Genomic DNA, 71239 nt, shown 5'->3' with positions numbered 1-71239 from the left:
CCCTGCTAGGTCCACCTTCTTAGGGAAACCCTCTGCAGAGGAGCTGACAGAGCCAGGAACTTACGAGTTGTGTGTGTCCACTCAGGCATCATTCATACTTGTTCTGTAGGCAGTTCCTGTCAGAAGGAGGAGGCACAGCAGGAGCGTCGGGGGGCGGAAGACGGTGCCTCAGTGCCTCTCTCCTTCTGACATTGTTAAAGAAAACCCAACAAATTTATAAGTATTTATATATTTACATGTAGGTAATGTCCTCAAGTTCTGTATAACCACTTTTTCCTCTCTCTGTGTTTGTTTCTTGTCTGTTGTTGTGTGTGTTTGTGTGTATTTGTCTCTTTCAAACAGGTGCCGGTCCTCACCTCTGCAGTGCTGCCGTCTCCTGTAGCGCTGCATGGTTCTAAGCTAAGTTTCCTTTCCTTTTTCTGTTCTCCTAGTTTTTGTCCTCAGGTTTGAAGTGTCTGTGTTGTGCAGCTGGTCTGGTCTGTCTCTAGACAGTTCAGGCTGCACCCACCAGTAAATGGTGGAGGCTCACAGCGACATACTCAACACACAAGTTTCTGAACCCTGCACGAGGGTTTCTCCGACGAAGTGAGGGCCGTGAGGCACAGCTCCCCGTCCCCCGGTGACCCTGCTAGGTCCACCTTCTTAGGGAAACCCTCTGCAGAGGAGCTGACAGAGCCAGGAACTTGTGAGTTGTGTGTGTCCACTCAGGCATCATTCATACTTGTTCTGTAGGCAGTTCCTGTCAGAAGGAGGAGGCACAGCAGGAGCGTCGGGGGGCGGAAGACGGTGCCTCAGTGCCACTCTCCTTCTGACATTGTTAAAGAAAACCCAACAAATGTATAATTATTTATATATTTACATGTAGGTAATGTCCTCAAGTTCTGTATAACCACTCTTTCCTCTCTCTGTGTTTGTTTCTCGTCTGTTGTTGTGTGTGTTTGTGTGTATTTGTCTCTTTCAAACAGGTGCCGGTCCTCACCTCTGCAGTGCTGCCGTCTCCTGTAGCGCTGCATGGTTCTAAGCTAAGTTTCCTTTCCTTTTTCTGTTCTCCTAGTTTTTGTCCTCAGGTTTGAAGTGTCTGTGTTGTGCAGCTGGTCTGGTCTGTCTCTAGACAGTTCAGGCTGCACCCACCAGTAAATGGTGGAGGCTCACAAAGACATACTCAACACACAAGTTTCTGAACTCTGCATGAGGGTTTCTCCGACGAAGTGAGGGCCGTGAGGCACAGCTCCCCGTCCCCCGGTGACCCTGCTAGGTCCACCTTCTTAGGGAAACCCTCTGCAGAGGAGCTGACAGAGCCAGGAACTTATGAGTTGTGTGTGTCCACTCAGGCATCATTCATACTTGTTCTGTAGGCAGTTCCTGTCAGAAGGAGGAGGCACAGCAGGAGCGTCGGGGGGCGGAAGACGGTGCCTCAGTGCCTCTCTCCTTCTGACATTGTTAAAGAAAACCCAACAAATTTATAAGTATTTATATATTTACATGTAGGTAATGTCCTCAAGTTCTGTATAACCACTCTTTCCTCTCTCTGTGTTTGTTTCTCGTCTGTTGTTGTGTGTGTTTGTGTGTATTTGTCTCTTTCAAACAGGTGCCGGTCCTCACCTCTGCAGTGCTGCCGTCTCCTGTAGCGCTGCATGGTTCTAAGCTAAGTTTCCTTTCCTTTTTCTGTTCTCCTAGTTTTTGTCCTCAGGTTTGAAGTGTCTGTGTTGTGCAGCTGGTCTGGTCTGTCTCTAGACAGTTCAGGCTGCAGCCACCAGTAAATGGTGGAGGCTCACAGCGACATACTCAACACACAAGTTTCTGAACTCGCATGAGGGTTTCTCCGACGAAGTGAGGGCCGTGAGGCACAGCTCCCCGTCCCCCGGTGACCCTGCTAGGTCCACCTTCTTAGGGAAACCCTCTGCAGAGGAGCTGACAGAGCCAGGAACTTGTGAGTTGTGTGTGTCCACTCAGGCATCATTCATACTTGTTCTGTAGGTAGTTCCTGTCAGAAGGAGGAGGCACAGCAGGAGCGTCGGGGGGCGGAAGACGGTGCCTCAGTGCCTCTCTCCTTCTGACATTGTTAAAGAAAACCCAACAAATTTATAATTATTTATATATTTACATGTAGGTAATGTCCTCAAGTTCTGTATAACCACTCTTTCCTCTCTCTGTGTTTGTTTCTCGTCGGTTGTTGTGTGTGTTTGTGTGTATTTGTCTCTTTCAAACAGGTGCCGGTCCTCACCTCTGCAGTGCTGCCGTCTCCTGTAGCGCTGCATGGTTCTAAGCTAAGTTTCCTTTCCTTTTTCTGTTCTCCTAGTTTTTGTCCTCAGGTTTGAAGTGTGTGTGTTGTGCAGCTGGTCTGGTCTGTCTCTAGACAGTTCAGGCTGCACCCACCAGTAAATGGTGGAGGCTCACAGCGACATACTCAACACACAAGTTTCTGAACTCTGCATGAGGGTTTCTCCGACGAAGTGAGGGCCGTGAGGCACAGCTCCCCGTCCCCCGGTGACCCTGCTAGGTCCACCTTCTTAGGGAAACCCTCTGCAGAGGAGCTGACAGAGCCAGGAACTTGTGAATTGTGTGTGTCCACTCGGGCATCATTCATGCTTGTTCTGTAGGCAGTTCCTGTCAGAAGGAGGAGGCACAGCAGGAGCGTCGGGGGGCGGAAGACGGTGCCTCAGTGCCTCTCTCCTTCTGACATTGTTAAAGAAAACCCAACAAATGTATAATTATTTATATATTTACATGTAGGTAATGTCCTCAAGTTCTGTATAACCACTCTTTCCTCTCTCTGTGTTTGTTTCTCGTCTGTTGTTGTGTGTGTTTGTGTGTATTTGTCTCTTTCAAACAGGTGCCGGTCCTCACCTCTGCAGTGCTGCCGTCTCCTGTAGCGCTGCATGGTTCTAAGCTAAGTTTCCTTTCCTTTTTCTGTTCTCCTAGTTTTTGTCCTCAGGTTTGAAGTGTCTGTGTTGTGCAGCTGGTCTGGTCTGTCTCTAGACAGTTCAGGCTGCACCCACCAGTAAATGGTGGAGGCTCACAAAGACATACTCAACACACAAGTTTCTGAACTCGCATGAGGGTTTCTCCGACGAAGTGAGGGCCATGAGGCACAGCTCCCCGTCCCCCGGTGACCCTGCTAGGTCCACCTTCTTAGGGAAACCCTCTGCAGAGGAGCTGACAGAGCCAGGAACTTGTGAGTTGTGTGTGTCCACTCAGGCATCATTCATACTTGTTCTGTAGGCAGTTCCTGTCAGAAGGAGGAGGCACAGCAGGAGCGTCGGGGGGCGGAAGACGGTGCCTCAGTGCCACTCTCCTTCTGACATTGTTAAAGAAAACCCAACAAATTTATAAGTATTTATATATTTACATGTAGGTAATGTCCTCAAGTTCTGTATAACCACTTTTTCCTCTCTCTGTGTTTGTTTCTTGTCTGTTGTTGTGTGTGTTTGTGTGTATTTGTCTCTTTCAAACAGGTGCCGGTCCTCACCTCTGCAGTGCTGCCGTCTCCTGTAGCGCTGCATGGTTCTAAGCTAAGTTTCCTTTCCTTTTTCTGTTCTCCTAGTTTTTGTCCTCAGGTTTGAAGTGTCTGTGTTGTGCAGCTGGTCTGGTCTGTCTCTAGACAGTTCAGGCTGCACCCACCAGTAAATGGTGGAGGCTCACAAAGACATACTCAACACACAAGTTTCTGAACTCTGCATGAGGGTTTCTCCGACGAAGTGAGGGCCGTGAGGCACAGCTCCCCGTCCCCCGGTGACCCTGCTAGGTCCACCTTCTTAGGGAAACCCTCTGCAGAGGAGCTGACAGAGCCAGGAACTTGTGAGTTGTGTGTGTCCACTCAGGCATCATTCATACTTGTTCTGTAGGCAGTTCCTGTCAGAAGGAGGAGGCACAGCAGGAGCGTCGGGGGGCGGAAGACGGTGCCTCAGTGCCTCTCTCCTTCTGACATTGTTAAAGAAAACCCAACAAATGTATAATTATTTATATATTTACATGTAGGTAATGTCCTCAAGTTCTGTATAACCACTCTTTCCTCTCTCTGTGTGTTTGTTTCTTGTCTGTTGTTGTGTGTGTTTGTGTGTATTTGTCTCTTTCAAACAGGTGCCGGTCCTCACCTCTGCAGTGCTGCCGTCTCCTGTAGCGCTGCGTGGTTCTAAGCTAAGTTTCCTTTCCTTTTTCTGTTCTCCTAGTTTTTGTCCTCAGGTTTGAAGTGTCTGTGTTGTGCAGCTGGTCTGGTCTGTCTCTAGACAGTTCAGGCTGCACCCACCAGTAAATGGTGGAGGCTCACAGCGACATACTCAACACACAAGTTTCTGAACTCTGCATGAGGGTTTCTCCGACGAAGTGAGGGCCGTGAGGCACAGCTCCCCGTCCCCCGGTGACCCTGCTAGGTCCACCTTCTTAGGGAAACCCTCTGCAGAGGAGCTGACTCAGCCAGGAACTTGTGAGTTGTGTGTGTCCACTCAGGCATCATTCATACTTGTTCTGTAGGCAGTTCCTGTCAGAAGGAGGAGGCACAGCAGGAGCGTCGGGGGGCGGAAGACGGTGCCTCAGTGCCTCTCTCCTTCTGACATTGTTAAAGAAAACCCAACAAATTTATAATTACAGTATTTATATATTTACATGTAGGTAATGTCCTCAAGTTCTGTATAACCACTTTTTCCTCTCTGTGTGTTTGTTTCTCGTCTGTTGTTGTTGTGTGTTTGTGTGTATTTGTCTCTTTAAAACAGGTGCCGGTCCTCACCTCTGCAGTGCTGCCGTCTCCTGTAGCGCTGCATGGTTCTAAGCTAAGTTTCCTTTCCTTTTTCTGTTCTCCTAGTTTTTGTCCTCAGGTTTGAAGTGTCTGTGTTGTGCAGCTGGTCTGGTCTGTCTCTAGACAGTTCAGGCTGCACCCACCAGTAAATGGTGGAGGCTCACAGCGACATACTCAACACACAAGTTTCTGAACTTGCATGAGGGTTTCTCCGACGAAGTGAGGGCCGTGAGGCACAGCTCCCCGTCCCCCGGTGACCCTGCTAGGTCCACCTTCTTAGGGAAACCCTCTGCAGAGGAGCTGACAGAGCCAGGAACTTACGAGTTGTGTGTGTCCACTCAGGCATCATTCATACTTGTTCTGTAGGCAGTTCCTGTCAGAAGGAGGAGGCACAGCAGGAGCGTCGGGGGGCGGAAGACGGTGCCTCAGTGCCTCTCTCCTTCTGACATTGTTAAAGAAAACCCAACAAATTTATAAGTATTTATATATTTACATGTAGGTAATGTCCTCAAGTTCTGTATAACCACTTTTTCCTCTCTCTGTGTTTGTTTCTTGTCTGTTGTTGTGTGTGTTTGTGTGTATTTGTCTCTTTCAAACAGGTGCCGGTCCTCACCTCTGCAGTGCTGCCGTCTCCTGTAGCGCTGCATGGTTCTAAGCTAAGTTTCCTTTCCTTTTTCTGTTCTCCTAGTTTTTGTCCTCAGGTTTGAAGTGTCTGTGTTGTGCAGCTGGTCTGGTCTGTCTCTAGACAGTTCAGGCTGCACCCACCAGTAAATGGTGGAGGCTCACAGCGACATACTCAACACACAAGTTTCTGAACTCGCATGAGGGTTTCTCCGACGAAGTGAGGGCCATGAGGCACAGCTCCCCGTCCCCCGGTGACCCTGCTAGGTCCACCTTCTTAGGGAAACCCTCTGCAGAGGAGCTGACAGAGCCAGGAACTTGTGAGTTGTGTGTGTCCACTCAGGCATCATTCATACTTGTTCTGTAGGCAGTTCCTGTCAGAAGGAGGAGGCACAGCAGGAGCGTCGGGGGGCGGAAGACGGTGCCTCAGTGCCACTCTCCTTCTGACATTGTTAAAGAAAACCCAACAAATTTATAAGTATTTATATATTTACATGTAGGTAATGTCCTCAAGTTCTGTATAACCACTTTTTCCTCTCTCTGTGTTTGTTTCTTGTCTGTTGTTGTGTGTGTTTGTGTGTATTTGTCTCTTTCAAACAGGTGCCGGTCCTCACCTCTGCAGTGCTGCCGTCTCCTGTAGCGCTGCATGGTTCTAAGCTAAGTTTCCTTTCCTTTTTCTGTTCTCCTAGTTTTTGTCCTCAGGTTTGAAGTGTCTGTGTTGTGCAGCTGGTCTGGTCTGTCTCTAGACAGTTCAGGCTGCACCCACCAGTAAATGGTGGAGGCTCACAGCGACATACTCAACACACAAGTTTCTGAACTCTGCATGAGGGTTTCTCCGACGAAGTGAGGGCCATGAGGCACAGCTCCCCGTCCCCCGGTGACCCTGCTAGGTCCACCTTCTTAGGGAAACCCTCTGCAGAGGAGCTGACAGAGCCAGGAACTTGTGAGTTGTGTGTGTCCACTCAGGCATCATTCATACTTGTTCTGTAGGCAGTTCCTGTCAGAAGGAGGAGGCACAGCAGGAGCGTCGGGGGGCGGAAGACGGTGCCTCAGTGCCTCTCTCCTTCTGACATTGTTAAAGAAAGCCCAACAAATTTATGATTATTTATATATTTACATGTAGGTAATGTACTCAAGTTCTGTATAACCACTCTTTCCTCTCTCTGTGTTTGTTTCTCGTCTGTTGTTGTGTGTGTTTGTGTGTATTTGTCTCTTTCAAACAGGTGCCGGTCCTCACCTCTGCAGTGCTGCCGTCTCCTGTAGCGCTGCGTGGTTCTAAGCTAAGTTTCCTTTCCTTTTTCTGTTCTCCTAGTTTTTGTCCTCAGGTTTGAAGTGTCTGTGTTGTGCAGCTGGTCTGGTCTGTCTCTAGACAGTTCAGGCTGCACCCACCAGTAAATGGTGGAGGCTCACAAAGACATACTCAACACACAAGTTTCTGAACTCTGCATGAGGGTTTCTCCGACGAAGTGAGGGCCGTGAGGCACAGCTCCCCGTCCCCCGGTGACCCTGCTAGGTCCACCTTCTTAGGGAAACCCTCTGCAGAGGAGCTGACAGAGCCAGGAACTTGTGAGTTGTGTGTGTCCACTCAGGCATCATTCATGCTTGTTCTGTAGGCAGTTCCTGTCAGAAGGAGGAGGCACAGCAGGAGCGTCGGGGGGCGGAAGACGGTGCCTCAGTGCCTCTCTCCTTCTGACATTGTTAAAGAAAACCCAACAAATTTATAATTATTTATATATTTACATGTAGGTAATGTCCTCAAGTTCTGTATAACCACTTTTTCCTCTCTCTGTGTTTGTTTCTCGTCAGTTGTTGTGTGTGTTTGTGTGTATTTGTCTCTTTCAAACAGGTGCCGGTCCTCACCTCTGCAGTGCTGCCGTCTCCTGTAGCGCTGCATGGTTCTAAGCTAAGTTTCCTTTCCTTTTTCTGTTCTCCTAGTTTTTGTCCTCAGGTTTGAAGTGTCTGTGTTGTGCAGCTGGTCTGGTCTGTCTCTAGACAGTTCAGGCTGCACCCACCAGTAAATGGTGGAGGCTCACAAAGACATACTCAACACACAAGTTTCTGAACTCTGCATGAGGGTTTCTCCGACGAAGTGAGGGCCGTGAGGCACAGCTCCCCGTCCCCCGGTGACCCTGCTAGGTCCACCTTCTTAGGGAAACCCTCTGCAGAGGAGCTGACAGAGCCAGGAACTTGTGAGTTGTGTGTGTCCACTCAGGCATCATTCATACTTGTTCTGTAGGCAGTTCCTGTCAGAAGGAGGAGGCACAGCAGGAGCGTCGGGGGGCGGAAGACGGTGCCTCAGTGCCTCTCTCCTTCTGACATTGTTAAAGAAAACCCAACAAATTTATAATTATTTATATATTTACATGTAGGTAATGTCCTCAAGTTCTGTATAACCACTTTTTCCTCTCTCTGTGTTTGTTTCTCGTCAGTTGTTGTGTGTGTTTGTGTGTATTTGTCTCTTTCAAACAGGTGCCGGTCCTCACCTCTGCAGTGCTGCCGTCTCCTGTAGCGCTGCATGGTTCTAAGCTAAGTTTCCTTTCCTTTTTCTGTTCTCCTAGTTTTTGTCCTCAGGTTTGAAGTGTCTGTGTTGTGCAGCTGGTCTGGTCTGTCTCTAGACAGTTCAGGCTGCACCCACCAGTAAATGGTGGAGGCTCACAAAGACATACTCAACACACAAGTTTCTGAACTCTGCATGAGGGTTTCTCCGACGAAGTGAGGGCCGTGAGGCACAGCTCCCCGTCCCCCGGTGACCCTGCTAGGTCCACCTTCTTAGGGAAACCCTCTGCAGAGGAGCTGACAGAGCCAGGAACTTGTGAGTTGTGTGTGTCCACTCAGGCATCATTCATACTTGTTCTGTAGGCAGTTCCTGTCAGAAGGAGGAGGCACAGCAGGAGCGTCGGGGGGCGGAAGACGGTGCCTCAGTGCCTCTCTCCTTCTGACATTGTTAAAGAAAACCCAACAAATTTATAAGTATTTATATATTTACATGTAGGTAATGTCCTCAAGTTCTGTATAACCACTTTTTCCTCTCTCTGTGTTTGTTTCTTGTCTGTTGTTGTGTGTGTTTGTGTGTATTTGTCTCTTTCAAACAGGTGCCGGTCCTCACCTCTGCAGTGCTGCCGTCTCCTGTAGCGCTGCATGGTTCTAAGCTAAGTTTCCTTTCCTTTTTCTGTTCTCCTAGTTTTTGTCCTCAGGTTTGAAGTGTCTGTGTTGTGCAGCTGGTCTGGTCTGTCTCTAGACAGTTCAGGCTGCACCCACCAGTAAATGGTGGAGGCTCACAGCGACATACTCAACACACAAGTTTCTGAACTCTGCATGAGGGTTTCTCCGACGAAGTGAGGGCCATGAGGCACAGCTCCCCGTCCCCCGGTGACCCTGCTAGGTCCACCTTCTTAGGGAAACCCTCTGCAGAGGAGCTGACAGAGCCAGGAACTTGTGAGTTGTGTGTGTCCACTCAGGCATCATTCATACTTGTTCTGTAGGCAGTTCCTGTCAGAAGGAGGAGGCACAGCAGGAGCGTCGGGGGGCGGAAGACGGTGCCTCAGTGCCTCTCTCCTTCTGACATTGTTAAAGAAAGCCCAACAAATTTATGATTATTTATATATTTACATGTAGGTAATGTCCTCAAGTTCTGTATAACCACTCTTTCCTCTCTCTGTGTTTGTTTCTCGTCTGTTGTTGTGTGTGTTTGTGTGTATTTGTCTCTTTCAAACAGGTGCCGGTCCTCACCTCTGCAGTGCTGCCGTCTCCTGTAGCGCTGCATGGTTCTAAGCTAAGTTTCCTTTCCTTTTTCTGTTCTCTTAGATTTGTCCTCAGGTTTGAAGTGTCTGTGTTGTGCAGCTGGTCTGGTCTGTCTCTAGACAGTTCAGGCTGCACCCACCAGTAAATGGTGGAGGCTCACAAAGACATACTCAACACACAAGTTTCTGAACTCTGCATGAGGGTTTCTCCGACGAAGTGAGGGCCGTGAGGCACAGCTCCCCGTCCCCCGGTGACCCTGCTAGGTCCACCTTCTTAGGGAAACCCTCTGCAGAGGAGCTGACAGAGCCAGGAACTTGTGAGTTGTGTGTGTCCACTCAGGCATCATTCATACTTGTTCTGTAGGCAGTTCCTGTCAGAAGGAGGAGGCACAGCAGGAGCGTCGGGGGGCGGAAGACGGTGCCTCAGTGCCACTCTCCTTCTGACATTGTTAAAGAAAACCCAACAAATGTATAATTATTTATATATTTACATGTAGGTAATGTCCTCAAGTTCTGTATAACCACTCTTTCCTCTCTCTGTGTTTGTTTCTCGTCTGTTGTTGTGTGTGTTTGTGTGTATTTGTCTCTTTCAAACAGGTGCCGGTCCTCACCTCTGCAGTGCTGCCGTCTCCTGTAGCGCTGCATGGTTCTAAGCTAAGTTTCCTTTCCTTTTTCTGTTCTCCTAGTTTTTGTCCTCAGGTTTGAAGTGTCTGTGTTGTGCAGCTGGTCTGGTCTGTCTCTAGACAGTTCAGGCTGCACCCACCAGTAAATGGTGGAGGCTCACAAAGACATACTCAACACACAAGTTTCTGAACTCTGCATGAGGGTTTCTCCGACGAAGTGAGGGCCGTGAGGCACAGCTCCCCGTCCCCCGGTGACCCTGCTAGGTCCACCTTCTTAGGGAAACCCTCTGCAGAGGAGCTGACAGAGCCAGGAACTTATGAGTTGTGTGTGTCCACTCAGGCATCATTCATACTTGTTCTGTAGGCAGTTCCTGTCAGAAGGAGGAGGCACAGCAGGAGCGTCGGGGGGCGGAAGACGGTGCCTCAGTGCCTCTCTCCTTCTGACATTGTTAAAGAAAACCCAACAAATTTATGATTATTTATATATTTACATGTAGGTAATGTCCTCAAGTTCTGTATAACCACTCTTTCCTCTCTCTGTGTTTGTTTCTTGTCTGTTGTTGTGTGTGTTTGTGTGTATTTGTCTCTTTCAAACAGGTGCCGGTCCTCACCTCTGCAGTGCTGCCGTCTCCTGTAGCGCTGCATGGTTCTAAGCTAAGTTTCCTTTCCTTTTTCTGTTCTCCTAGTTTTTGTCCTCAGGTTTGAAGTGTCTGTGTTGTGCAGCTGGTCTGGTCTGTCTCTAGACAGTTCAGGCTGCACCCACCAGTAAATGGTGGAGGCTCACAGCGACATACTCAACACACAAGTTTCTGAACTCTGCATGAGGGTTTCTCCGACGAAGTGAGGGCCGTGAGGCACAGCTCCCCGTCCCCCGGTGACCCTGCTAGGTCCACCTTCTTAGGGAAACCCTCTGCAGAGGAGCTGACAGAGCCAGGAACTTGTGAGTTGTGTGTGTCCACTCAGGCATCATTCATACTTGTTCTGTAGGCAGTTCCTGTCAGAAGGAGGAGGCACAGCAGGAGCGTCGGGGGGCGGAAGACGGTGCCTCAGTGCCACTCTCCTTCTGACATTGTTAAAGAAAACCCAACAAATTTATAAGTATTTATATATTTACATGTAGGTAATGTCCTCAAGTTCTGTATAACCACTTTTTCCTCTCTCTGTGTTTGTTTCTTGTCTGTTGTTGTGTGTGTTTGTGTGTATTTGTCTCTTTCAAACAGGTGCCGGTCCTCACCTCTGCAGTGCTGCCGTCTCCTGTAGCGCTGCATGGTTCTAAGCTAAGTTTCCTTTCCTTTTTCTGTTCTCTTAGATTTGTCCTCAGGTTTGAAGTGTCTGTGTTGTGCAGCTGGTCTGGTCTGTCTCTAGACAGTTCAGGCTGCACCCACCAGTAAATGGTGGAGGCTCACAAAGACATACTCAACACACAAGTTTCTGAACTCTGCATGAGGGTTTCTCCGACGAAGTGAGGGCCGTGAGGCACAGCTCCCCGTCCCCCGGTGACCCTGCTAGGTCCACCTTCTTAGGGAAACCCTCTGCAGAGGAGCTGACAGAGCCAGGAACTTGTGAGTTGTGTGTGTCCACTCAGGCATCATTCATGCTTGTTCTGTAGGCAGTTCCTGTCAGAAGGAGGAGGCACAGCAGGAGCGTCGGGGGGCGGAAGACGGTGCCTCAGTGCCTCTCTCCTTCTGACATTGTTAAAGAAAACCCAACAAATGTATAATTATTTATATATTTACATGTAGGTAATGTCCTCAAGTTCTGTATAACCACTCTTTCCTCTCTCTGTGTTTGTTTCTCGTCTGTTGTTGTTGTGTGTTTGTGTGTATTTGTCTCTTTCAAACAGGTGCCGGTCCTCACCTCTGCAGTGCTGCCGTCTCCTGTAGCGCTGCATGGTTCTAAGCTAAGTTTCCTTTCCTTTTTCTGTTCTCCTAGTTTTTGTCCTCAGGTTTGAAGTGTCTGTGTTGTGCAGCTGGTCTGGTCTGTCTCTAGACAGTTCAGGCTGCACCCACCAGTAAATGGTGGAGGCTCACAGCGACATACTCAACACACAAGTTTCTGAACTTGCATGAGGGTTTCTCCGACGAAGTGAGGGCCGTGAGGCACAGCTCCCCGTCCCCCGGTGACCCTGCTAGGTCCACCTTCTTAGGGAAACCCTCTGCAGAGGAGCTGACAGAGCCAGGAACTTGTGAGTTGTGTGTGTCCACTCGGGCATCATTCATGCTTGTTCTGTAGGCAGTTCCTGTCAGAAGGAGGAGGCACAGCAGGAGCGTCGGGGGGCGGAAGACGGTGCCTCAGTGCCACTCTCCTTCTGACATTGTTAAAGAAAACCCAACAAATGTATAATTATTTATATATTTACATGTAGGTAATGTCCTCAAGTTCTGTATAACCACTCTTTCCTCTCTCTGTGTTTGTTTCTTGTCTGTTGTTGTGTGTGTTTGTGTGTATTTGTCTCTTTCAAACAGGTGCCGGTCCTCACCTCTGCAGTGCTGCCGTCTCCTGTAGCGCTGCATGGTTCTAAGCTAAGTTTCCTTTCCTTTTTCTGTTCTCCTAGTTTTTGTCCTCAGGTTTGAAGTGTCTGTGTTGTGCAGCTGGTCTGGTCTGTCTCTAGACAGTTCAGGCTGCACCCACCAGTAAATGGTGGAGGCTCACAAAGACATACTCAACACACAAGTTTCTGAACTCTGCATGAGGGTTTCTCCGACGAAGTGAGGGCCGTGAGGCACAGCTCCCCGTCCCCCGGTGACCCTGCTAGGTCCACCTTCTTAGGGAAACCCTCTGCAGAGGAGTTGACAGAGCCAGGAACTTGTGAGTTGTGTGTGTCCACTCAGGCATCATTCATACTTGTTCTGTAGGCAGTTCCTGTCAGAAGGAGGAGGCACAGCAGGAGCGTCGGGGGGCGGAAGACGGTGCCTCAGTGCCTCTCTCCTTCTGACATTGTTAAAGAAAACCCAACAAATTTATAATTATTTATATATTTACATGTAGGTAATGTCCTCAAGTTCTGTATAACCACTCTTTCCTCTCTCTGTGTTTGTTTCTCGTCGGTTGTTGTGTGTGTTTGTGTGTATTTGTCTCTTTCAAACAGGTGCCGGTCCTCACCTCTGCAGTGCTGCCGTCTCCTGTAGCGCTGCGTGGTTCTAAGCTAAGTTTCCTTTCCTTTTTCTGTTCTCCTAGTTTTTGTCCTCAGGTTTGAAGTGTCTGTGTTGTGCAGCTGGTCTGGTCTGTCTCTAGACAGTTCAGGCTGCACCCACCAGTAAATGGTGGAGGCTCACAAAGACATACTCAACACACAAGTTTCTGAACTCTGCATGAGGGTTTCTCCGACGAAGTGAGGGCCGTGAGGCACAGCTCCCCGTCCCCCGGTGACCCTGCTAGGTCCACCTTCTTAGGGAAACCCTCTGCAGAGGAGCTGACAGAGCCAGGAACTTGTGAGTTGTGTGTGTCCACTCAGGCATCATTCATACTTGTTCTGTAGGCAGTTCCTGTCAGAAGGAGGAGGCACAGCAGGAGCGTCGGGGGGCGGAAGACGGTGCCTCAGTGCCTCTCTCCTTCTGACATTGTTAAAGAAAACCCAACAAATTTATGATTATTTATATATTTACATGTAGGTAATGTCCTCAAGTTCTGTATAACCACTCTTTCCTCTCTCTGTGTTTGTTTCTCGTCTGTTGTTGTGTGTTTGTGTGTATTTGTCTCTTTCAAACAGGTGCCGGTCCTCACCTCTGCAGTGCTGCCGTCTCCTGTAGCGCTGCATGGTTCTAAGCTAAGTTTCCTTTCCTTTTTCTGTTCTCCTAGTTTTTGTCCTCAGGTTTGAAGTGTCTGTGTTGTGCAGCTGGTCTGGTCTGTCTCTAGACAGTTCAGGCTGCACCCACCAGTAAATGGTGGAGGCTCACAGCGACATACTCAACACACAAGTTTCTGAACTCTGCATGAGGGTTTCTCCGACGAAGTGAGGGCCGTGAGGCACAGCTCCCCGTCCCCCGGTGACCCTGCTAGGTCCACCTTCTTAGGGAAACCCTCTGCAGAGGAGCTGACAGAGCCAGGAACTTGTGAGTTGTGTGTGTCCACTCAGGCATCATTCATACTTGTTCTGTAGGCAGTTCCTGTCAGAAGGAGGAGGCACAGCAGGAGCGTCGGGGGGCGGAAGACGGTGCCTCAGTGCCTCTCTCCTTCTGACATTGTTAAAGAAAACCCAACAAATTTATGATTATTTATATATTTACATGTAGGTAATGTCCTCAAGTTCTGTATAACCACTCTTTCCTCTCTCTGTGTTTGTTTCTCGTCTGTTGTTGTGTGTTTGTGTGTATTTGTCTCTTTCAAACAGGTGCCGGTCCTCACCTCTGCAGTGCTGCCGTCTCCTGTAGCGCTGCGTGGTTCTAAGCTAAGTTTCCTTTCCTTTTTCTGTTCTCCTAGTTTTTGTCCTCAGGTTTGAAGTGTCTGTGTTGTGCAGCTGGTCTGGTCTGTCTCTAGACAGTTCAGGCTGCACCCACCAGTAAATGGTGGAGGCTCACAAAGACATACTCAACACACAAGTTTCTGAACTCTGCATGAGGGTTTCTCCGACGAAGTGAGGGCCGTGAGGCACAGCTCCCCGTCCCCCGGTGACCCTGCTAGGTCCACCTTCTTAGGGAAACCCTCTGCAGAGGAGTTGACAGAGCCAGGAACTTGTGAGTTGTGTGTGTCCACTCAGGCATCATTCATACTTGTTCTGTAGGCAGTTCCTGTCAGAAGGAGGAGGCACAGCAGGAGCGTCGGGGGGCGGAAGACGGTGCCTCAGTGCCTCTCTCCTTCTGACATTGTTAAAGAAAACCCAACAAATTTATAATTATTTATATATTTACATGTAGGTAATGTCCTCAAGTTCTGTATAACCACTCTTTCCTCTCTCTGTGTTTGTTTCTCGTCGGTTGTTGTGTGTGTTTGTGTGTATTTGTCTCTTTCAAACAGGTGCCGGTCCTCACCTCTGCAGTGCTGCCGTCTCCTGTAGCGCTGCGTGGTTCTAAGCTAAGTTTCCTTTCCTTTTTCTGTTCTCCTAGTTTTTGTCCTCAGGTTTGAAGTGTCTGTGTTGTGCAGCTGGTCTGGTCTGTCTCTAGACAGTTCAGGCTGCACCCACCAGTAAATGGTGGAGGCTCACAAAGACATACTCAACACACAAGTTTCTGAACTCTGCATGAGGGTTTCTCCGACGAAGTGAGGGCCGTGAGGCACAGCTCCCCGTCCCCCGGTGACCCTGCTAGGTCCACCTTCTTAGGGAAACCCTCTGCAGAGGAGCTGACAGAGCCAGGAACTTGTGAGTTGTGTGTGTCCACTCAGGCATCATTCATACTTGTTCTGTAGGCAGTTCCTGTCAGAAGGAGGAGGCACAGCAGGAGCGTCGGGGGGCGGAAGACGGTGCCTCAGTGCCTCTCTCCTTCTGACATTGTTAAAGAAAACCCAACAAATTTATGATTATTTATATATTTACATGTAGGTAATGTCCTCAAGTTCTGTATAACCACTCTTTCCTCTCTCTGTGTTTGTTTCTCGTCTGTTGTTGTGTGTTTGTGTGTATTTGTCTCTTTCAAACAGGTGCCGGTCCTCACCTCTGCAGTGCTGCCGTCTCCTGTAGCGCTGCATGGTTCTAAGCTAAGTTTCCTTTCCTTTTTCTGTTCTCCTAGTTTTTGTCCTCAGGTTTGAAGTGTCTGTGTTGTGCAGCTGGTCTGGTCTGTCTCTAGACAGTTCAGGCTGCACCCACCAGTAAATGGTGGAGGCTCACAGCGACATACTCAACACACAAGTTTCTGAACTCTGCATGAGGGTTTCTCCGACGAAGTGAGGGCCGTGAGGCACAGCTCCCCGTCCCCCGGTGACCCTGCTAGGTCCACCTTCTTAGGGAAACCCTCTGCAGAGGAGCTGACAGAGCCAGGAACTTGTGAGTTGTGTGTGTCCACTCAGGCATCATTCATACTTGTTCTGTAGGCAGTTCCTGTCAGAAGGAGGAGGCACAGCAGGAGCGTCGGGGGGCGGAAGACGGTGCCTCAGTGCCTCTCTCCTTCTGACATTGTTAAAGAAAACCCAACAAATTTATGATTATTTATATATTTACATGTAGGTAATGTCCTCAAGTTCTGTATAACCACTCTTTCCTCTCTCTGTGTTTGTTTCTCGTCTGTTGTTGTGTGTTTGTGTGTATTTGTCTCTTTCAAACAGGTGCCGGTCCTCACCTCTGCAGTGCTGCCGTCTCCTGTAGCGCTGCGTGGTTCTAAGCTAAGTTTCCTTTCCTTTTTCTGTTCTCCTAGTTTTTGTCCTCAGGTTTGAAGTGTCTGTGTTGTGCAGCTGGTCTGGTCTGTCTCTAGACAGTTCAGGCTGCACCCACCAGTAAATGGTGGAGGCTCACAGCGACATACTCAACACACAAGTTTCTGAACTCTGCATGAGGGTTTCTCCGACGAAGTGAGGGCCGTGAGGCACAGCTCCCCGTCCCCCGGTGACCCTGCTAGGTCCACCTTCTTAGGGAAACCCTCTGCAGAGGAGCTGACAGAGCCAGGAACTTGTGAGTTGTGTGTGTCCACTCAGGCATCATTCATACTTGTTCTGTAGGCAGTTCCTGTCAGAAGGAGGAGGCACAGCAGGAGCGTCGGGGGGCGGAAGACGGTGCCTCAGTGCCTCTCTCCTTCTGACATTGTTAAAGAAAACCCAACAAATTTATGATTATTTATATATTTACATGTAGGTAATGTCCTCAAGTTCTGTATAACCACTCTTTCCTCTCTCTGTGTTTGTTTCTCGTCTGTTGTTGTGTGTTTGTGTGTATTTGTCTCTTTCAAACAGGTGCCGGTCCTCACCTCTGCAGTGCTGCCGTCTCCTGTAGCGCTGCATGGTTCTAAGCTAAGTTTCCTTTCCTTTTTCTGTTCTCCTAGTTTTTGTCCTCAGGTTTGAAGTGTCTGTGTTGTGCAGCTGGTCTGGTCTGTCTCTAGACAGTTCAGGCTGCACCCACCAGTAAATGGTGGAGGCTCACAAAGACATACTCAACACACAAGTTTCTGAACTCTGCATGAGGGTTTCTCCGACGAAGTGAGGGCCGTGAGGCACAGCTCCCCGTCCCCCGGTGACCCTGCTAGGTCCACCTTCTTAGGGAAACCCTCTGCAGAGGAGCTGACAGAGCCAGGAACTTGTGAGTTGTGTGTGTCCACTCAGGCATCATTCATACTTGTTCTGTAGGCAGTTCCTGTCAGAAGGAGGAGGCACAGCAGGAGCGTCGGGGGGCGGAAGACGGTGCCTCAGTGCCTCTCTCCTTCTGACATTGTTAAAGAAAACCCAACAAATTTATAATTACAGTATTTATATATTTACATGTAGGTAATGTCCTCAAGTTCTGTATAACCACTCTTTCCTCTCTCTGTGTGTGTTTCTCGTCTGTTGTTGTTGTGTGTTTGTGTGTATTTGTCTCTTTCAAACAGGTGCCGGTCCTCACCTCTGCAGTGCTGCCGTCTCCTGTAGCGCTGCATGGTTCTAAGCTAAGTTTCCTTTCCTTTTTCTGTTCTCCTAGTTTTTGTCCTCAGGTTTGAAGTGTCTGTGTTGTGCAGCTGGTCTGGTCTGTCTCTAGACAGTTCAGGCTGCACCCACCAGTAAATGGTGGAGGCTCACAGCGACATACTCAACACACAAGTTTCTGAACTTGCATGAGGGTTTCTCCGACGAAGTGAGGGCCGTGAGGCACAGCTCCCCGTCCCCCGGTGACCCTGCTAGGTCCACCTTCTTAGGGAAACCCTCTGCAGAGGAGCTGACAGAGCCAGGAACTTGTGAGTTGTGTGTGTCCACTCAGGCATCATTCATACTTGTTCTGTAGGCAGTTCCTGTCAGAAGGAGGAGGCACAGCAGGAGCGTCGGGGGGCGGAAGACGGTGCCTCAGTGCCTCTCTCCTTCTGACATTGTTAAAGAAAACCCAACAAATTTATAATTATTTATATATTTACATGTAGGTAATGTCCTCAAGTTCTGTATAACCACTTTTTCCTCTCTCTGTGTTTGTTTCTCGTCGGTTGTTGTGTGTGTTTGTGTGTATTTGTCTCTTTCAAACAGGTGCCGGTCCTCACCTCTGCAGTGCTGCCGTCTCCTGTAGCGCTGCGTGGTTCTAAGCTAAGTTTCCTTTCCTTTTTCTGTTCTCCTAGTTTTTGTCCTCAGGTTTGAAGTGTCTGTGTTGTGCAGCTGGTCTGGTCTGTCTCTAGACAGTTCAGGCTGCACCCACCAGTAAATGGTGGAGGCTCACAAAGACATACTCAACACACAAGTTTCTGAACTCTGCATGAGGGTTTCTCCGACGAAGTGAGGGCCGTGAGGCACAGCTCCCCGTCCCCCGGTGACCCTGCTAGGTCCACCTTCTTAGGGAAACCCTCTGCAGAGGAGCTGACAGAGCCAGGAACTTGTGAGTTGTGTGTGTCCACTCAGGCATCATTCATACTTGTTCTGTAGGCAGTTCCTGTCAGAAGGAGGAGGCACAGCAGGAGCGTCGGGGGGCGGAAGACGGTGCCTCAGTGCCTCTCTCCTTCTGACATTGTTAAAGAAAACCCAACAAATTTATGATTATTTATATATTTACATGTAGGTAATGTCCTCAAGTTCTGTATAACCACTCTTTCCTCTCTCTGTGTTTGTTTCTCGTCTGTTGTTGTGTGTTTGTGTGTATTTGTCTCTTTCAAACAGGTGCCGGTCCTCACCTCTGCAGTGCTGCCGTCTCCTGTAGCGCTGCATGGTTCTAAGCTAAGTTTCCTTTCCTTTTTCTGTTCTCCTAGTTTTTGTCCTCAGGTTTGAAGTGTCTGTGTTGTGCAGCTGGTCTGGTCTGTCTCTAGACAGTTCAGGCTGCACCCACCAGTAAATGGTGGAGGCTCACAGCGACATACTCAACACACAAGTTTCTGAACTCTGCATGAGGGTTTCTCCGACGAAGTGAGGGCCGTGAGGCACAGCTCCCCGTCCCCCGGTGACCCTGCTAGGTCCACCTTCTTAGGGAAACCCTCTGCAGAGGAGCTGACTCAGCCAGGAACTTGTGAGTTGTGTGTGTCCACTCAGGCATCATTCATACTTGTTCTGTAGGCAGTTCCTGTCAGAAGGAGGAGGCACAGCAGGAGCGTCGGGGGGCGGAAGACGGTGCCTCAGTGCCTCTCTCCTTCTGACATTGTTAAAGAAAACCCAACAAATTTATAATTATTTATATATTTACATGTAGGTAATGTCCTCAAGTTCTGTATAACCACTTTTTCCTCTCTCTGTGTTTGTTTCTCGTCAGTTGTTGTGTGTGTTTGTGTGTATTTGTCTCTTTCAAACAGGTGCCGGTCCTCACCTCTGCAGTGCTGCCGTCTCCTGTAGCGCTGCGTGGTTCTAAGCTAAGTTTCCTTTCCTTTTTCTGTTCTCCTAGTTTTTGTCCTCAGGTTTGAAGTGTCTGTGTTGTGCAGCTGGTCTGGTCTGTCTCTAGACAGTTCAGGCTGCACCCACCAGTAAATGGTGGAGGCTCACAGCGACATACTCAACACACAAGTTTCTGAACTCTGCATGAGGGTTTCTCCGACGAAGTGAGGGCCGTGAGGCACAGCTCCCCGTCCCCCGGTGACCCTGCTAGGTCCACCTTCTTAGGGAAACCCTCTGCAGAGGAGCTGACAGAGCCAGGAACTTGTGAGTTGTGTGTGTCCACTCAGGCATCATTCATACTTGTTCTGTAGGCAGTTCCTGTCAGAAGGAGGAGGCACAGCAGGAGCGTCGGGGGGCGGAAGACGGTGCCTCAGTGCCTCTCTCCTTCTGACATTGTTAAAGAAAACCCAACAAATTTATAATTATTTATATATTTACATGTAGGTAATGTCCTCAAGTTCTGTATAACCACTTTTTCCTCTCTCTGTGTTTGTTTCTCGTCAGTTGTTGTGTGTGTTTGTGTGTATTTGTCTCTTTCAAACAGGTGCCGGTCCTCACCTCTGCAGTGCTGCCGTCTCCTGTAGCGCTGCGTGGTTCTAAGCTAAGTTTCCTTTCCTTTTTCTGTTCTCCTAGTTTTTGTCCTCAGGTTTGAAGTGTCTGTGTTGTGCAGCTGGTCTGGTCTGTCTCTAGACAGTTCAGGCTGCACCCACCAGTAAATGGTGGAGGCTCACAGCGACATACTCAACACACAAGTTTCTGAACTCTGCATGAGGGTTTCTCCGACGAAGTGAGGGCCGTGAGGCACAGCTCCCCGTCCCCCGGTGACCCTGCTAGGTCCACCTTCTTAGGGAAACCCTCTGCAGAGGAGCTGACAGAGCCAGGAACTTGTGAGTTGTGTGTGTCCACTCAGGCATCATTCATACTTGTTCTGTAGGCAGTTCCTGTCAGAAGGAGGAGGCACAGCAGGAGCGTCGGGGGGCGGAAGACGGTGCCTCAGTGCCTCTCTCCTTCTGACATTGTTAAAGAAAACCCAACAAATGTATAATTATTTATATATTTACATGTAGGTAATGTCCTCAAGTTCTGTATAACCACTTTTTCCTCTCTCTGTGTTTGTTTCTCGTCAGTTGTTGTGTGTATTTGTCTCTTTCAAACAGGTGCCGGTCCTCACCTCTGCAGTGCTGCCGTCTCCTGTAGCGCTGCATGGTTCTAAGCTAAGTTTCCTTTCCTTTTTCTGTTCTCCTAGTTTTTGTCCTCAGGTTTGAAGTGTCTGTGTTGTGCAGCTGGTCTGGTCTGTCTCTAGACAGTTCAGGCTGCACCCACCAGTAAATGGTGGAGGCTCACAAAGACATACTCAACACACAAGTTTCTGAACTCTGCATGAGGGTTTCTCCGACGAAGTGAGGGCCATGAGGCACAGCTCCCCGTCCCCCGGTGACCCTGCTAGGTCCACCTTCTTAGGGAAACCCTCTGCAGAGGAGCTGACAGAGCCAGGAACTTGTGAGTTGTGTGTGTCCACTCAGGCATCATTCATGCTTGTTCTGTAGGCAGTTCCTGTCAGAAGGAGGAGGCACAGCAGGAGCGTCGGGGGGCGGAAGACGGTGCCTCAGTGCCTCTCTCCTTCTGACATTGTTAAAGAAAACCCAACAAATGTATAATTATTTATATATTTACATGTAGGTAATGTCCTCAAGTTCTGTATAACCACTCTTTCCTCTCTCTGTGTTTGTTTCTCGTCTGTTGTTGTGTGTGTTTGTGTGTATTTGTCTCTTTCAAACAGGTGCCGGTCCTCACCTCTGCAGTGCTGCCGTCTCCTGTAGCGCTGCATGGTTCTAAGCTAAGTTTCCTTTCCTTTTTCTGTTCTCCTAGTTTTTGTCCTCAGGTTTGAAGTGTCTGTGTTGTGCAGCTGGTCTGGTCTGTCTCTAGACAGTTCAGGCTGCACCCACCAGTAAATGGTGGAGGCTCACAGCGACATACTCAACACACAAGTTTCTGAACTCTGCATGAGGGTTTCTCCGACGAAGTGAGGGCCATGAGGCACAGCTCCCCGTCCCCCGGTGACCCTGCTAGGTCCACCTTCTTAGGGAAACCCTCTGCAGAGGAGCTGACAGAGCCAGGAACTTGTGAGTTGTGTGTGTCCACTCAGGCATCATTCATACTTGTTCTGTAGGCAGTTCCTGTCAGAAGGAGGAGGCACAGCAGGAGCGTCGGGGGGCGGAAGACGGTGCCTCAGTGCCACTCTCCTTCTGACATTGTTAAAGAAAACCCAACAAATGTATAATTATTTATATATTTACATGTAGGTAATGTCCTCAAGTTCTGTATAACCACTCTTTCCTCTCTCTGTGTTTGTTTCTCGTCTGTTGTTGTGTGTGTTTGTGTGTATTTGTCTCTTTAAAACAGGTGCCGGTCCTCACCTCTGCAGTGCTGCCGTCTCCTGTAGCGCTGCATGGTTCTAAGCTAAGTTTCCTTTCCTTTTTCTGTTCTCCTAGTTTTTGTCCTCAGGTTTGAAGTGTCTGTGTTGTGCAGCTGGTCTGGTCTGTCTCTAGACAGTTCAGGCTGCACCCACCAGTAAATGGTGGAGGCTCACAGCGACATACTCAACACACAAGTTTCTGAACTCTGCATGAGGGTTTCTCCGACGAAGTGAGGGCCGTGAGGCACAGCTCCCCGTCCCCCGGTGACCCTGCTAGGTCCACCTTCTTAGGGAAACCCTCTGCAGAGGAGCTGACAGAGCCAGGAACTTGTGAGTTGTGTGTGTCCACTCGGGCATCATTCATGCTTGTTCTGTAGGCAGTTCCTGTCAGAAGGAGGAGGCACAGCAGGAGCGTCGGGGGGCGGAAGACGGTGCCTCAGTGCCTCTCTCCTTCTGACATTGTTAAAGAAAACCCAACAAATGTATAATTATTTATATATTTACATGTAGGTAATGTCCTCAAGTTCTGTATAACCACTCTTTCCTCTCTCTGTGTTTGTTTCTCGTCTGTTGTTGTGTGTGTTTGTGTGTATTTGTCTCTTTCAAACAGGTGCCGGTCCTCACCTCTGCAGTGCTGCCATCTCCTGTAGCGCTGCATGGTTCTAAGCTAAGTTTCCTTTCCTTTTTCTGTTCTCTTAGATTTGTCCTCAGGTTTGAAGTGTCTGTGTTGTGCAGCTGGTCTGGTCTGTCTCTAGACAGTTCAGGCTGCACCCACCAGTAAATGGTGGAGGCTCACAGCGACATACTCAACACACAAGTTTCTGAACTCTGCATGAGGGTTTCTCCGACGAAGTGAGGGCCGTGAGGCACAGCTCCCCGTCCCCCGGTGACCCTGCTAGGTCCACCTTCTTAGGGAAACCCTCTGCAGAGGAGCTGACAGAGCCAGGAACTTGTGAGTTGTGTGTGTCCACTCAGGCATCATTCATACTTGTTCTGTAGGCAGTTCCTGTCAGAAGGAGGAGGCACAGCAGGAGCGTCGGGGGGCGGAAGACGGTGCCTCAGTGCCTCTCTCCTTCTGACATTGTTAAAGAAAACCCAACAAATGTATAATTATTTATATATTTACATGTAGGTAATGTCCTCAAGTTCTGTATAACCACTCTTTCCTCTCTCTGTGTTTGTTTCTCGTCTGTTGTTGTGTGTGTTTGTGTGTATTTGTCTCTTTCAAACAGGTGCCGGTCCTCACCTCTGCAGTGCTGCCGTCTCCTGTAGCGCTGCATGGTTCTAAGCTAAGTTTCCTTTCCTTTTTCTGTTCTCCTAGTTTTTGTCCTCAGGTTTGAAGTGTCTGTGTTGTGCAGCTGGTCTGGTCTGTCTCTAGACAGTTCAGGCTGCACCCACCAGTAAATGGTGGAGGCTCACAGCGACATACTCAACACACAAGTTTCTGAACTCTGCATGAGGGTTTCTCCGACGAAGTGAGGGCCGTGAGGCACAGCTCCCCGTCCCCCGGTGACCCTGCTAGGTCCACCTTCTTAGGGAAACCCTCTGCAGAGGAGCTGACAGAGCCAGGAACTTGTGAGTTGTGTGTGTCCACTCGGGCATCATTCATACTTGTTCTGTAGGCAGTTCCTGTCAGAAGGAGGAGGCACAGCAGGAGCGTCGGGGGGCGGAAGACGGTGCCTCAGTGCCTCTCTCCTTCTGACATTGTTAAAGAAAACCCAACAAATGTATAATTATTTATATATTTACATGTAGGTAATGTCCTCAAGTTCTGTATAACCACTTTTTCCTCTCTGTGTGTTTGTTTCTCGTCTGTTGTTGTGTGTGTTTGTGTGTATTTGTCTCTTTCAAACAGGTGCCGGTCCTCACCTCTGCAGTGCTGCCGTCTCCTGTAGCGCTGCATGGTTCTAAGCTAAGTTTCCTTTCCTTTTTCTGTTCTCCTAGTTTTTGTCCTCAGGTTTGAAGTGTCTGTGTTGTGCAGCTGGTCTGGTCTGTCTCTAGACAGTTCAGGCTGCACCCACCAGTAAATGGTGGAGGCTCACAAAGACATACTCAACACACAAGTTTCTGAACTCTGCATGAGGGTTTCTCCGACGAAGTGAGGGCCGTGAGGCACAGCTCCCCGTCCCCCGGTGACCCTGCTAGGTCCACCTTCTTAGGGAAACCCTCTGCAGAGGAGCTGACAGAGCCAGGAACTTGTGAGTTGTGTGTGTCCACTCAGGCATCATTCATACTTGTTCTGTAGGCAGTTCCTGTCAGAAGGAGGAGGCACAGCAGGAGCGTCGGGGGGCGGAAGACGGTGCCTCAGTGCCTCTCTCCTTCTGACATTGTTAAAGAAAACCCAACAAATTTATAAGTATTTATATATTTACATGTAGGTAATGTCCTCAAGTTCTGTATAACCACTCTTTCCTCTCTCTGTGTTTGTTTCTCGTCTGTTGTTGTGTGTGTTTGTGTGTATTTGTCTCTTTCAAACAGGTGCCGGTCCTCACCTCTGCAGTGCTGCCGTCTCCTGTAGCGCTGCATGGTTCTAAGCTAAGTTTCCTTTCCTTTTTCTGTTCTCCTAGTTTTTGTCCTCAGGTTTGAAGTGTCTGTGTTGTGCAGCTGGTCTGGTCTGTCTCTAGACAGTTCAGGCTGCACCCACCAGTAAATGGTGGAGGCTCACAGCGACATACTCAACACACAAGTTTCTGAACTCTGCATGAGGGTTTCTCCGACGAAGTGAGGGCCGTGAGGCACAGCTCCCCGTCCCCCGGTGACCCTGCTAGGTCCACCTTCTTAGGGAAACCCTCTGCAGAGGAGCTGACAGAGCCAGGAACTTGTGAGTTGTGTGTGTCCACTCAGGCATCATTCATACTTGTTCTGTAGGCAGTTCCTGTCAGAAGGAGGAGGCACAGCAGGAGCGTCGGGGGGCGGAAGACGGTGCCTCAGTGCCTCTCTCCTTCTGACATTGTTAAAGAAAACCCAACAAATGTATAATTATTTATATATTTACATGTAGGTAATGTCCTCAAGTTCTGTATAACCACTTTTTCCTCTCTCTGTGTTTGTTTCTCGTCTGTTGTTGTGTGTGTTTGTGTGTATTTGTCTCTTTCAAACAGGTGCCAGTCCTCACCTCTCTAGTGCTGCCGTCTCCTGTAGCGCTGCATGGTTCTAAGCTAAGTTTCCTTTCCTTTTTCTGTTCTCCTAGTTTTTGTCCTCAGGTTTGAAGTGTCTGTGTTGTGCAGCTGGTCTGGTCTGTCTCTAGACAGTTCAGGCTGCACCCACCAGTAAATGGTGGAGGCTCACAGCGACATACTCAACACACAAGTTTCTGAACTCTGCATGAGGGTTTCTCCGACGAAGTGAGGGCCGTGAGGCACAGCTCCCCGTCCCCCGGTGACCCTGCTAGGTCCACCTTCTTAGGGAAACCCTCTGCAGAGGAGCTGACAGAGCCAGGAACTTGTGAGTTGTGTGTGTCCACTCAGGCATCATTCATACTTGTTCTGTAGGCAGTTCCTGTCAGAAGGAGGAGGCACAGCAGGAGCGTCGGGGGGCGGAAGACGGTGCCTCAGTGCCTCTCTCCTTCTGACATTGTTAAAGAAAACCCAACAAATGTATAATTATTTATATATTTACATGTAGGTAATGTCCTCAAGTTCTGTATAACCACTTTTTCCTCTCTCTGTGTTTGTTTCTCGTCTGTTGTTGTTGTGTGTTTGTGTGTATTTGTCTCTTTCAAACAGGTGCCGGTCCTCACCTCTGCAGTGCTGCCGTCTCCTGTAGCGCTGCATGGTTCTAAGCTAAGTTTCCTTTCCTTTTTCTGTTCTCCTAGTTTTTGTCCTCAGGTTTGAAGTGTCTGTGTTGTGCAGCTGGTCTGGTCTGTCTCTAGACAGTTCAGGCTGCACCCACCAGTAAATGGTGGAGGCTCACAAAGACATACTCAACACACAAGTTTCTGAACTCTGCATGAGGGTTTCTCCGACGAAGTGAGGGCTGTGAGGCACAGCTCCCCGTCCCCCGGTGACCCTGCTAGGTCCACCTTCTTAGGGAAACCCTCTGCAGAGGAGCTGACAGAGCCAGGAACTTGTGAGTTGTGTGTGTCCACTCGGGCATCATTCATACTTGTTCTGTAGGCAGTTCCTGTCAGAAGGAGGAGGCACAGCAGGAGCGTCGGGGGGCGGAAGACGGTGCCTCAGTGCCTCTCTCCTTCTGACATTGTTAAAGAAAACCCAACAAATGTATAATTATTTATATATTTACATGTAGGTAATGTCCTCAAGTTCTGTATAACCACTCTTTCCTCTCTCTGTGTTTGTTTCTCGTCTGTTTTTGTGTGTGTTTGTGTGTATTTGTCTCTTTCAAACAGGTGCCGGTCCTCACCTCTGCAGTGCTGCCGTCTCCTGTAGCGCTGCATGGTTCTAAGCTAAGTTTCCTTTCCTTTTTCTGTTCTCCTAGTTTTTGTCCTCAGGTTTGAAGTGTCTGTGTTGTGCAGCTGGTCTGGTCTGTCTCTAGACAGTTCAGGCTGCACCCACCAGTAAATGGTGGAGGCTCACAGCGACATACTCAACACACAAGTTTCTGAACTCTGCATGAGGGTTTCTCCGACGAAGTGAGGGCCGTGAGGCACAGCTCCCCGTCCCCCGGTGACCCTGCTAGGTCCACCTTCTTAGGGAAACCCTCTGCAGAGGAGCTGACAGAGCCAGGAACTTGTGAGTTGTGTGTGTCCACTCAGGCATCATTCATACTTGTTCTGTAGGCAGTTCCTGTCAGAAGGAGGAGGCACAGCAGGAGCGTCGGGGGGCGGAAGACGGTGCCTCAGTGCCTCTCTCCTTCTGACATTGTTAAAGAAAACCCAACAAATGTATAATTATTTATATATTTACATGTAGGTAATGTCCTCAAGTTCTGTATAACCACTCTTTCCTCTCTCTGTGTTTGTTTCTCGTCTGTTGTTGTGTGTGTTTGTGTGTATTTGTCTCTTTCAAACAGGTGCCGGTCCTCACCTCTGCAGTGCTGCCGTCTCCTGTAGCGCTGCATGGTTCTAAGCTAAGTTTCCTTTCCTTTTTCTGTTCTCCTAGTTTTTGTCCTCAGGTTTGAAGTGTCTGTGTTGTGCAGCTGGTCTGGTCTGTCTCTAGACAGTTCAGGCTGCACCCACCAGTAAATGGTGGAGGCTCACAGCGACATACTCAACACACAAGTTTCTGAACTCTGCATGAGGGTTTCTCCGACGAAGTGAGGGCCGTGAGGCACAGCTCCCCGTCCCCCGGTGACCCTGCTAGGTCCACCTTCTTAGGGAAACCCTCTGCAGAGGAGCTGACAGAGCCAGGAACTTGTGAGTTGTGTGTGTCCACTCGGGCATCATTCATGCTTGTTCTGTAGGCAGTTCCTGTCAGAAGGAGGAGGCACAGCAGGAGCGTCGGGGGGCGGAAGACGGTGCCTCAGTGCCTCTCTCCTTCTGACATTGTTAAAGAAAACCCAACAAATTTATAATTATTTATATATTTACATGTAGGTAATGTCCTCAAGTTCTGTATAACCACTCTTTCCTCTCTCTGTGTTTGTTTCTCGTCTGTTGTTGTGTGTGTTTGTGTGTATTTGTCTCTTTCAAACAGGTGCCAGTCCTCACCTCTGCAGTGCTGCCGTCTCCTGTAGCGCTGCATGGTTCTAAGCTAAGTTTCCTTTCCTTTTTCTGTTCTCCTAGTTTTTGTCCTCAGGTTTGAAGTGTCTGTGTTGTGCAGCTGGTCTGGTCTGTCTCTAGACAGTTCAGGCTGCACCCACCAGTAAATGGTGGAGGCTCACAGCGACATACTCAACACACAAGTTTCTGAACTCTGCATGAGGGTTTCTCCGACGAAGTGAGGGCCGTGAGGCACAGCTCCCCGTCCCCCGGTGACCCTGCTAGGTCCACCTTCTTAGGGAAACCCTCTGCAGAGGAGCTGACAGAGCCAGGAACTTGTGAGTTGTGTGTGTCCACTCAGGCATCATTCATACTTGTTCTGTAGGCAGTTCCTGTCAGAAGGAGGAGGCACAGCAGGAGCGTCGGGGGGCGGAAGACGGTGCCTCAGTGCCTCTCTCCTTCTGACATTGTTAAAGAAAACCCAACAAATGTATAATTATTTATATATTTACATGTAGGTAATGTCCTCAAGTTCTGTATAACCACTCTTTCCTCTCTCTGTGTTTGTTTCTCGTCTGTTGTTGTGTGTGTTTGTGTGTATTTGTCTCTTTCAAACAGGTGCCGGTCCTCACCTCTGCAGTGCTGCCGTCTCCTGTAGCGCTGCGTGGTTCTAAGCTAAGTTTCCTTTCCTTTTTCTGTTCTCCTAGTTTTTGTCCTCAGGTTTGAAGTGTCTGTGTTGTGCAGCTGGTCTGGTCTGTCTCTAGACAGTTCAGGCTGCACCCACCAGTAAATGGTGGAGGCTCACAGCGACATACTCAACACACAAGTTTCTGAACTCTGCATGAGGGTTTCTCTGACGAAGTGAGGGCCGTGAGCCACAGCTCCCCGTCCCCCGGTGACCCTGCTAGGTCCACCTTCTTAGGGAAACCCTCTGCAGAGGAGCTGACAGAGCCAGGAACTTGTGAGTTGTGTGTGTCCACTCAGGCATCATTCATACTTGTTCTGTAGGCAGTTCCTGTCAGAAGGAGGAGGCACAGCAGGAGCGTCGGGGGGCGGAAGACGGTGCCTCAGTGCCTCTCTCCTTCTGACATTGTTAAAGAAAACCCAACAAATGTATAATTATTTATATATTTACATGTAGGTAATGTCCTCAAGTTCTGTATAACCACTCTTTCCTCTCTCTGTGTTTGTTTCTCGTCTGTTGTTGTGTGTGTTTGTGTGTATTTGTCTCTTTCAAACAGGTGCCGGTCCTCACCTCTGCAGTTCTGCCGTCTCCTGTAGCGCTGCATGGTTCTAAGCTAAGTTTCCTTTCCTTTTTCTGTTCTCTTAGTTTTTGTCCTCAGGTTTGAAGTGTCTGTGTTGTGCAGCTGGTCTGGTCTGTCTCTAGACAGTTCAGGCTGCACCCACCAGTAAATGGTGGAGGCTCACAGCGACATACTCAACACACAAGTTTCTGAACTCGCATGAGGGTTTCTCCGACGAAGTGAGGGCCGTGAGGCACAGCTCCCCGTCCCCCGGTGACCCTGCTAGGTCCACCTTCTTAGGGAAACCCTCTGCAGAGGAGCTGACAGAGCCAGGAACTTGTGAGTTGTGTGTGTCCACTCAGGCATCATTCATACTTGTTCTGTAGGCAGTTCCTGTCAGAAGGAGGAGGCACAGCAGGAGCGTCGGGGGGCGGAAGACGGTGCCTCAGTGCCTCTCTCCTTCTGACATTGTTAAAGAAAACCCAACAAATGTATAATTATTTATATATTTACATGTAGGTAATGTCCTCAAGTTCTGTATAACCACTCTTTCCTCTCTCTGTGTTTGTTTCTCGTCTGTTGTTGTGTGTGTTTGTGTGTATTTGTCTCTTTCAAACAGGTGCCGGTCCTCACCTCTGCAGTGCTGCCGTCTCCTGTAGCGCTGCATGGTTCTAAGCTAAGTTTCCTTTCCTTTTTCTGTTCTCCTAGTTTTTGTCCTCAGGTTTGAAGTGTCTGTGTTGTGCAGCTGGTCTGGTCTGTCTCTAGACAGTTCAGGCTGCAGCCACCAGTAAATGGTGGAGGCTCACAGCGACATACTCAACACACAAGTTTCTGAACTCTGCATGAGGGTTTCTCCGACGAAGTGAGGGCCGTGAGGCACAGCTCCCCGTCCCCCGGTGACCCTGCTAGGTCCACCTTCTTAGGGAAACCCTCTGCAGAGGAGCTGACAGAGCCAGGAACTTGTGAGTTGTGTGTGTCCACTCAGGCATCATTCATACTTGTTCTGTAGGCAGTTCCTGTCAGAAGGAGGAGGCACAGCAGGAGCGTCGGGGGGCGGAAGACGGTGCCTCAGTGCCTCTCTCCTTCTGACATTGTTAAAGAAAACCCAACAAATGTATAATTATTTATATATTTACATGTAGGTAATGTCCTCAAGTTCTGTATAACCACTCTTTCCTCTCTCTGTGTTTGTTTCTCGTCTGTTGTTGTGTGTGTTTGTGTGTATTTGTCTCTTTCAAACAGGTGCCGGTCCTCACCTCTGCAGTGCTGCCGTCTCCTGTAGCGCTGCGTGGTTCTAAGCTAAGTTTCCTTTCCTTTTTCTGTTCTCCTAGTTTTTGTCCTCAGGTTTGAAGTGTCTGTGTTGTGCAGCTGGTCTGGTCTGTCTCTAGACAGTTCAGGCTGCACCCACCAGTAAATGGTGGAGGCTCACAGCGACATACTCAACACACAAGTTTCTGAACTCTGCATGAGGGTTTCTCCGACGAAGTGAGGGCCGTGAGGCACAGCTCCCCGTCCCCCGGTGACCCTGCTAGGTCCACCTTCTTAGGGAAACCCTCTGCAGAGGAGCTGACAGAGCCAGGAACTTGTGAGTTGTGTGTGTCCACTCAGGCATCATTCATACTTGTTCTGTAGGCAGTTCCTGTCAGAAGGAGGAGGCACAGCAGGAGCGTCGGGGGGCGGAAGACGGTGCCTCAGTGCCTCTCTCCTTCTGACATTGTTAAAGAAAACCCAACAAATGTATAATTATTTATATATTTACATGTAGGTAATGTCCTCAAGTTCTGTATAACCACTCTTTCCTCTCTCTGTGTGTGTTTCTCGTCTGTTGTTGTGTGTGTTTGTGTGTATTTGTCTCTTTCAAACAGGTGCCGGTCCTCACCTCTGCAGTGCTGCCGTCTCCTGTAGCGCTGCGTGGTTCTAAGCTAAGTTTCCTTTCCTTTTTCTGTTCTCCTAGTTTTTGTCCTCAGGTTTGAAGTGTCTGTGTTGTGCAGCTGGTCTGGTCTGTCTCTAGACAGTTCAGGCTGCACCCACCAGTAAATGGTGGAGGCTCACAGCGACATACTCAACACACAAGTTTCTGAACTCTGCATGAGGGTTTCTCCGACGAAGTGAGGGCCGTGAGGCACAGCTCCCCGTCCCCCGGTGACCCTGCTAGGTCCACCTTCTTAGGGAAACCCTCTGCAGAGGAGCTGACAGAGCCAGGAACTTGTGAGTTGTGTGTGTCCACTCAGGCATCATTCATACTTGTTCTGTAGGCAGTTCCTGTCAGAAGGAGGAGGCACAGCAGGAGCGTCGGGGGGCGGAAGACGGTGCCTCAGTGCCTCTCTCCTTCTGACATTGTTAAAGAAAACCCAACAAATGTATAATTATTTATATATTTACATGTAGGTAATGTCCTCAAGTTCTGTATAACCACTCTTTCCTCTCTCTGTGTGTGTTTCTCGTCTGTTGTTGTGTGTGTTTGTGTGTATTTGTCTCTTTCAAACAGGTGCCGGTCCTCACCTCTGCAGTGCTGCCGTCTCCTGTAGCGCTGCGTGGTTCTAAGCTAAGTTTCCTTTCCTTTTTCTGTTCTCCTAGTTTTTGTCCTCAGGTTTGAAGTGTCTGTGTTGTGCAGCTGGTCTGGTCTGTCTCTAGACAGTTCAGGCTGCACCCACCAGTAAATGGTGGAGGCTCACAGCGACATACTCAACACACAAGTTTCTGAACTCTGCATGAGGGTTTCTCCGACGAAGTGAGGGCCGTGAGGCACAGCTCCCCGTCCCCCGGTGACCCTGCTAGGTCCACCTTCTTAGGGAAACCCTCTGCAGAGGAGCTGACAGAGCCAGGAACTTGTGAGTTGTGTGTGTCCACTCAGGCATCATTCATACTTGTTCTGTAGGCAGTTCCTGTCAGAAGGAGGAGGCACAGCAGGAGCGTCGGGGGGCGGAAGACGGTGCCTCAGTGCCTCTCTCCTTCTGACATTGTTAAAGAAAACCCAACAAATGTATAATTATTTATATATTTACATGTAGGTAATGTCCTCAAGTTCTGTATAACCACTCTTTCCTCTCTCTGTGTTTGTTTCTCGTCTGTTGTTGTGTGTGTTTGTGTGTATTTGTCTCTTTCAAACAGGTGCCGGTCCTCACCTCTGCAGTTCTGCCGTCTCCTGTAGCGCTGCATGGTTCTAAGCTAAGTTTCCTTTCCTTTTTCTGTTCTCTTAGTTTTTGTCCTCAGGTTTGAAGTGTCTGTGTTGTGCAGCTGGTCTGGTCTGTCTCTAGACAGTTCAGGCTGCACCCACCAGTAAATGGTGGAGGCTCACAGCGACATACTCAACACACAAGTTTCTGAACTCGCATGAGGGTTTCTCCGACGAAGTGAGGGCCGTGAGGCACAGCTCCCCGTCCCCCGGTGACCCTGCTAGGTCCACCTTCTTAGGGAAACCCTCTGCAGAGGAGCTGACAGAGCCAGGAACTTGTGAGTTGTGTGTGTCCACTCAGGCATCATTCATACTTGTTCTGTAGGCAGTTCCTGTCAGAAGGAGGAGGCACAGCAGGAGCGTCGGGGGGCGGAAGACGGTGCCTCAGTGCCTCTCTCCTTCTGACATTGTTAAAGAAAACCCAACAAATGTATAATTATTTATATATTTACATGTAGGTAATGTCCTCAAGTTCTGTATAACCACTCTTTCCTCTCTCTGTGTTTGTTTCTCGTCTGTTGTTGTGTGTGTTTGTGTGTATTTGTCTCTTTCAAACAGGTGCCGGTCCTCACCTCTGCAGTGCTGCCGTCTCCTGTAGCGCTGCGTGGTTCTAAGCTAAGTTTCCTTTCCTTTTTCTGTTCTCCTAGTTTTTGTCCTCAGGTTTGAAGTGTCTGTGTTGTGCAGCTGGTCTGGTCTGTCTCTAGACAGTTCAGGCTGCACCCACCAGTAAATGGTGGAGGCTCACAGCGACATACTCAACACACAAGTTTCTGAACTCTGCATGAGGGTTTCTCCGACGAAGTGAGGGCCGTGAGGCACAGCTCCCCGTCCCCCGGTGACCCTGCTAGGTCCACCTTCTTAGGGAAACCCTCTGCAGAGGAGCTGACAGAGCCAGGAACTTGTGAGTTGTGTGTGTCCACTCAGGCATCATTCATACTTGTTCTGTAGGCAGTTCCTGTCAGAAGGAGGAGGCACAGCAGGAGCGTCGGGGGGCGGAAGACGGTGCCTCAGTGCCTCTCTCCTTCTGACATTGTTAAAGAAAACCCAACAAATGTATAATTATTTATATATTTACATGTAGGTAATGTCCTCAAGTTCTGTATAACCACTCTTTCCTCTCTCTGTGTTTGTTTCTCGTCTGTTGTTGTGTGTGTTTGTGTGTATTTGTCTCTTTCAAACAGGTGCCGGTCCTCACCTCTGCAGTGCTGCCGTCTCCTGTAGCGCTGCATGGTTCTAAGCTAAGTTTCCTTTCCTTTTTCTGTTCTCCTAGTTTTTGTCCTCAGGTTTGAAGTGTCTGTGTTGTGCAGCTGGTCTGGTCTGTCTCTAGACAGTTCAGGCTGCACCCACCAGTAAATGGTGGAGGCTCACAGCGACATACTCAACACACAAGTTTCTGAACTCTGCATGAGGGTTTCTCCGACGAAGTGAGGGCCGTGAGGCACAGCTCCCCGTCCCCCGGTGACCCTGCTATGTCCACCTTCTTAGGGAAACCCTCTGCAGAGGAGCTGACAGAGCCAGGAACTTGTGAGTTGTGTGTGTCCACTCAGGCATCATTCATACTTGTTCTGTAGGCAGTTCCTGTCAGAAGGAGGAGGCACAGCAGGAGCGTCGGGGGGCGGAAGACGGTGCCTCAGTGCCTCTCTCCTTCTGACATTGTTAAAGAAAACCCAACAAATGTATAATTATTTATATATTTACATGTAGGTAATGTCCTCAAGTTCTGTATAACCACTCTTTCCTCTCTGTGTGTTTGTTTCTCGTCTGTTGTTGTGTGTGTTTGTGTGTATTTGTCTCTTTCAAACAGGTGCCGGTCCTCACCTCTGCAGTGCTGCCGTCTCCTGTAGCGCTGCATGGTTCTAAGCTAAGTTTCCTTTCCTTTTTCTGTTCTCCTAGTTTTTGTCCTCAGGTTTGAAGTGTCTGTGTTGTGCAGCTGGTCTGGTCTGTCTCTAGACAGTTCAGGCTGCACCCACCAGTAAATGGTGGAGGCTCACAGCGACATACTCAACACACAAGTTTCTGAACTCTGCATGAGGGTTTCTCTGACGAAGTGAGGGCCATGAGGCACAGCTCCCCGTCCCCCGGTGACCCTGCTAGGTCCACCTTCTTAGGGAAACCCTCTGCAGAGGAGCTGACAGAGCCAGGAACTTGTGAGTTGTGTGTGTCCACTCAGGCATCATTCATACTTGTTCTGTAGGCAGTTCCTGTCAGAAGGAGGAGGCACAGCAGGAGCGTCGGGGGGCGGAAGACGGTGCCTCAGTGCCTCTCTCCTTCTGACATTGTTAAAGAAAACCCAACAAATGTATAATTATTTATATATTTACATGTAGGTAATGTCCTCAAGTTCTGTATAACCACTCTTTCCTCTCTCTGTGTTTGTTTCTCGTCTGTTGTTGTGTGTGTTTGTGTGTATTTGTCTCTTTCAAACAGGTGCCGGTCCTCACCTCTGCAGTGCTGCCGTCTCCTGTAGCGCTGCATGGTTCTAAGCTAAGTTTCCTTTCCTTTTTCTGTTCTCTTAGTTTTTGTCCTCAGGTTTGAAGTGTCTGTGTTGTGCAGCTGGTCTGGTCTGTCTCTAGACAGTTCAGGCTGCACCCACCAGTAAATGGTGGAGGCTCACAGCGACATACTCAACACACAAGTTTCTGAACTCGCATGAGGGTTTCTCCGACGAAGTGAGGGCCATGAGGCACAGCTCCCCGTCCCCCGGTGACCCTGCTAGGTCCACCTTCTTAGGGAAACCCTCTGCAGAGGAGCTGACAGAGCCAGGAACTTGTGAGTTGTGTTTGTCCACTCAGGCATCATTCATACTTGTTCTGTAGGCAGTTCCTGTCAGAAGGAGGAGGCACAGCAGGAGCGTCGGGGGGCGGAAGACGGTGCCTCAGTGCCTCTCTCCTTCTGACATTGTTAAAGAAAACCCAACAAATGTATAATTATTTATATATTTACATGTAGGTAATGTCCTCAAGTTCTGTATAACCACTCTTTCCTCTCTCTGTGTGTGTTTCTCGTCTGTTGTTGTGTGTGTTTGTGTGTATTTGTCTCTTTCAAACAGGTGCCGGTCCTCACCTCTGCAGTGCTGCCGTCTCCTGTAGCGCTGCATGGTTCTAAGCTAAGTTTCCTTTCCTTTTTCTGTTCTCCTAGTTTTTGTCCTCAGGTTTGAAGTGTCTGTATTGTGCAGCTGGTCTGGTCTGTCTCTAGACAGTTCAGGCTGCACCCACCAGTAAATGGTGGAGGCTCACAAAGACATACTCAACACACAAGTTTCTGAACTCTGCATGAGGGTTTCTCCGACGAAGTGAGGGCCGTGAGGCACAGCTCCCCGTCCCCCGGTGACCCTGCTAGGTCCACCTTCTTAGGGAAACCCTCTGCAGAGGAGCTGACAGAGCCAGGAACTTGTGAGTTGTGTGTGTCCACTCAGGCATCATTCATACTTGTTCTGTAGGCAGTTCCTGTCAGAAGGAGGAGGCACAGCAGGAGCGTCGGGGGGCGGAAGACGGTGCCTCAGTGCCTCTCTCCTTCTGACATTGTTAAAGAAAACCCAACAAATGTATAATTATTTATATATTTACATGTAGGTAATGTCCTCAAGTTCTGTATAACCACTCTTTCCTCTCTCTGTGTTTGTTTCTCGTCTGTTGTTGTGTGTGTTTGTGTGTATTTGTCTCTTTCAAACAGGTGCCGGTCCTCACCTCTGCAGTGCTGCCGTCTCCTGTAGCGCTGCATGGTTCTAAGCTAAGTTTCCTTTCCTTTTTCTGTTCTCCTAGTTTTTGTCCTCAGGTTTGAAGTGTCTGTATTGTGCAGCTGGTCTGGTCTGTCTCTAGACAGTTCAGGCTGCACCCACCAGTAAATGGTGGAGGCTCACAGCGACATACTCAACACACAAGTTTCTGAACTCGCATGAGGGTTTCTCCGACGAAGTGAGGGCCGTGAGGCACAGCTCCCCGTCCCCCGGTGACCCTGCTAGGTCCACCTTCTTAGGGAAACCCTCTGCAGAGGAGCTGACAGAGCCAGGAACTTGTGAGTTGTGTGTGTCCACTCGGGCATCATTCATACTTGTTCTGTAGGCAGTTCCTGTCAGAAGGAGGAGGCACAGCAGGAGCGTCGGGGGGCGGAAGACGGTGCCTCAGTGCGTCTCTCCTTCTGACATTGTTAAAGAAAACCCAACAAATGTATAATTATTTATATATTTACATGTAGGTAATGTCCTCAAGTTCTGTATAACCACTCTTTCCTCTCTCTGTGTTTGTTTCTCGTCTGTTGTTGTGTGTGTTTGTGTGTATTTGTCTCTTTCAAACAGGTGCCGGTCCTCACCTCTGCAGTGCTGCCGTCTCCTGTAGCGCTGCATGGTTCTAAGCTAAGTTTCCTTTCCTTTTTCTGTTCTCTTAGTTTTTGTCCTCAGGTTTGAAGTGTCTGTGTTGTGCAGCTGGTCTGGTCTGTCTCTAGACAGTTCAGGCTGCACCCACCAGTAAATGGTGGAGGCTCACAGCGACATACTCAACACACAAGTTTCTGAACTCGCATGAGGGTTTCTCCGACGAAGTGAGGGCCGTGAGGCACAGCTCCCCGTCCCCCGGTGACCCTGCTAGGTCCACCTTCTTAGGGAAACCCTCTGCAGAGGAGCTGACAGAGCCAGGAACTTATGAGTTGTGTGTGTCCACTCAGGCATCATTCATACTTGTTCTGTAGGCAGTTCCTGTCAGAAGGAGGAGGCACAAATATAACCTCAGTAAAAGAAGTCAGCGGGGGTTATTACAGCTGTGTACCGGGGCCTGCGCTTTGTCGGTGGTAATAACAGCTCGATTGCTTGCGAGGCGACCGGGTTTGCCGTGAGACTGGGCAGACATCTCCGAAATCATCGAAGCACTTTTGCAAAGAGGCTGTATCTTGACAAACCGACCAGACACATGAAGATTAAACCACCAAAATATTAAAACGGTATTTGGTGACACACAAACAGAGTTTAGTTTAGTTCTGTTAGTTTCCACAAGCTGGCTGTTGTGTGCTAAAAACAATGGCCACCAGGCCAAAGCAATGGTTTAGCCTCGATCAGCATTAGCCCCGCCCCCTGAGTTTGATGGGTGAGGCTGACAGATAAAATTATTTCATGGTGAGACCTGAAGGAGTCAACTGTGCCAAAATGAATTAATTAAATACACCATTAAATAATTATTTAAATGTGTCAATAATTAATTAAACTGTGTAATTAATTAATTAATTAATTAAATGTGTCAATAATTGATTAATTACGTGTGTCGTAAATATTTATGTAACTTACTTATTTCCGATTTTAATTAATTATTGACACATTTAATTAATTATTTAATGGTGTATTTAATTAATTCATTATCGCAGTCCTGGCGTTCCATATGGTAGAGCAGAACCCTGATAATTTTATTAAAGATGAAAGACTTAAGACAGTGTTTGAACTCTCAGTAATGTCACAGTGATCATTTGATATATGGACCTGCAGCAGAGTTTAGGCCCAGACACGGCTAGTGACGTCACTTTGAACGATCGGATAATTATTCACCCCTAATTAGAATTAGCCGCTAATGGCAGCATTATTTGCATTAACTCCTCACATCGTTATAATGCAAATAATGCTAACTTGCATTGAATTAGACTGCTGTTATTAGCTAATGCTATTTAGCAGTAGCTGCTCACATTGTTATAAAGCAAAGGAAAACGATATGAGCATTAGGTTCTAATGCGTATTTGCCTTAAATTAGACATAGGTGCTAATAGGGGCCTACGTCAGCTCAATGTTGTGATGCCGTTATTAGTTAATAACGGCAGCCTATTTAGCATTAGCAGATAATGTTGACCTTGGCCCACTGGAAAAGTTCAGAACTAAAGATTTAGGAGTGTTTCTCGATAGCTCTTTCTCATTTGAGAAACAAATAAATTCTGCTTTTAAAACCAGCTGTAAGGTTTATATTGTTGACTGTCATTTATGCTTAGAAATATTTACTCATATATGCTTAGAGTTGTATAATCGATTGCATGATGATAGAGGTTTGATCCTTAGTAGTCTGTAAAAACTCTGTGTGCCTTCCAGAGTGCTCTGGCATGCACACCACAGTCTTCTATATCTGCATTGTTTAGATTGAAATGTCTGTATTAACAGTTCTATAACCTTCTTCTGAACATGAATGGAACACTGTAGAAAATGAACTGTTCTTCTGAACATGGCTTCTCTTGCCTACTCCTTGCTGCTACAGACCTGGCAGCGTTTCCTCTCGCATAGCCGAGCCAGATTTGGCCTGAGGGAGGAAGCAGTTGCGACCCTCAGTATGTCTTGAAGATGATCATCCGTAAGTCTGGACCTGTACTTGGACTTATTGAAGTTCAAAGTGGAGAAGAGCTTTTGGCACAAGTATGTGCTACCAAAAAGGCACATGGTCCGCTTGAACATTCGGGAAAGCCGAGGGAAACTAGGGCTCAATCCTCTCAAAAATTGTCCAAGCTTGTCTGCTTTTCCACTCACCTCCCTGAACTTTGCTTTGAGTTCAGAGTTGCACTGCAGCTCAATGAGCTCCATTTGAAGCACAGAAGGGGCATCTTGCACATCAAAGGAGAAGGGGTCCGCAAAAATGTGAAAGGTGGCTCTGTGTGTCTTGAAGTCAGCAAATCTGTGATCAAATTCCTCCTGTAGCCTCAAAATGACATCAACATACTCGTCAGCACTGAATGGTGTGCCTGCATCCACGAGTGCCTTGCATGCTGGGAAGTGGCAAAGGTTTGTCTGAGAGAGCTGAACTTTCCAGAGCGCCAGTTTTGTGGAGAATGCTCTCACGTTGTCATAGGCAGCACTGACAAGTTGCCCCTGGCCTTGTAACGTCTTGTTCAGTACATTAAGCTCATGTGTCATATCAACAAGAAAAGCTGAGTCCATGAGCCATTTGGGATGAGTTAGCACAGGAACACTAACTCCATCCTTCTCCATGAAGGCTTCACTTCTGCTCTCAACTAAAAAAGTCTCTTTAATACATTTCCCCTGCTGAGCCAACGTACCTCAGTGAAGTCGAGCACATCCCCATATTCTGACTCCATTTCCTCTAAAAAAGCACAGAACCTTCGGTGCTTTAAGCCCCTGGATCTGATTTGGTTGATGCATTTCACAACAATAGACATCACATTGTCAAACTTCAGGCATTTGCTGCAAAGGACCTGCTGATGGATGATGCAGTGCAGAGCAATGGCCTCCTCCACGCCTCTGTCATGTTTGACATCAGCAGGACTTTAAAATGAGGAAATGCCGGGCGGGCGTTTCCCCACACCTGACCCTCATGAAGACTGAAAAGACAAACAAAGTAAGAACAAATGACTTAATCTGTAACATAATAAGATGTAAAGAAACATGTAACTGAGTATTCAGCTTCATTTGCAGAATGTTTGATTTGCCAGCAACTGAATGCTTCCACACACAAACCCGGCATAGTGAGTGAAGCAATGTTACTTAACAAATAGCAAATCATAGCAAATACATAGAAACAGAATAAAGTGTTTAATATGCAAAAGAAGAAGTAGTAAACACATATGGGACAAATGGAGACCATTGCAGCTCATCCACCAGTGGGGTAAAAAGAGCAACCAAGAAAGTGGCAGCCTGCACGGCCACAGATGTGCTGGAGGAGCTAGAAGCTCTACCCATGGAGAAACTCCTGGAGAACCTTGCTAAGCCTAACAGGGGACAGGTACTTCTGCCCAACCTGGCAGCCACAAAGTGAACTCATTTAGGTAAAGATAACCACATGCACCTAACCAGCCTGCACCAGCCTGACATTTCTTCCTCCTAAGTAAAAACCAATGGATGGATTGAACTTAGAGTCTCAGCTCAGTTTTCTATTTTGACCACCTACACCCCAAGATACTCTTTTAAAAAGTGTTGTTTTCAGATCCCTTTGAAGTTCATAAAGGGCATGTTCATTTTCATTCAGATGTTTTATTACATAAATGTTACTGTTTTCTTTTGATTTATGCTCCCACTACACTGCACCTCTACAAACAACAATGCCACGGACTGTCAGCTGCTTTTACATGCTGTGAACATGAGTAGGTTTGATCAGAGTTTCAATTATCAAAGAAAAGACAAACTGAGCAAAAAGAAGGAAAAAAAGACCAACTTCTTCCCAACTGACAAGAAAAATACTCGTCATGTTTTCATAATAAAGGATCAGGCTCCCCATTTATGACAGCTTGGACCAATAATGTATGTTACACTGATGCTACTGTAGAGACAGGGTCAACATCTCTATTTAAATATAATTAATATGCAAAACACAATAAAAGTTATACATGAATTATTCATTATTTTTCACTATTGATAAAATTCATGTATACTAATCAAAGTCAAAAATCAAATCAAATCAAATCACTTTTATTGTCACATCACATGTGCAGGCACACTGGCACAGCACATGCGAGTGAAATTCTTGTGTGCGAGCCCCACAAGCAACAGAGATGTGCAAACACAACAACACAAATGAGCAAAATACAAGAATGGCCAACCTGAAACTAATAAATATATGTACAATATATAATAGTGTATGCATTTCTGGATGTGTATACTAAATATTTTCCTACGTGTGTGTGTGTGTGTGTGTGTGTGTGTGTATACACATTTTTACAAATTAAATAGTAAAAAAATAATAATAAATAAAATATATAAAAATATACAGAGTTGAATATGTGCAAAACAAGTGGCATTTATATACAGTGTGGAGTGCATAGTGTTGAAGTTCCAGTAGTGAAGCTGAGGTGTCTATGACGTGTTCAGCAGTCTGATGGCCTGATGGAAAAAGCTGTCTCTCAGTCTGCTGGTTCGGGACCGGATGCTGCAGAACCTCCTTCCTGATGGAAGCAGTCTGAACAGTTTATGGCTGGGGTGACTGGAGTCCTTGATGATCCTCCCCGCTTTCCTCAGGCACCGCTTCCTGTAGATGTCTTGGAGGGAGGGAAGCTCACCTCCAATTATCCGTTCAGAGCACCGCACTACTCGCTGGAGAGCTTTGCAGTTGTAGGCGGTGCTGTTGCCATACCAGGTGGTGATGCATCCAGTGAGGATGCTCTCAATGGCACAGTGATAGAAGGTCCTGAGGATGCGGGGGCTCATGCCGAATCTTTTCAGTCTCCTGAGAAAGAAGAGGCGCTGCTGCGCCTTCTTCACTGTTTTGTTTGTGTGTACTGACCACGTAAGATCCTCAGCCAGATGTACTCCAAGGAAACGGAAGCTGCTCACTCTCTCCACAGCAGCGCCGTTGATGGTGATGGGGGTGTGTACTTCTCTGCACCTCCGGAAGTCCACTATCAACTCCTTTGTCTTTGCTATGTTGAGGGTGAGATGGTTGTCTTGACACCAGTGGGTCAGGGCGCTGACCTCCTCCCTGTAAGCCGTCTCATCACCATTGGTGATAAGACCCACCACTGTAGCGTCGTCCGCAAACTTCACAATGATGTTGGAGTTGCTAGTGGCTGTGCAGTCGTAGGTGTAGAGTGAGTACAGGAGAGGGCTCAGTACACACCCCTGTGGAGCACCAGTGTTCAGTGTGACGGGGGATGAGGTGATGCTGCCCAGTCTGACCACTTGGCGTCTGTCAGACAGGAAGCTAAGGATCCAGCTGCAGAGGGAGCTGCTCAGTCCTAGATCCTGCAGTTTCCTGTCCAGCTTCGAGGGAACGATGGTATTGAATGCTGAGCTGTAATCTACAAACAGCATCCTCACATACGTGTCTCTCTTCTCCAGGTGTGACAGGGCAGTGTGTAGTGTCAGGGCTATGGCATCATCAGTGGACCTGTTGTGGCGGTATGCGAACTGTAGAGGGTCCAGTGAGTCGGGTAGTGCAGAGCGGATGAAGTCCCTGACCAGCTTCTCGAAGCATTTGCTCACGATGGGGGTCAGGGCTACAGGTCGCCAGTCGTTCAATGAGGAGATGGTGGAGGATGTGGGTACAGGGACGATGGTGGCCATTTTGAAGCAGGCTGGGACTACAGACAGAGAGAGGGAAAGGTTGAAGATGTGCGTGAACACTCCAGCCAGCTGAGCCGCGCATGACTTGAGGACGCGGCCGGGAATCCCGTCCGGACCAGTAGCTTTGCGCGCGTTCACCTTCCTGAAGCACCTCCGCACATCTTCCTCAGACACAGTGTGCGCACTGACGTCATCCGCGGTGCGCACACTGTCCGGTCTCATGGTGTTCGCTGTGTCGAATCTAGCGTAGAATACGTTTAGATCCTCACACAGAGAGGCCGTGGTCTGCGGAGTTATACATGAGTAACAACATTATTAATAATGATTAATAATAATAATTCTAATGCCAACATGATGACTGTTCATAGCTCCTGCTTTGAAATACTGAACTTAAACATTGACCTGATGAAAGATCACAATTCACAGTGGCCCACTGTCAGAATCATTCTGAATATAAACTCATCGAGTTAATCTGAACCTTTCTCAAATGTGCTGTGAATAAATGCTGCTGCAAGCCACTGTGGGAAAGCTGTGTTATTATCATGGAAACATCTGTGACACATTCACAGAGGACGAGGACACAAAGGGACGACACGCAGAGGCTGTGTTAAAGTCAAAAATCCAAATCTTTAGTCCTAAACAGGCAGTGGTTACAAACAGGAAGACGAGCAGTCCATTAAACAGTCTACAGGGTCAAACATACAGAGAATTCAAACAGCTATTAAAAACAAATAACTGGACACTGAAAAACTTCAGTGATGTGTGAGGCACCAAAGGGAAGCAGCTGAGTATATTCAATGAATTCTCTTCAAATACAAAGACAGAAACTCCTACAGGCAGCATGCAAACTGAGCAGGATACACAAAGATCAGAGATTACAAAAGAAATCAGAAAAGGATTTCAAACTTACTGAGAGCAAGGCCTCTGTTACAAATCTGTCTAATAGAAAAACATGCTGTACAGATACAATACGCTCAGTGTTCATGGTCATTTAAAAACTGGCTCTACCTGAACCACTTCAATATTTTATGAAGTCACTGAGTCGACCATTTCTACAGTTTGTTTCCTTCATTGCAGTTAGAGTGCGGCTGGTAAGGATGAAAACACACACAGAGCGTAAATTGTCTTTGTTAGTAACAAACGTCAGCAAAGAAAAGACAAAACACACAAACACTCTCATGATATTCATGAATCATTAGAAAGCATCCAAACATTCTGCTCGTGGACTTTTACAGTCTTATTTGCACTCGCTCATCTTCATAATCATCCTGATCAATACATGACAGGGGAGGCTTTGAGGTAGGCGGGGCTCTCTGCTGATGTCAGCATGAAAGGCAGGACCAGCGTCTGCCACATGTTGGTGAAACATCACAGTACACTGGCGTGGTTTCCTTTCCAGATGTTGGACGTTTGACACTTCAACGTTGAGGCCAACAAGAAGACACAGTTTTGGGTCGGGTTGCTGCAGGGTTTCTAACTGAGCAAAAGCAGAAGCACACAGACCAACAGGGATCAGATGCTGAGTGTTAGAGGAACATCTGTGCTGATCACTGAATGCTGCTGTGCTCTCTTGTTGAAGTTGGCTGGTGGGACAGTCTAATAGTGATATCCTGCCCATCGGAGGAACACTTTTAAAAACACATGCAATACTTTGTTTGTATTACAGTCACAGTTTATGTTATTTTTGTCCTTTAAAAGTGTTGCTGTACTATAAAGTCCTATAATTTGAGGCTAAAATGGCTCAGAGAGTCTCTCTCTCAGAGGATCTCCTTTGAAAGTGGAGACGGCTTTATCCGCTGATCCACGTCACTTTACCTGGATGTTTTCTTTGAAGCTGGATGAAGACTCCTCTCCCTCACTCCTGCTGCAGCTGTGTGGTCCAGTTGGCCTCTGAGGTCACAGTCAACATCTGTAGCAGAAGAGGGGAAATAAAAGTCCAGGTTACCAAAACTGGGAGCTTTTCCAAAATAGAGCGTAACTGGACTTTTTCAGCCTTACAGGCAGATAGTCGTCTGAAGCTGCAGCTTTTTCTTTTTAGCTTTTTCCAATCTCTGCTCTCGGCTTTCTTTGAGAACATGTCTGCTTTCTTGGCATGGGTCTGTCTGCTGTTGGTGAAGAGACTAAATCCACATACTCGCTACTAAGATCTCCTCAAGTAGTCTCAACCAGATTACAGTTTAAGAGTAAATGTCTCCTGAGAGTTTCACCTTGGGGAGATGCTGTCTTGCTAACATGCAATCATGAGCATTAATCTATGAGGTGAAAAAGTCATTTTAAAAGCTCCAGCCACAAGTTTTATTTCATCTGTGTTTTGGTCAGAGTCCCATCAGACCTCCAGAATGGTGTCAGAGTGTTTTCTATCCACGTGATGAGCACAGGCCTCAGGTCCAGACCTCCACGGGCACCATAGCCTCTTTGGAGCTAATAGGTGCAAGAAGGTTTTGTTGGGATAGGAACTGAAGAGGAAACTGACGAGGAAGGCAAGGATCTTCTTCAGCTCCTCCGAGCCGGGACCTCTTTGTGGAGGCCAGCATTGGCCAGGTAGCCCTCCAGCATCGCTGGATGGCCGACAGTGGAAAACCTAGAGGAGGAGGAGAGAAACAGCAGCTTGGAGCATGTCTTTATACTGTTTAGTTTTTAGAGCCACAGACTTTCTTTTAATGTCATTGTTCAGGATCTATGACTGATTATGTATTTATTGTATTCCTCCATGACTGTGTGACAGCAAGTGGAAAAAAACAGCTTCACCTTTGTTGATATGCTTGTAATTTTAATATTGATTAAATGGCCCATGAAATAATAGAAAGCTCATATATGAAAATGTATTTTAAGAAGTAAAATGTTAATCTGAGTACAAAGGAGTACACTCACCTTCTGGTAGATGGAGGTGTAGCGAGCGCTGGTGAACATCCAGGCCTCCTCGTAGAACTGATCACTGATTGGATCCAAAACATCGATGGAGGATCTGTGTAAGCGCTGAGGATCGTCCTGATGGACAGAACAGAAGGAGAGTGAGACAAGTGAAGATATACTAAACAACACTGTGACATGAACTGAGCCACACACAGTTTGATTCACAGGTGATTGACACATTATTTGACCACGAGCAATCTTTTCTGGTTTGACGCCGTCTTTGTAGCCAGGAACCAGCTCTCTCCTCGGCTTCCTCCACTACACGCTTCCCCCACGCCAGTCTCCTCCGTCACTATAAAGGGGAGAGTCATGAGCTCCATCACCCTCACCTGTGCCGTCCAACGTCCCGCCACCAGCCTCCACTGCAGCAGGCCAGAGACCACACCCCTGCCACAATAAGTAAAAGTATATCCTTGCTGTACCCTTAATGCTAAATGTGCTAAATTAACCGCTGCCTTTGCCCCTTTGGGATTATTCTTATGTCACTGGGATGTTGACCTTTGACCTTCACATTAGAGAGATGGGCAGACATAATTAGTGTATGAATTTAAAAGTAACAGGTAATAAAGAGAGTGCAGCAAATGTAGTCAGGTTTATTACTCTGTATCACACATGAGTGCCCGAGGGAGGCGGGGCTGACTGGGGAGACACAGGAAACAGAGAGACAGGGCTGACTCGACATGAAACGATGAAACGTGGGACACGGGAACAGAAACTAAACACAGGCTGAAATGAACACTGAGGGAGGGAGAACTAAGATTACTGAGAGCCTGATAAATAAGAAGAACAAAAAGCAAGAAAAACAAGAGTCAAAGAAAACCAAAAACACAAAGCATTGGGCCAGGACCCACTGCTGTGACATTTATATGTGATAAAAACATTAAAAACTGCTCACATGTTGAAATCTTTCTACGTATACTTTAGGTTCAGCTCTCCAGCCTGGCATTTGGTTAAGCATGATTCAAACATTTGATTTTGTTTAACTGGTTTTAATTATAGTTACTTTTTGTGAACATTTGTTGCAGCATTTAAAAATACATCATTTATTTTCAAACTTTTATTTGATTTAGAGCATCATATTTGACCAACGTAAATGTTTTAATTTCATATAAAATAACTGAAGCAGTGAACTAAATATCTGAAATCTTTCCTTCCTTAAAAGTTATAATCCTACTTAAGTTATAGTGCAAACGCTTAAGCAACAAATATACTTGATGCTAATTAATTAATATTTCCCTTTGATGTTGCAACTATGCGGTCACTTCTGTCTTTAAACAAAATAATATTTTCCAGTTACAGAAATCATAAAGTCCAAACTAAAGTGCTACTGTTGCTATATGCATTTTATATAAATCATGGATGATGGTCCTGACATGAAGGAAGAGAAAGTTACAGGTTGCATCCTTTGACTTTGTCTCCGTGCCTTTGGGCGATTTTCAGAAGGACAGATGTTTCTGTTCAATTCTTAAATCAATTTTTTCAAACACAAACACTATTTTAAAGCTTCTAGAGAGTAAAATATTAATGATAATTATAATAACAATAATAAAAACAAAAGCTCTCAGATCCATCCAACCAAGCAGCAGAAAGAACAATAACTGAAGAGAAAACTTTAACCTTGTAGACTTCATTATGTTCCAGCTGCTCTACATACGCTGTGACCTCGAACTTAAGCAGGTCGTAAAGTATGTGCAGCTCAATAACTTCATAATCAGACCCTGTGGTATTTAGGCAGCAGAACAACTAAGAATAACAACTACAAATAATGTTTTTAGGTTTCTGTTGTACTGCAAGGTTCTGTACAGGAGAACCAAACCAAGAGCAAATATTACGTCTCATTTACACCTGAGCACGAAGAGCCATCAGCATTTAGCAAATTGAATCATCTTTGTTTAGATGCAAGAAGAATCATATAGAAATGAAAAAGTAGAAATAGAAATCCAGAGCAAAGATATCCTCTAATTCAGCGTAGCACATGTGCAGCTGCTGCGATTCACGTAAGCATTCGGCTCGTCGCTGTTGCAGATTTTTCTCTCGCTGTTCTGGCTCACAGCGCTGCAAACACAAAAATAAATATCCCCAAAGGTGTGAAAGGGAGCTAATTAGTAAGAGTATTGTTACTCTCCGCAGGAGTAGTCCAGCAGTAGAAACCAGTCCAATAACAAGGTGTGTAACATCTAGCAGGGTGACAGAAAAACCCAGGGTAACTTCTAAGGACCTCAACGTCTCTCTCACATTGTGTTTTTTAAACATGCTTCCATTTGTCACTTCAGTCTTTACTCTGAAATACAGGAAGAGAAATCATGGCTGAAACAATTTCTCATGAAACCAGGGGTGTGGTCCAACAGTCAGTTTGGTGAGGAAGGTTCCTAACTGAGAGAAGTGACCCAGAAGTATCTGTGTAGCAGCCACAATGAATCCAGATCATGAGCTTTATTAACTGATCAAAGTATCTTCTATCATCTTCTGTATCATTCAGTTTGCATTGGTAATGCCCATTATTGTAATGCTTTTTTAAGACCAGCAAAACTTTATTTCACTTTGGGTTAGCTGGGATAAGTGATGGATGGAGGGAATTTTACTTCAGCCACAGAAATCCTAAACAGGAAGGAGGAGCAGAGTTACAGTGGATCACTATCCAGCAGGGAAACAAGGTTTATTTCAATTTCTTGGCCATGAGTGAGATTTACTGAGTGGACAAATTAGGGAGACGACACCATCAGATCCCGAGCCCTCCATGTGTTAATCAAGAGACGGCTGCTGTGCTACATCCATAAATAATGAATAAATTAGGAGCTAAAGCTGAAAGGACAGTTTATTTGTACCATCAGTGAAGATATTTTACATTTGAATTTTTTATTTAACATTTGCAAGATTCAATAACATAAAGAACCTGAACAAGAAAACATTTATGTGGATCAAAATACATTAAAACAAAAACTTTATAATAGGAAACAGTTTTCAACCAACTGATGAAAAGAAAGCTAACCACTTGACATGAACTCTACAGTAGGACAGTTTTGAAAGCTTAAAATGGAACTAGGGGAAGAGTTTGATTCACAGCTGCCTCATCAGATTTTTACAGGAGATTCTATCTGAACTCTGTGGAGCCTGATCTCAAGCTTTTTGAGTCTGACACAGAAACCAGAGGATCTTTCTGTGTCTTCAGATTCACTGTGATCCAGTGATGGGAGTGATTTCAGCCCTGAGTGATTGCGCTGATGTTTGCACAGAGCAGACAATGAGGTGAATGTTTGGGCACATTGGTAACAGTGAAACAGTTTATTAGTAACGTGGGATCGTTTGTGTGCAGAGTATGAACTGAGATTCCTGAAGCTCTTGTCACACTGGTCACAGCTGTAGTTTCCTTCCATGTGTGCACGTTCATGAAGGTTACGATGACCTGACTTTGAGAAGCTTCTCTCACAGTGTCTGCACTTGTGTGGTTTCTCTCCTGTGTGGACTCCTTTGTGTGATTTAAGCTGACTTTCAGTGGTGAAGGATGACCCACACTGATCACAGAGGTGCTTTTTAACCCCACTGTGAATCAGTTCATGTCGTTTTAACTCACTTGGTGTGGTGAAGTTTCTCCCACATTCTTTGCAGTATTTCAGTTTGTCTCTAGTGTGTCTACGTTGATGTACTTTTAGGGTCTTTTGCTGACTGAAAGTTTTTCCACAGAGGTCACAATGAAAGTCTTTCCCACCACCACAGTGATGACAGGGTTGAGAACTGGATCCATCTGTGTCGCTCTGCTTCTAAACAAAGACACAAAGACAGTGTAAGTCAGTCCTTCAACATTTGTATCCTGAACGTCGCCTGAAATAAAGAGCATCTCTGCAGACGTCCAACTACATTTGACTGTTTCAGTTAACACACTCAGTTTACTGGGCTGCAATAACTACAATACTACCACCATAATACTACAGTAATACTAAAATCATAACTGAAAGGAAAATCTGAATAATCACTCAGAGCTGCTTTTCCATGCAGTAGAATTGCTAACATGCTAACACAGTTTAATGAGCAGACTTGTTCCAAACAGTCAGGCTAAAATGACAAGATAACAATATAAATACATACCTCACAGTAGCTGCACTTGTAGAGTCTCTTTCTGGTGTGGATCTGTTGGTGTCGTCTCAGGTGATGTGGAGATTTAAAAGTCTTCTCACACACTTCACATTGATAAGGTCTCTCCTCAGTGTGGGTAAACATGTGTTGTTGTAAGTGTGCGTCTCTTGTAAACTGTTTGCCACACTGTTCACAGCAGTACACATCATGTCTGGTGTGAATGCGTAGGTGTGCATTTCGGTTCCCTCTCTGGCTGAAAGTTTTTCCACAGATGTCACAGCTGTATGCCTTAATTCCAGAGTGGGTAACTAGATGCTTCTGTAAGCTGCTACTGTGAGTAAAAGCTCTGCCACACTGATCACAGCTGTACGCTTTAACTCCACTGTGGATGAGCTGGTGTTGTTTTAGGTAACCCTTCAAGGAAAAAGACTTTCCACACAAGTCACAGCTGAACGGTCTCTCTCCAGTGTGGATGACCTGATGCTGTTTTAGTGAAGCCTTCAGAGTAAACTCCATCCCACACTCGTCACAGCTGTATGCCTTAATTCCAGAGTGGGTAACTAGATGACTCTGTAAGTGGCTACTTTGAGTAAAAGCTCTGCCACACTGATCACAGCTGTATGCCTTAATTCCAGAGTGGGTAACTAGATGTTTCTGTAAGTTGCTACTGTCAGTAAAAGCTCTGCCACACTGATCACAGCTGTACGCTTTAACTCCACTGTGGATGAGTTGGTGTTTTTTTAGGGAACCCTTGAAGGAAAAAGACTTTCCACACAAGTCACAGCTGAACGGTCTCTCTCCAGTGTGGATGACCTGATGCTGTTTTAGTTTAGCCCTCACAGTAAAACCCTTCCCACACAAGTGACAGCTGAACGGTCTCTCTCCAGTGTGGATGACCTGATGCTGTTTTAGTTTAGCCCTCACAGTAAAACCCTTCCCACACTCGTCACAGGTGTGTTTTTTCTCTCCCTTTCTTCTGTGAGGTTTGTCGGCCTCCTGAGAGCGCTGACTTCTGGCTCCATGTTGGTCCTGCAGTGACAGAGATACAAACAGAGGCAGTGAGTGAAATGCAGTCGTGGAACAAACTCAACCTTCAAACTCCATTAACACTAGTTTTAAACCTGAAGGTGGAGCGTGGCACCAAACACCTTAAAGGTCTCTTATCCCCACCTGCTGGTAGTTCTAACACATTACATCCAACCTGCTGTTAAAGATAATTCATGACTGTTCAAACACTAAAATCATGCCCATCCCTACTGATTGTACACACACACACACACACACACACACACACACACACACACACACACACACACACACACACACACACACACACACATTATTTTATAATTTAGATTATTTTGTTGTTTCCTATTACATATTTCTATAATTTGTATAGATTTATACAGAATTATTCAGTGATAATAAATCCTATGTTTGTTTATTCTAAAGGAACCCCGTTAGCTTCCACAACAGATTTTGCTCGTCTTCTGTCAAATACTCACATAAAATATTACACAATAAAGTGGATTCAAGATATCCACATAATTTCACTCTTACATCCACAGTGAGGTTTCACAATTGTTCAAATATAAGCAATCAATAATAATAATAATAATATCAATAACATTGAGGCACATTACACAAATTTCAAAAACAAATCATGTCTTACAATATTTACAACAACTAAAAGCTCTGTAAATCGGCTTTTAAGTGTTCATTGAAGTTTTGAATAATTCTCTAATTTTATAAGGCAACTTATTCCACTTAAAAGTTGCTCTAAATGTAACAGTTTTACAAAACGTTACTTTTAACTCGAGCATTTACTAAATTGCAGCTTGTTGAAAACTGTGTAATATGATGATGTATTTCATCTGGATACTGCAGCTGAGCAGAATAAATGTGGTGTGTTTAACAGAATTGCTTTCTTTAGAACTACAAGTAAGCCATAGAATATTTTAGCCTGTACAGGAAGCCAAGAAAGGTTATTATGCATTTTATCAATATTAGTATAGTATGAACATCTTCACACTAATCTGGACGCCTTATTCTGGACTAACTGAAGTCTGTTAAGATCTGTCTTATTAGCTGCTGACCAAATGATTGAACAATACTCCAGATGAGACATTACTAGTGCATTAATGACATCTTTCATAATGAAGAAGTGATACACAAAGAGCATTTCATAGCCATAGCTATGCCTTGTCGGCAGAGTTATGTGACATTAGTGATGTTTGTACTTTCAGCGTTAACTTGGTTTTAAAGCCTTTAAAATATACGCCGTTCAATAGGCGACATTAATCTGACAGAGAATGTGATGATTTTGTGGATAATTAAAGTCAGTCATATATCCACAAACACAACAAGCTGAAAGTCAGTGATGCTGCTCGGTTTGCAGTCCTGAACATCACGGCACAAGCAGGATTCACTGCACTGTTAATGTTAGCTGTGTTATATTGCTGCCTCTGTTCGGTGGTGTCGAGCCAAACGCACTTTAACGTGTGTTTGAACGAGCTGACGGTTCACTCGTTAAGCTGAAAGAAAGATGCTTTAATCACAGCAGTCACACATGTGTCCACTGCACCATCTGGAACTCTTCTTGTTTACACTCGTAATAACACAAACACTAAATCCTGCTTCTCTGGTGCTGTTGTGTAGCAGTGTGTACACCTGAGACTGTCACCTGTCTGTCTGTCCTGCACTCTCTCTCTGTTTCTTTCTCTCTGATTGTGGAATAAAAGTATGAACATGTGTTTATAAGTTACACTTGTGTTTGAATCCTGCAGCTTATCACACATTTGATTTCCATGTGTGACGACTGCAAGTGTCCAGAGTGAGGACAGACTGAGGGACCCACTGCTGCACATCATCTGTGAGGCTTTGCAGCCCTGATGATCCACCAGGACAAACTCAGCAGTGTGTGAGGAAGAGGAGGAGGAAGAGCCAGCAGCAGCTGACAGATGGAGAGAATAGACAGACTGTTCCCTGTTTGTGAAGGACTGCTAGGAAAGTTTAACATAACTGTCTGTGCTGAATCCGTCTTATTAGGTAATGTTCACATAATGTGATCCTCCCAGTGTTTCCAGTGTGGGAGAAAGTACTCAGGGCCTTCAAGTTACACACTATGAAAGGCAGCAACAAGTTTAATGTTCAGAAACCTAAAGTCTGTATCAGCAGCAGAATGGAGCTAAAAATAAATGTTGGTTTCAGTTCTATGAAGCTTTGAGTATTTTGGATCAGTAGCTGCTGTGTTTGTTGCATCATATTGCTGTAACTGTTTATATGCTTTATATATTCTGAGCTAAGTTGATCTATAGTGTTACATCATATTCTATAAGGATGTTATGTGTTTGTAGACTTTCTGCCCAGTTTGACCCATTTAGCAGAAGTCAGCCTGTTTAAGGCTCTGATATCTATTCTGTGTGACTTACAGCAGTTATGACATGGTCTGATTTTCTCACCCAATAAAGGAATATTTCATATATCAGTCTACTCTTCATTCTATCAGACACAGTTATCACAGCTCCTGCATTTGCTTTTTACACATATATGTAAGCATTGAGCCACATTTAGTACCAACATGTTCTCCTTCATTTCTGTCAAACAAAGCTGTATGAAACGTTTCCAGCTGTTAGTATCATGGTTGCTAGGCAACCCGGGAAGCGCGACGGAGGCTAGACGTCCCATTTCACGAGCCTACGAGCCTCGCACTTCGGCCTTAGCGGTCTTTGAGTACGCGGCCCTTGAGGACTTTAAAGCTGCAGAACCTGAATCGGGATACAGCCATGATGATCTCCAGCCTCGTGCTCGCCAACATTCTCACCTGAGTTAAGAAGACGATCACTGAAATGGTCTCAGCAGGTCCTTTGATGACAGCAATGAAATGCAGTGGTAAGGCTTTTTGGGGATTAAGTTCGTTTTCATGGCAAAGAAGGACGATGCAGTTCATCTGATCACTCCTCATAACATTCTGGAGTGCAGGCAAAATGCTATTATAAAAACTTAAGCAGCAACTCTCCAGGTTCCAATATTTATGCAATTCTCAAACCTTTTGGCCACGACTGTATAACCTCTTCTGAAGTTTAGTGGATATTATACATGGTTATGCTCAGGATGTGTCGGCCAGTTTCCACTGGAAACGCCTTTTGGTTAAACTGTCAGCGAGGAATTTGCATTTGCACTGTTACATTTTTATATAACTTTAATGCACATAAACAACAGCTGCTTGTTTCAGTGAAAATACATTGATGGGTTTTTAATAAAGTTGTGCAGCTGTAAAGTATTTTGTCTGGTGTCAATTCTATCGTCAGCTACATCGTTATGGCAAATGTTCAGATGTATATGGTGATAAATATCTTTGGTCATATGGTCCTGCTCTGTCTGTCACCTTCTGTGTTGAGCTCATTGTTTCCTCTGTAGTGGCTGAGCTGAGTCCAAGGAGCTGAAAATGTTCCTCTGCTGCTCCGTCAGACTCTCCTCCTCCTGCTGATCAGCTGGGACACAAAACAGATCTTTGTTAGGCTCCACACTGCACTGAAGAGTCAAAGTGTCTCATATGTTCATCTGACAAGTAAAAGAACACATTTTTGTTTCCCGAGGTGGGCAACTTGTTGGAAACAAACACAAAAGCTTTGAGCACTGATACCTGCCATTGCTGGCATTGAAAGATGCAACGCCAGCAATGTGGATTGTCAAGACTCAAACCAATCATCAAGCAAAGACAACAGGGATCATTTGTTTCTGTTTATTTAGCATTCACAGCATTTGTAGTTGCCTTCTGTGCAGGGGAAGTCCACGCACACTGTGTGGTACCGCCATCCGCAGAAGGTGCATTCAACCTCTGTAAGAGAAACGAGGTTGTCTGAGACTGAAATGATATTCACTAAAGAAGTGGTGATTTGTAAAACTTCAAGTGTATGATAAGGTGAAAACAAATACACAACTGCATGTCATGTAGTTGAAGGTTTTTTTCTTTTGGAAGACCGGAAAACACTGAAAGTTACAAATTAGTCCTTTATTTATCCAGGTAAAAAAAAATCTCATTGAGATTAAAAATCTCATTTCCAAGAGAGACCTGGCGTCATGGCAACACAAGTCACATACCACACAGGTATATAACATTTAAAACAAACACAATATCCCAACATGTGTAACAAATGTATTGTGCTTGAAACAAATTCAGAATAGGTGATAAAGCAGCTGCACATGTGTGTCACGAGTAAATCTGGCTGTATAACAAACAGAAACAAGTGATCCTGCTGTCTTTGCTCAATGGTTGGTTTGAGTCTTGACAATCCACATTGCTGCCATCTTTCAATATGTTGAATGCACCAGTGTAAGTGCAGCCACTCAGACTCAATGTGTTCATAGAAACAGGTGCAGATGTGTCACGAGTTCATCCAGCAGTAGCTATGGCACTTGGCCACAGGGGGCAGCAGTGGACTGACCTGCATTCGAGACTGCTCCAGCTGCTCTGTGACAGTCAGTAGATCTGCTACAAATTAGAGATGGCACGATACCACTTTTTTATGTCCGATACCGATATCATAAATTTGGATATCTGCCGATACCGATATGAATCCGATATAGTGTTTTTTAATCAACAAAACAGTTTTTTAAAATATCTTGCTGCATTTTGCAAGTCTGCAAGTTCATACTCAAGTTTAAAACAACAACTACACTAAAGCTATTCTGTTATACCTGTATACAAAAAAAATATTTCATAGTTCAGCAATACTGATCAATCTAATAAACTTAAACCTACACCATCCTCCCTATTCTGGTATTTTAAAGAGTACTTAGCGTAAATATTAAGCAACCTAACTAATAGGGTTCCAACTCCCAGCAACAACAAAAATAAAAAATAGGGAACCACCCCTCACGCGCCACCTCATGATGCTTAATCGACGTAATCAACCTTAATTTGATGCAGTGTGAAAAAAAATGCACAGAAATCAATTATTTTTCAAGAAATATTAAATAGATTCAACATCTTTCTTCAACAAAATTGCAGACTGCACAGATGGTACCTTCCCAAAGGAAAAAGTACTATAGCTTACTAGGGTATATATATTAGACTTAATAGTTACTATATACAGTAATTGACTTCTATTCATTTTACATCAAATTAAAACTTTGGGTGTCAGATAATTATTTATTAAAAGCTAGACATTTTAAATGAGAATAAGAAAGAAAAGTATGTCTTTGTGCCCCCTTTTCCCTGTTCATGCCCTATCGGCCCCCCTGGCTAAACGTTGCTAGATCCGCCCCTGCACAGTTACCAGCCGTCAGCTGTAGAAAAAGATCCTGGTGTAGAAAGTAATATTAAATACATTCTAACAACAGCTTATCAAGCTTAAACGTGCTGCTGTTGTTCAGCCGCTGGTTTCCTCTTTCTGGTGCAAAGTGGGCCAAAATCAAACAAGAGAGACGGACTCGCGACAGAAAAGCCGATCAGCTGATCATTAAGCGAGAGGCAGTCGCTTGTTAAGCTTAACGTGGGAATGCTTTACAAACATTCAGAGATGGACTTACACACTTGCTTTACTTCTCTCGGGATAACTTTGTCGGAGATGAAATGCTGGGTTGCTAGCGAAGCTCCACATGCTATCCAGACCACCGACAGGTCCCGCATACCACAGCCGCTCTATCACGTGATGCATACTGCTCCAACGTGCTAACGTTCTGAGGTGAGTTACGGCGTGTTGCAAGTTTTGTGAGGTGCTTTCGTGATATTTAATGGATCGGATTACATTTTTTATTTTTCTCCGATATCCGATCCAGTAATTTAGGTCAGTATCGGACCGATACCGATACGTAATATCGGATCGGTCCATCTCTACTACAAATTGCAGATCATATGCAAGTTTTGAAATGACATTATAAATATTCCTAACTTAGCCACGGCAGCCATGTTGATGTATTACCTATATTGGTATCACTGTGGGGTTGTATACTGTTGATCTAAGGTGGAATTACCCTGTGGAAATAGGAATTTTCCATTTTAGAGCATTTTGAAATCACTGAAAGTTAGGTCAATTATGGACAATTTGAAAGGGCTTTTATTTTTGAAAGCAAAATCAGAATGACTTGATACTGATATGGTATCACTGTGGGGCTTTATACTGTTGATCTAAAGTGGAATTACCCTGTGGAAACAAGAATTTTTCATTTTAGAGCATTTTGAATCGTTAGAAGATTAAGTCAAATATCCGCAATTTCAAAGGGCCATTACTATGAAAAGCAAAATCAGAATGACTTGATATTGATATGGTATCACTGTGGGGCTGTATACTGTAAATATAGAGTGAAGCTATCCTGTGGAAACAGGAATTTTCCATTTTAGAGCATTTTGAAATCACTGAAAGTTAGGTCAATTATGGACAATTTAAAAAGGCTTTTATTTTGGAAGGCATAATCAGAATGACTTGATATTGATATGGTATCACTGCGGGTTTGTATACTGTTGATCTAAGGTGGAATTACCCTGTGGAAACAGAAATGTTCCATTTTAGAGCATTTTGAAATCACTGAAAGTTAGGTCAATTATGGACAATTTGAAAAGGCTTTTATTTTTTAAAGCAAAATCAGAATGACTTGATATTGATATGGTATCACTGTGGGGCTGTATACTGTTGATCTAAAGTGGAATTACCCTGTGGAAACAAGAATTTTTCATTTTAGAGCATTTTGAATCGTTAGGAGATTAAGTCAAATATCGGCAATTTCAAAGGGCCATTACTATGAAAAGCAAAATCAGAAAGAATTAATTTTGATATGGTATTACTGTGAAAAAGCCTGCGGTTGAAAAGTGTTGATACAAAGTTCAAATAGTATTTGGAAATACGACTTTTGCTTTTAAGAGCATTATGAATTCATTGAAAGAGTAGTTCAAAAATGAAGATTCACAGGGCTTTTACTTTGAAATCCAAAATAAGATGGCCTTGATAGTGACAGGGCACAATTAGGGTACAAGGCTGTGTCATATAGATCTAACATTAGAGTTTGTAAAAAAAAAAAAGCCTAAATTATATGTTATTATGTTCTTAACATATCTGTTTATTCACTCGAAGTTGGCTTTTATTTTGAAATCCGGTTTCCACATCCATTCCCGTAATACTTTGAATACACAGGGAACGTAAAATAAAGTGGAGGCTGGCTTGACATCAGTGAATGCCTCTGTTAGCTACACAGAGTTGCTCAGAGTGCTTGTGTTACACTAGCTAATCTACTCAGTCACTTTAACAGAACTATTAACATTCACATCTCACAGAACTGATTTGATTGGAGCATTACAACACGTTTGCACAGAGCATAGGAGCGCACTGACTCTGCTTCACGAGCGCTCCACCTAACGAGCGGGCTCGCGGTGCGGTCGCGCGGGACACTCCTCTGGTTTTCTCCCGTGTTTACATATAAATAACTTTGGCGGACCGCCTTAACTCTCCCATTCACATTAACGTGGGTAACCATGGTGACAATAAACAACATTTTCGGTGCGAGCACCGTGTACCGACCTGTAAAAGCAGGTGAAGAGCAGAGTAAGGAAGACACGATGCGTCTCTGCTTTCCTCCAGAACGTGTCTGAGGAAGCAGCGGAAGGTGGGCTCCACTTACTGCTCCCCGAAACCCCGGAGCAAGCACCAAAGTTCCGCCCTCACTGCTTTCTAACATAAAATGAATCCCTGTTACATGGATTTTCTATCCTCTTAAAGAAACTAAAAATAAATACATATAGCAATGAAAAATGTCCCGTTACATGAGTGTTTTACACAAAATAATATTCATGTGGTCATTCCCTCTGTGATATTATTCTGTTATTATATGTTACCTTATAGATGTAATCAAAATAGTTGAATTATGATATTGTTGTAGATCATATTATACCCTTTAAAATAGAGTGTGTGATCTGTATGTAGTTTAGTTCTCATTATACTTTTGAGTTAACAGAACATATTCACATATTAGTTTATTAGATAAAGGTGCATCACTCTGTATCCTTGATCTGCTGGGAATGTGTGACACTGTTTTCTTGACATGCTTAATTGTTGAATCATGAAGAGAAGGTTGTAAGCAGGAGACTCTGTGTCTAAAGATAGGGGAGATAGATAGACCACATTCCACACCCCCACCTTACAGAAAGCAGAGAAACAACTGCCGAGGTCATAACTTAGGCGCTGTAACAGAGAAAAAATGTGATGTTTTGGCTTTTACGACTAGCTGGGGGCCACTAGAGACTATAAAAAGCTGAGCAACCCGTCACCATTTCGAGACATGTGCCTGACCCTCTGGTAGCATCTCTCCCGTCCGGACGTTATAATGCTCTTATTGTTGAATTGTATGCAAATAAATGATTGTTGATTGAGCATTGATACACCGAGTATTGTCCTTCCTTCAGCCCAAAGATTCAAAGAACTGCGTGTTTTCAACAACTTGGTGCCGTGTGACCCGGATCTTTGGTGTGCTGAGGAGGTGTAGATTTGACCTTTGGTGAGATCGTGAGGCGAGGTGAACAGAGGACCGGTCCAAAAATAAAAAGGTAAGCACAGCCTGTTGTGTTATAAATACCAAATGTGCATATTGGGCTTTCCAAATTAATCTGTTCGCTGAGTCACATGTATTTTCACAGTAAATTTGTCGGTGTCTGGTTTTTGGCGCAAGATACTAACAACATAAGTTGAGGCTGAATTCCAGTGTGTTAAATAAACTGCTTCTACCGAGAAACTAATAAGACACTACGTTGAGCTAGTTGCAGTAAACTGCTTCTACCGAGAAACTAATAAGATACTACGTTGAGCTAGTTGCAGCCACTTTACCTTCCACATTTAATTTTGTCTAATACTGGCTTCTGTAGCAATAATACATTAGAATTTATTCTGAAGACGCGGCCATTAGTCCAGTACATTGAAGTCGAGGTTTGTTTATTTTGTTTATGGTGTCAGTGACGTCCTGGCTTTTGCCGGCTATGAAATAGAAGTTGATTTAAGGACAAGCAGATACTGGCTTCACGGTGCAGTTGGACGCTGGCAACGCGAGAGCGAAACACGTCCGTAGGTTTAGTTTATGATACGGCGTGTTCCGGTGGTGCGGCCGTGAAGTGCAGTAGTGGTTGGTGCTAATTTTAGTACATTTGAGAGAGGTTTTGACGGTGGTTTGTGGCGTCAGTCGAGTATAAAGGGCTGCGGCCATAATACAAAGTAAAAATTTAAGTACAGAGCAACACCTGGTTTATGATGTCAGGTATAACTTCGGGGATGCAAGCATCACGTTTATGATGCGACTTTGCCCCGTGGTGGCGGTCATAATCGCAGAGAAAAGGGTATTTTGGTCTATGGTGCAGTGTGCTTTAAGAAGATCTAATAGTTGAGCTCAGAGGTTTCTGTGTAAAATTCCCGCTGAGGAAAAGTGTTGTGTGTGAGTGTCAAAGCGCGCTCTGGGTGAGAGAGTGTGTGTGAAGCTGCGAGGCGCGCTCTGGGTGCTGTCTTGTGGGTGAAGCGCGCACTGAGTGAGAGTGTGAGTGAGGCGCGCTCTGAGTGTGTTTTTTGTGTGGAGTGTGAAGCGTGAACACAGTGACAGTGACGGTTAATGTGTTTGATTAGGAGGACATTAGAGCAAATACACATTTTAGGATCAAAGGTTGATGCCTAGTGTACCTGTGGAACTTTGCCCTAGGAGTGGCGACCCTCCTGTCCGGGGACGCTTGGCCAGGACCGGCGGCGTCCGGGTGCCGAGGTGGTGACTTGGGGAGGTGAGGGCCCCCGCATAGCTACGGAAATAACACTGGAACGGCCGTGTAATCACGGGTTCACATTTATTTCCGGACTAGAACAAGACACATTTTGCGAACAAACGTTGAGTCTAGATTAGTAAAGAAATATAAAAAGGTTGAATTCCTCGTTTCAGTGGTTGAAATTGTTGTGTGCCTGTCCCCTGACGAGTGTGAAATTAAAATAAAGAGGGAATTTGGAGCCACATAGAGATAGACGGGCATAATTGGGTGTATTACTCTGTGGTGTAATAAAAATAAAAAGGAGAGATAGTAAGAGGTGTGCAGTGGAGAATTATAGAGGAGTAGAGAGAGGAATGTGTTGGGAGACTGGCGTACAGTTTACGCTGTCAAGGTAGGCGTGTTGCCTGCTTATCGGTTTAAAAGTGATGAAAATGAAATTAAATAAATCTCTTAGTGTGTTAATACAGGAAGCTGCGGACCTGGACCAACTGCCCCCACAAGCACAGCGGCCGAAGCAAAATTATAGGTAATGGGAACCACACCCAGCACGAATCAGCAGCTGTGAAACAGACAGCAGCGAGGAGAGAATTAGAGGAGAAATTAAGAGAAGTTTTAACACATAAAATTGGGGCCAACGGACTTGTGGAGGTTGGGAAGGCGTCCGGAGCATCACAACAAAAAGGTGAAACAAAAACACACAAGCAGAGAAATCTGAGAGAAAGGCTCCTTTTAAGGTAACGCCTAGTTTGAGAAAAGATAAAATTAACCTGCTTTTATACAAATGCACATACACGCAATGAAGAAACAGCTTACACTCATGAACACGTGAAGATTTTCCAGCAAGATTAAAGAAAAATTAACATACTTAAATGATGAGGTCTATACATTACTGACAAAGAAACCCTCTGGGTTGCAGGACAACAATTTAACTAAAAAAAAAAAAGGAACACTGGTCTAACCAACCAGGCAAGACGCAACAAATTTAGTGGTTAAAAGATTCAAATTGTGACATGTTTTCTGTTGATTGATTAATAAAAGTGATTACTGAATGAAAGAAAGTTCCTTTTTGGGCTTTTAAACATGATCTTAAGAATTTTAACATATACCGGTGTTGTCCTGTCAACTTGGTGGGTTAGGAGTTGATTATATCGGGAGACAACAAACAAAAAAAAAAAGGGGGAGAGAAGGCTGACACAGGGCCTGGTCCCGGTGTGTCTCCCCTCTGAATAACACAGCCAACACAACAACATTTTCCTGTTCGTTTGTTTTTGTTTTTTGTTTGTTTTTGTTTTGTTTTGTTTTTTCTATACATATTTAATTACAGGCTGCTTTGCCGGCCCTGAAAGCCGAGGCTGACTGGACTCCTGCTCTCCCCCATACGTGACACTGACCAAATGCTGCAACAGCTGGACCCACAACAACGACCTGAGAATGTCAACAGACCTGCAGGAATGTGATCTCATGCAGCCGAGACGGAGAGCACTAAACCTAAGGCCCGTTTCACTACACGGGGGAAAATCCCCAGACTGCGTCAGCTGACAGAGCTGTGACGAGACGCCCGCCAAGCCCGAATGAAAAGTAAGGCCGAGCGAAAGAATGCTGACCTTGATAACTTTGCATTCACACTGTGCAGGACAGTGATGGACCAACACGGATGATCGGGTGGCGAAAAAGGGCGTGACCGAGACAAGAGGAGTAACTGAGGACAGAAGGCACCTCAGAATGGACAAAAACACAGAAGAAGATGCAGGTTTCACCTGCGGTGAACATCGACACTGGAGAAAGGACTGCCCCAATTGGGGTCAGAACCAGGACGGACTGAATTTTGAGCAGCAGCAGCAGCAGCAATGGTCGCAAACAAACTGAAAAAGGAGGGGGGCAGGACCCCAGGGCACGCTTCAGGCCGTGGTTTACCCAGAACACCAGAACAGGAAAGTGATGAACACAAACACCCACACAAACACACACATCTACATGCACTGACTCAGAATGAAGAGAAACAAACACACACACACACACACACACACACACACACACGGGAATGTTGATTCACTGAGAAGTGATGCACACACATACACATGCACACGCTTGTGCAATGAAGAGTGATCCACACGCACACACACATACACGCTGATGCAATGAAGAATGCTTTGCTTATGCTGATATGCAAAATGCTGCACACAAACATCCCAATGCATAATTTTTATGAGGAGCCATTGATTACCATTAAAAACTTAGAATGTGTTATATGTCACCCAGAGGGCATGTATGTAGATTTTAGGAATAAGGTCTAAAAAAGTTTTGTTATGAAAACAATGTCTGTGCGTGATGTCTGTTTATGGCTCAAGGCCTTGACTGAATTCTTTGCTGTGCTTCACACAGCCCTGATGAGGAACAGTGGCACAGAGTGAAAATGATGAATTAATAGTGTAAGTTTTAGGTCGGAGTACGGCATTTTCTGTGATTGAGTTTTAATTCAAGGAGGAACAAAAGGTGTTACGGCACCTGAGGTTCTCATTCCCACACAATATTGTCCCGGCAGGAAGCAAAATGTTCCTGTGAATTTCTGGTTGATTGTTTGGTTTTGTTTAGCGCTAGCTTGATTTTATCAGTGAGCTTTGGCTTGTGTTCTGTCTCGTAAGCGAGAGAGGGATAGTTTTATGCTTGGACATGTCTGCAACGGGCCCTAGTTTGTGTTATTTTAGTAGTATTTTGTTGGTTATGTCTGTTTTCGTTTTTGTTACAGTGCACTGGAGAAAAAACATCTGAGAGGTGTGATCCACCGGTGGTGATATGTTGATATTTTGTGAGTTCATGATTTAACAATCAGCTCTTTAAACAAGGCCTGAAAGATTGAAATTTAAAGCGCTATAAAATATTATTACTGTAAACAGTTGCAAAGTGTGCTTCTCCATGATTGTAATTGGCTTGGGAGAAATTCACTTATAGGGAACACTGATCTAAAAGGATTGCACCGAGTCAATCCGGCCCAAAAAACAACAAGGAGCTGTTTTCCTTTAAAATGATGACGTCATCTTGCTGGTGATGGAGGCTCGAATAGGTTGCGCGGGAGACTCCATTATCAGCAACATCTGGTATGAATGTGCATGGAGGTATGCATGTGAATGGACTGTGATGGACTGACGACTAAAAGCTTTGACTGACTTGATACTGAGACAATGACTGCACCCACTTTAGGATTAGTAAATGCCAATAAACAATTCACCCAGCCGACAAGAGAAGGGTGGATGCTTCGCTTTGTTTTGTTTTGTTTTTTCAGGAGCAGGAGGATAAGAGAGACTGGAGGAGGAGACTCTAGCTTCACATAAGTATGAACTGCAGACTTAACACTGTGGTTGCTGATTTTGAGTTACTGATGTTTGCATTAAGAAAACTGTGCTATAGTGGCTGTGTTTTGATTAAGGTATCATGTTATATTATTGGGAATGCCAAATGCTACAGTGGAGATAACTATTGATATCACAATACTCATGACTGGAATATGTTATTATTAACCACAGCAGGCCACTGTAAAAAGTCAATTAAATTTTATAGAGGAAAATCGCCAAAATTGAACAATACCTATGAATGACTGGCCACATTCAGAATAGAGAGATGCAATAAGAAACATTGGTCCACATGATTTAGGTTCTCACTTGAAATAGTAAGTTATTAAATGTAGAATATAATCGACAGGGACATTTGATAGGATGTGGTACTGCAAAAGAACAAGAGCAAAGTAAATAAAGAAAATATTGTGTTTAGTTTGGATAAATTCAAATTAAAATGTACCATTACACTCAGAGGATCAATATGGAATAAAACATATGCAAAATTTGTAGGAAGTACATGACTGGTAACTGTTCTGTCCTGAGCGTTTGTTTCCAGAGCACCCACTTGACCACACCAACAGTTTCTCGCCACCGAGGAGGGGTACTTGCAAAAAGAATAAAATAAAAATCTGAGTTTAACAAAACATTTTAAATGTAAATATCAAGCTTACCTTTCTTTTTCCATGAAATATGCTTGTGGGCACGCCAGCCATTTTGAAAAGGTGGGCAAAACAATTGGCAAGGCCACACCCCCACACGTGTGATATAATTTTAAAGGTACTGTTGCCCTCTCTAAGAAACATCAGGACTTAGAGGAGTGGCAAGTAGAGTATGCGAGCTACAAGCAAAAACTAAAATGTGTACTACAGTGTGCAAAAATGAAATACTGGGTCATCAGGGGGTCATGAGGGACATTTATAAAACTAAAAGTCCCACTAACCTTAAAGTGCACTTGAAAAGCCCACACAAGAAGGTTAACCTAGCTTACCTAGAAGACCTCATCAGGGGGAGCACACTCCCCCTTCTTGAAGAGCTCACCCACTCAACCCGCATCCCCAGGAAACAGCTAACCCCAGATGAGGCAGCGTGATGTATCCCGAGACAACAGGACTGGGACATCCAAATAAAGGTGTGAAACAATCGCCTTCAAAAGGTTATCAATTCACTTGAACCAAAATTAGGACCACACGGTGCGGCAAGAGTTAATAGTTATTAGTCTCAACACCCAAGGATAACCAGAAGAGCATGACTGATATGATGGAACTGGGATTTTGTTACACTTAATTTTTGCAAAACACAAATAAAACTAAATTGAAACTAAGGATTTTCAGAAAATAAAAACTACACTAAACTAGCAAAGAATTGGTAAAAACTAATTAAAACTGATATAAAATTGAAAATCTGAAGTCGAAGCTAAATAAAAATAAAAACTGATGAAAATTGCAAAACTATTACAACCCTGGTGCAGAGATTGGCAAATCTGACCAGGAAACGTTATAAAATGGATTGTCAGGATAGTCAGCGTTAAAGCCACTTTTGACAGTCCATACTAGGATGGCATTGGACATCTTCGGGGCAGAAAAGGGTTGGTGTGACCAAGGTGTGGTTTGGCTTGTTGTATGTACATTTCAAAATGTTACAGCTCTGGATGGACCAGTTACCAGGGCATGGAAGGATGACAGACTTTATTAAATATGGAGAAGGGAAATGTCCGGGATTGACGATCCTCAGTGATGACAAGGCTGGAGCAACGGTACTCGAGAGAAGAATTTCTGATACTTTCTGAGATATGATGTCACTAACCTTCTCTTTTAATTGTCTAGCTCCAATGAATTGACACATGGGAGTGTGTCAAAAAGGGGGAGTTGAGTCCGAACATCAAACAATGGTTTTATGAACATCTTATGATGTTATTTCTGTGTTTAATAATTTAGCTATGGTAAAACTTAAGCTTATAATGTGTTAGACTTAGAAAGGGTTCACTAATTTTTGATTTCTTTTACACACACATAGATTATGATTAGAATAGGTCCTGAACATAATATTTTAAACCAAATTTGAATCATTAGAACAACAATGGATAACAATATTAGATTATCAAGGCTAGGGAGAGAGGTGTTTTGGTTTTCTGTCTCTTGCAGAGAAAGGAACAGACACCAGACGGGGACACGGAGATGTGAGGACCCTTCACAGCAGAGACAGATGTAGGGACTGCCGAGACAGCAACTGGGGTCAAGTGTCATGACGTTTGGGCTCCTGGAGAAGATGGATCCCACAAACACAGCAATAACCATGAAGGGGTTGGCGAAAACCAGGAACACCAGACCAACGAGGTTCGAGAGGCTCTTGGCAAAAAGGGGGACACGGCGGTGACCCCAAAACACACAGATCCTTGTTTGAAATCGCAATAATCCCCAGAACTGTGCAATGACTAAAGGGTGGTCTAACCCCGGAGGACGAAGAAAGAAGCTGAGAATCACCCAACTGGAAGACACTGGTAGCTGCAGCAATAAAAATAAAGGTTAAAAGCTCCTTAGACAGAGGTTCTAGTCTAAGTACATTTGAAAGGTATAAGGGGGCATTAAAATGGGAGTGGAAAACTGGAGCACCAAAATAAAGCTGTGGGAAAATGGGGAGTGATGGGAGTGTCATCTGTAACTGCTGTTATGGTTGTAAATCTAACTTTGCTTGCATCCGAACTGCGTGAACACAGAGGTCATCCCCCATATGGTCCACCCGTTAAAGGGGGACAGAGGGCCTCAGGATCAAGAAAACCTGGACCTTGCAACGCTGAAGTGCTTGTTATTAGTGATCTCTTTAATGAGAGATCAAAAGAGGGTATTGTGATATTATTCTGTTATTATATGTTACCTTATAGATGTAATCAAAATAGTTGAATTATGATATTGTTGTAGATCATATTATACCCTTTAAAATAGAGTGTGTGATCTGTATGTAGTTTAGTTCTCATTATACTTTTGAGTTAACAGAACATATTCACATATTAGTTTATTAGATAAAGGTGCATCACTCTGTATCCTTGATCTGCTGGGAATGTGTGACACTGTTTTCTTGACATGCTTAATTGTTGAATCATGAAGAGAAGGTTGTAAGCAGGAGACTCTGTGTCTAAAGATAGGGGAGATAGATAGACCACATTCCACACCCCCACCTTACAGAAAGCAGAGAAACAACTGCCGAGGTCATAACTTAGGCGCTGTAACAGAGAAAAAATGTGATGTTTTGGCTTTTACGACTAGCTGGGGGCCACTAGAGACTATAAAAAGCTGAGCAACCCGTCACCATTTCGAGACATGTGCCTGACCCTCTGGTAGCATCTCTCCCGTCCGGACGTTATAATGCTCTTATTGTTGAATTGTATGCAAATAAATGATTGTTGATTGAGCATTGATACACCGAGTATTGTCCTTCCTTCAGCCCAAAGATTCAAAGAACTGCGTGTTTTCAACACCTCACAGGGGTGCCACAACTACACTGCTGTTTTGACAGAGACACAGTGTGTTTATCTAACTTGGCTGAAGCCAAAGTTCTCCAGACAAATTCAGTCTGTTTCTGCCAAGTGTGAACTCACTGGATGAGCGCCAGATACACAGAATCAAAAAGGGATAAATTACTTTTCTTATGTCATGTTCCCGTCACAAACTGGCTCAAGGAGAGGGGAAGCAGGAGTCCACAGATGAAATGTTCCTATAAATAAAGTGGAATTTATTCAAACTTTACCAAAACTTCAACACATCAAATACAAGCAGTTCAGCAGGGAGTGGATGTGTGTTGCATGTGCCAGGTGGATGCAGAGAGAGGCCAGGGCCACGTTCAAACCTGAACATGCTGCACAGTGTTTTGTTCCATTTGTTAGGGATGAATGAAATGCTTCCTTGAAAGGATGTGTGCAGTCACCAGTGGGCGTGGAAGCATGTGCGCCCTCATTTGGTGGGTGTGCAAGAAAAGTCATCCTGTCACACAGCAATGCCTACATAAATCACACCACTCTGCTTAAAATAATAATGTTTAGTGAAGCAGGTGAAGCAAAGGGCTGCTTTTAATAGGCTGGGAGACCCAGGTGTGCTGCTTTAGCTGCTGAGCCTCTTATGACAGAACAGCGGAGAGTGGTAAGAAGGGAGGAGGGGGTCTGGCTGTGTTTGTGAACGATAGATGGTGTAACTCTGGGCATTTCTCTATCAAAGAGACGCTATGCTGTAAGGACATTGAGCTGCTAGCGGTTAGCATGAGACCGTACTATCTACCACGAGAGTTTACACACGTGATTATGATAGCTGTGTATGTCCCGCCCTCTGCTAACGCTGCAGCAGCCTGTGAAGTCCTGCACACTGTAACCAGCAGACTCCAAACACAGCACCCTCAGGCCCTTTTCCTGATCTCTGGGGACTTTAAAGATGATGTAACCATTTAATTATGGTTACATAATTAATTATGTAATTAATTATGTAAAATGCAAAACGCTCAGCTGTGTCTCCAATCAAAGCTCTGTAACTTCAGAGGTGATGTTCATATGTTGACTAATGGTTTTCTTTCATTTTTGATGTACTGCAGAATATTTGTATAAAATCCAGGCCAGGAAAATCTCCTTCATGTGTTTCTGTGTTTTGTCTTCAGCTACGTTGACACAAAGGCCTCTGCTGTGACGCTCACACCTTTGATAAAGTCTGGAGAGTGTCAGCTTCCTGTTTATAGATACAAAAATATGTAATGTTGTGAACTCTGGCCGCAGCGGCGCAAGAAAAAGGAGAATTACGGGAAGCACTCACAACAGGTAAAATCAAAATAACAAAGTAAAGTAGGATAAAATAAAAACCAACAAAAGAACAACACAATATACTTCCCCGTACTGTTACTGCTAACCTCTGTTAACCTAGTAACTCTTACCTTCTAACTGACAGCTGGTCAATAAACGAGCTCCATAAACGCTCCATATTCACCTTTACATGGAATATAAAGGGAAAAGAAGAAACACAGTGCTGTGTCAGCGTTAGACATATAGATATATCCTTGCTTTTAATACATTTGAAGGTGGGTGGGAGAGGTGCTTCTCCGCGTAGTCTACGGTCTCTTTGGGATCGGTAAAGCTTTTCCTCACATCACCATGGGTCACTAACAGCTTTGCAGGGTATAGCAGTCTGTACCTGACGCCGGTCATCCCACGTAGTCTTCCTCTCATATTTGCAAATGCGGCTCTGCGTTTCCAACAGAGGGAGGGAAATCTGGGAGGATGTTTATTTTAAAAACCCTTATACATCAGGTTCTTGTTCTCTGCAGCTTTCAGCAGAATTTCCTCACCAATGTGGTAGTAGTGCAATCTCAAGATGATGGGCCGAGGAAGATGACTTTGTTTGGGACGCTGGCGATTCACTCTATGTGCTCGATCGATGAGTGGCTTCTCCTCGAGAGATAGCGCCTCCGCCAACAGGTGTGAACCAACTCAGTCATCTTGGGTCCCTCTGTGCCTTCTGGTATTCCTGCAGTTCTTAAATTATTCCTCCTGGAGTGCCTCAAGAGCTCCACATCTCTCATCTAACTTCTTTACCTCCGCAGACAAACGCTCCACAGTGGCCTGGAGAGTGGCGATGGTGTCAGAGTGGTTCGAGGCACAGTCCTGCAGTTCAGTCAAAGTGTTATCATGCCTGGCCACGTCGCTTTTTATGTCCGAAATTGAGGGCTGGATGCTCTGGTTCAAGGATGATATCTCGCCTCCTATGGTGGTAGAAATCTCTAATATGCAAGTGTCCAGTGCTAGTTAGTTAGTTCTAGTTCTAGTGGTTAGTGGGGCTTTATTTGATGATTCTAGTGTGTGTTACATTGTTGTCATATTGTTGAGTCGCAGAGCTGTACAGTGTTACAGTTTCTGTAGAGTCTGGTATAAGGAACTCAGATCCCTCTGTGAATAATGTTCACTGAAACTGATCTGTAGTTAATGAACTAGTCAGGATTTACACTAGAGAACGTTTCTGCCATTACATGGCCTGTATTTGTAGAGCGCTTTACTCGTCCCTAAGGACCCCAAAGTGCTTTTTTGCCCAAGGACACAACGACCGAGACTGTCCAAGCCGGGGTTCGAACCGGCAACCTTCCGATTACAAGACGAGCTGCCAACTCTTGAGCCACGATCGGCCCACATATTGTTGTCTTTTGTTGCAGACACCAAGTGTTGAGATCCTGTCTCAACCTCCTACATTCTTCCAGCAGGTTACACATTATTTTTTGTATTTGGAATCAAATATATGTGTCAGTTGGGCCTAGTGCAGGGGTCAGCAACCTTTAACACCCAAAGAGCCTTTTGGACCCGGTTTCCACGCAAAGGGTCAGGGTTCGGGAAAACACTGGGAGCCGCAAATACTTTGTGACATCTAAAATGAAGATAACACTGTGTATATTGTTTTTACCTTTATGCTTTGTGTGAACAACTACAGTGTGTTGCTGATGAAATCCATGAAGTGCTACAGAGAAAATTACATTTGATTTATGTAATGAACACATTTTGAGCTCTTAAAGAAATATAACAAAGGAAAGCTGAACTACAATGATCCATGTAGCAAACACAAACTGTTATATCGCCTTTGGGCTTTTGGAGCCTTGACCTGACTTTTAAAAAAAGCGTGTTCATGCAAACATCGTCGGGTCTGCCGTGATATGTTTACAACGGGACTTCTGCTCCTGAACCTCTGCGCACAGCGTCTGCAGGTAAGGTAACTTTATTTAGGTAACTTTATTTAGGTAACTTTATTTATACCCAAAGGCAAGGTAAATTTGCTTTACAGAAAAATGACAGCATTTGACATCCCTTTAAAAACACACATACCTAGTAAATATATAAAGCTCACTGTGACACATACTTTAATATTTTGAATCAAAAACAGTTCTTATTTAATTCAGTGACAGCAACGGGGACAAAGCGATTTTTATAACGCTTTGTCCTGCATCTCGGAAATAGAAACCTCCGTCCTGAGGGAAGAAGCTGAAATTCACCCCTTAGAGGATGGGAACCATTTTTAAGGATTGATAAAGCCATCCTCTGTACCTGCTCAGAGTACAGGGAGGCTAAACAAGACTGTGGCTCAGCTATCAGACGACTGGACCATCTCACTATCTGATTCAGAGAGTTTTTCTCTGTGACAGAGGTCTGACCGAACCATGCCACCAAACAAAAGGATAAAACAGACTCAATAAAAGAACGATAAAACAAAGTTAACATTTTTTGGTCAATGTGGAAATGAACAAGTTTCCTAAGGCAATAAAGGTGCTGGTGACCCTTTTTACAAACTGATTTGCAATTTTGATCAGAGTTCAGTTTTTCATTGATTATGGTCCCAAGATATTTATATGATTGTACTTGCTCTATTTTCTGACCTTTAATTAAAGTGACTCCATGCCCATTTTGTTGTTTCCTAAAATCAACAACCATGTCTTTTGTTTTAGATATGTTCAGCTGGAGATAAGACTCCTCCCACCACTGAACAAAGTCATCAATGACTGGGCCGTGGTTAGTTTCACCCTCTTTCAGTAAGCTGACAATAACAGAGTCATCTGCATATTTAATAATGACCCTGTTTTCATGTCTGCCCTGACACATGTTTGTATAGAGAGTGAATAATAAGGGCGATAGGACGCAGCCTTGAGGAGAACCTGTGGAGGAGAACACTGGGTCAGACAGAACCCCATTTATTCTCACTCTTTGTGACCTGTCAGTTAGAAAATCTAAAATCCAGCCCAGCAGGTTTTTCCTGATTTCAAACTGTTCTAAAAGTCTTTTAATTAAAATATGGGGCTGTGTTGTATTAAAAGCCGAAGAAAAATCAATGAAAAGAAGTCTTGCAAAAGTCCCTTTACTCTCTACATGTTTAAGAATCAGATTTAGTAAAGTCAAAAGTGCGTCCTCCACCCCTCTGTTGGGCCTGTATGCAAACTGCATTGGATCCAGCTGACCTTCAGTCTCTTCATAATCACATTTCTGATGATTTTTTCAAAGACTTTCATGACAACTGAAGTGAGGCAACAGGCCTGAAGTCGTTTAGATTTAGGGACAGGAACCACGACTGCTTCTTTGCAAAGAGAGGGCACATGTTGTGTTTGCAAGGATTTGTTAAAAATAACCTGAAATATAGGCCTGAGTTCATCAGCACAAGATTTAATTAGGCGGCCACTAATATTATCAGGACCCTGGCTCTTGTTCACATTGACTGTATGAAAGGCCTTTTTAACATCGCTGAGTTCAATGATAAAGTGCTGAGTATCTCTCAGTTTCTGTTTCAGTTCCCAAATATCCTCGCTAAAATCAGAAGAACTAAAACGAGCATAAAACATGTTTAAAGCATTTGAAAATCTCTGTCTGAATTAAAACATCTAAAATGACCTGACTGCTGCTCTGGGGATTTTGAAACCCTGCTATGGTTTTCATACAAGTCCAGGCAGACCCAAAAGTTTTTGCAGCAAATTTGCTTTCAAGAAGGTTTTTGTCTGTTTTGCTTTCAACATCTCGATTTTCATTTCCTTGGTAGCTGTCTGAAAATCGGTAACAGCCCCTCTTTAAAGGCCTGTCTCTTTTTCCTTAAACAGGATTTGACACTTTTAGTGACCCATGGCTTATTGTTAGCGTACATTTTAACGCGCTTACGGGGTATAATCATGTCTTTACAAAATACTGCACAGGAGCT

General features: G+C 45.4%; 3 long non-coding RNA genes across 3 annotated transcripts; 1 reads left to right on the top strand and 2 right to left on the bottom strand.

Annotated features, from left to right (window-relative positions):
* Positions 1-47217: 47217 nt before the first annotated feature.
* On the bottom strand, positions 47218-48596 carry LOC146712354 (uncharacterized). The gene is made up of 2 exons (XR_014919244.1): positions 48504-48596; positions 47218-48178 (listed from the first exon to the last, which is right to left on the bottom strand). It is a non-coding gene; the product is annotated as an uncharacterized LOC146712354 (long non-coding RNA).
* A 512-nt stretch (positions 48597-49108) lies between these two features.
* On the bottom strand, positions 49109-57104 carry LOC146712353 (uncharacterized). The gene is made up of 3 exons (XR_014916841.1): positions 57008-57104; positions 52879-52984; positions 49109-49520 (listed from the first exon to the last, which is right to left on the bottom strand). It is a non-coding gene; the product is annotated as an uncharacterized LOC146712353 (long non-coding RNA).
* An 864-nt stretch (positions 57105-57968) lies between these two features.
* LOC146712352 (uncharacterized) lies at positions 57969-60726 on the top strand. Its single transcript, XR_014916838.1, has 2 exons — positions 57969-58029; positions 60545-60726. It is a non-coding gene; the product is annotated as an uncharacterized LOC146712352 (long non-coding RNA).
* The last annotated feature ends 10513 nt before the right edge of the window (positions 60727-71239 follow it).

This window comes from Copadichromis virginalis, linkage group LG3, assembly GCF_057382275.1.
Source record: "Copadichromis virginalis isolate Kocher_CV1m ecotype Utaka linkage group LG3, C_Virginalis_male_GT1.1, whole genome shotgun sequence".
Lineage (NCBI taxonomy): Eukaryota > Metazoa > Chordata > Actinopteri > Cichliformes > Cichlidae > Copadichromis > Copadichromis virginalis.
Note: the sequence above shows the minus strand (reverse complement) of the source record. Positions and strands in the feature narration are given on the sequence as shown.